The 68,933-nt window shown below is 49.8% G+C and overlaps 1 protein-coding gene across 1 annotated transcript; it reads left to right on the forward strand.

The window, feature by feature from the left end:
* The first annotated feature begins 10,040 nt into the window (after window positions 1–10,040).
* On the forward strand, window positions 10,041–36,922 carry EHD3 (EH domain containing 3). The gene is made up of 6 exons (XM_055326915.1): window positions 10,041–10,380; window positions 19,583–19,759; window positions 23,257–23,354; window positions 30,661–31,073; window positions 31,893–32,057; window positions 34,723–36,922. Exons 1-6 carry the CDS (start codon window positions 10,154–10,156, stop codon window positions 35,248–35,250), a joined length of 1,608 nt encoding a protein of 535 aa, XP_055182890.1. The 5' UTR covers window positions 10,041–10,153; the 3' UTR covers window positions 35,251–36,922.
* Window positions 36,923–68,933: the final 32,011 nt, after the last annotated feature.

The following is a 68,933-nucleotide window of genomic DNA, read 5'->3' on the forward strand; positions in this document are numbered from 1 at the left end:
TATCATTGTGATAGGGATATAAATTGATGTACCTCTCTTGGAAAGCAATTTGGTGATAAGTATCAAAAGCATTAATAATGTTCCCAATAATTACACTTATACAAATTAGGTAAATAAAACCAGGAAAGAAGATATATATATATATTCATCTTTCATCTATGATCACTAAAACAGAATAGATAAATTTGAAATAGAGCTTTTATTATGGTGGACAAGAATTCTGCAAATTACTTCTATGTCCACCATGGAGTACGGCTAATTCAATTAATGAAATTTCCATGTAGTTGAGTATTACCATTCATTCCAACTTAATCAAACAATAGTTTTCTAAGATATGTGCAATACTCATAGTATGATGTTGACTGGAGACAACAGCATAGTGAATTTGCATAATTAATTTTCAGTTAGAAGAAACAAAAGAGAGTGAGAGAGGATGAAGACAGGAGGACAAGAGGAAAGAGAATATCTAAGAAATTTTAAAACCACATAAGTAAGGGAAGGTGGATATTCGTCCTAGATATTAAAATGTATCATAAGATCGCAGTGATTTTAATGGCATGTTACTAAAAATAGACAAATTGCTCATGCAACAGAATAGATCATTTTGAAATAGACTTTACATTTTTAATAATTTTTTAAAAGATTTTATTTATTTATTCATGAGACACACTTCGAGAGAGAGAGGGGCAGAGACCTAGGCAGAGGGAGAAGCAGGCTCCATGCAGGGAGCCCCATGCGAGACTCCATCCCGGACCCCGGGATCACGCCCTGAGCCGAAGGCAGATGTTCAATTGCTGAGCTACCCAGGCATCCCACATTCTTTAATCATTTATACTTTATTCTTTAATCATTTATATCTTTAAGAAGACTTGCTATGGAAAAGAGAATGGAAGATTATTTAACAGAGAACTTCTCAAGCATCTGGAACCACCCCATTTGACAACAATAATGAAAGTAATGATGAATTTAAAAGTTAGATATAAAAATTTTAAACTACAGAACAATTTCAAGAAAAAAATCTCAAATTTCTTATCAAGGGAATTCTACGTTTAGTGTATTAAGAAAAGGAATCATAAAGAATAAAATCAATAGTTTTTACTATAAATCAATGTTAAACTTCAGTAAGTAAAAAAAACTATAGTCAGAAATAGAAAGCAAAATGCAAACTAAATAAAATGTAAGACATACAATTTTAAAATAGAGACAAAGCAAAAGGTAGCTACTAAGTACCTGATCTTTAAAGATGTGAGCAGGCTGTAACTTCCACTGTTGTCTGCTCTTGTGTTAAAAAAAAAAAATCCTCTGCCTTATCAGGTTGCTCTGCCCACACACCTTTTGGGATGGTCATGGCCTTCTTGTTTTATAATCATTGGCCAGATGTAGGAAATTCACATTTCCAGTCTCTGCTCATCAAGAATTATTTCAGCCATGCGTGAAGTTTAGGGGCGAGGACTAGCCCTGAGCTAGGGATTTTTTTTTCCTTTTACTTAGTCTCTACGCCCAATGTGGGGCTTGAACTCACAACTCTGAGAGCAAGTGTTGCAGGCTCTTTGGACTGAGCTAATCAGATGCCCCTACACTAGGTTTTAAGAGAGATGAAAGCCCAGTCTTCCTCCTCCAGGAGCCTCCTGTTAGCTCCCCCTGGTGGATGGACCAACAAAACTTACTACCTGGGAAAGGTGCTCGGGACTCCTGCTAGTTCTAGGCTCCTTCAGCTCTGGATGTTTATGCTTTTGACATTTCACTGCTTTTTCACTTTTCTCACCCAGGGGAGGCTGTCTAGCAGAATGGAGTAGTCCAATACCGCTGACAGGGAAAGATCAATCTATCTGGGTGCAGACCAAGAACTTGTTTCCGCTTTTGCTTTGATCGAGGAGCTCAGAGCCACCAGAGCTGCTCACCTCCAAGGAGCCCCAGGTGAGTTCATCCACTCCTAACAGTCACTGCACCACCTACCTACCTGCCCATTCTCCTCCTATCTACTGCCTCAGGGTTAAATTATTTTTTAGCATTCAGAGATTTTGGTAAGCTGCCTCACACCTTTTGCGGATGGAGGGGGAAGTAAGTAGAATGATAGCTACCTCCATAAAAGATGCCCGGGTGGGCAAAGCTTTCAGCCTGTCTGTGCTTAAGTGTCCCACCCTGGGACACATCCCTGTCTTCACTTCCAGGATTGTTGTGAGGACCCCTTGCTGCAAGGGTAATGCCCTACCCTTCCCTGCTCCCTTCCCCCACCAGAATCACGGTGCTACAAAAGCAGAGTCTGAGGTTGAAGGTAATGGTGGGCAGGTTTTCTAACTATAACTCACATCTTGCAAGTTACATATGTCTTGCCTTTGGGAAATGAGGTTCTTAGAAAACTGAGCCATAGGGGCTCATCCAGCAGGCATTTCAATAAAACCAGACATACATCGCTGCCTCCATGGTGTGGGCTTTCCTCTTTGTCATGTTGGACTTTCCAGGTTAACTCTGTTCCTGGTACACCTTGAGATGAAACTACATTCCTTCCCACAAGAATTGCTGTGTACAACACACATGTGTCCTAGCGATTACGTAGATGTGACAGTAATGGCATGACTGGGGAAAGCAGTTCCTAGACAACTGAACAACTGAACTCAGCCTGACCCTGTTTCTTCATCCCCTTTCCTGTTTATACACTTCTGGAGCACGATTTGCTAATCTTATTTTTATTCCAGACTTCCCTGTCTTTATGTGTATTTAGTTGTCATTCATTCAAGGGGAAGTGAACTGCTATTTACTGAGCGCTATATATCTAGTCTATAATTATATCGACAGATAGCTAAATAGATAGATCTAAATGCATAAAACTGTATTAGATCCCCAGCCTACACTGTTTCATTCTATCCCCACAATAGTATAAGTATCATTCTTAGGTCTGGTGTCACAGATGAGGATGTTTTATAAAGAGGTTAAAAAGCTTAGTCTAATTCTCAATGATAAGAATTGGCTGACTTGATGCACTTTCCCCTCCAACAGAGGCCAACAAAATGAGTAAACTATAGTTTCCCCAGGCAGGGGCCAGGCTGAGAGGGGCCTGGGTTCTGGGGTTGTGGATACTGGGCCCCTCTTTGAATTCTTCCTGACTCCGCCAGCCTCCCTGAACCAGGAATCAAGCTTATTCCAAGCCACCTCTGCAGTGTCCACCTCTTTTCCTCCACTTCTGACCAGACCTTGGTGATCCTGGTGAGAAAGGACACAGAAAGGGGAAAAGAAGGGAAAGTCTCCTATTTCATAGTGTCACTCCCAAGAGCCTATAGCAAATGCCACAAATTCTATTAGCAATTATATTCTTTCGAGCCAGAGAGCCATCTTTAGTTAAGAAACAAAAGAACCAAAAGAGATACTCACTTATGCGCCAGCTTATGAAACGGGTCCAGAGCACAGGGCAGCGTGTGAGCGGTGTCTGAGAGTCAGGGTGGTTGTTAGATGCAGGCCTGACAGTGTACATCCTGCACTGTCACTGGACCAGGCACTGCCCTAAGCCCTGCGCACCCACTGTCCCCTTTAATCCCCCCAAATCCTATTACTCTCTCCAGTCCAGAGACCAGGGAGTGGAGGCTTGGAGGGTGAAGTCCCTTTCCCAAGATCACACAGCGAGGATGTTGCAGGGGATCTGACTGGGACCCCCTGCGAGCTGTCGGGGTGATAGAATAGAGGAGCCAGGTGCTGGGTGTTGGGGTCGCATCTGGCAGGAGAGGTGCCCAGGAGCCAGAGAGGGCTGAAAAGCAATGCTGCGGACAGAATGTCCAGTAAGAAAAAACGGAGTTTCAAGCAACTGTGTGCCACCCAGTATGCTGTTTATCAAGTTCCGAAGCCGTAGACCTCAACAATGTGTTGTTCAGGCTTACATGTATATGTGCTGATATTAATTTAAAAAGCAAGGGAATAGAGCACACTAAACTCCAGGTGGGGTGGGAGCAGGGTAGGGGAGGAACACGTAGGTAGATGTAAATTATTGCTTATTTTTCTAGTCCTTGGATTGGCTGATGGGTTCACCAGGTGCCCCATTACATTATTTTAAAATGTGTTAAGTCCTGTATTGGGCTCCATGCCACGAGCAGAACTTACTTTAAAAAAAAAATGCCAAATACAAAGAGCTCATCTTGAACCACAGATTATGGGGAAAAATCTAATTTTGTGCATCCAAGGACCAGATTTTTTTTTCAAAGGGTAGGGAGAATTATAAATGAACAGCCAAGTATCCATTTTTAAACTTAATAAATTAAACATTGCAAATACAGTTGGAGTCCCCCATGTAAATTATCACCAGTTCCATTTCCCTTCGTAGTCCCCAGAGGACACCACTTTCCTGATTGTTTTATATTCCCTCGCTTCTCTTTTCAAAAACCTCCACGCATCCCCAAACAATGCACTGGTGTTGCTTTTGCAAGATCCCAGACTTGAGAGACATGGCGTTAGGCTACATATAACAGCTCCCCTCTGGCTTTATTTATTCAGCGCTGTTTTATAATTGGTTGTTCTAGTTCCCTTATTTTCTCTTTTGTACTGTATTTATTATATGAAGTGTATTTTGTAAGAGATTTGCTTTATGGTGTAAACATGGCAAAATTTATTTATCCACCTTTCTCGTCAGGGAAATTCAGTTCTTGGTAATATTTGGCTGCTACACACAGAGCTGCCATCAACATTCTTATCCTGATCTCTCTGGGCACATGCACAGTTTCTCTAGATCACACCTAGGAGCAGAGTTGCAGAGGGGAGGATGTGTACATTTTCAGCTTCTCCAGACAATCCCAAATGGTCTCCCAAAGTATTTGTGCAATCTACAAATCGCACACCGTGGCAAAGTATCCATTGTGCCGCATCCTTGCTACCACTTGGTGTCATCCAACTTTTTTTTTTTTTTTGGTCACTTTGGTGGGTGTGAAGTGTTATCTAATGGTGGCTTGGTGCTTCTCTAACTACTAATGAGGTTTTATGTATTGTAACCTAATTCTTTTCACTCTTTTTGTCTATTCCATTGAGCACTAATGCTTACATTCACCAAGGCCAAGTTCATTAATCTTTTCCATTTCAGTTTATACTTTTGGTGTAAAACATTCTGTTGAATTGTTGAAAACATTCTTTCTGACCTTGTAGTAATATATATCTGATAGCTGTTGCAATTTTTCTGTGAATCAGGTTTCCACATTTGCTGGCTCTTTTACCATGTCATTGTTCCATTGGTCTCTCTGAACCAAAACCACACCATCTTAACTATTGCAACTTGATAATGATGTCCGCTAGGGCAAGTTCCCTTCACCTCATTGTTTCTGTTGGAGTTACTGTCTTCTCCTTTGTCCTCCTCCTCCTCCATTAACTCCTCCTCTTCTTTCTCTTTCAATGTCTTAGCTATTCTTCGAGTATTGTTAGAATCACCTTGTTAACTTCCAAGGAAAAACCCTATTCAGATTTTAATTTAAATCCTATCAATTATTGAATCTAGCAATTATGTTGTAAAAAAAAATTCTCCTCTTTGAGACATGGAATCTTCCATAATTAGACATGCAAGGACTCTCTCATTTCTTACCACATCTTTCTGTTGAGTTTTATTATTTTCTTGCACATCTTTTGTTAGATTTATCCCTAGGTTTTTTGTTTTTCATAAACCACATCCTTAAAAAAATTTCTTTTTTTATAACCATTGCTACTATGAAGGAATGCTAAACTATTACTTGGTTTCTTCCCAGAGAACTCTTCAGGACTGAAAGCTAGAGTTAGATGTGTCAACAGGTGCCCCCTAAATTAGACACTCAGGACTGACATTCAGTGGTACACAACACCATGGCTGTACTAGTTACTAAAATACTGAAATATTTCCACAATGGAATCCTCTAATTTCTTCCTTGACACTCTGGGCCTCCTGGCCTTTCCTTGCTCGACAGACCCAGACCTCCCCAAGTTCCAGATACTACCATTGAGGTTTAATGTCTTTTTTGATGTCCATAGGACATTCATGTAAACACTTCTATAAAAGGAATTGTGTCTTCTGGCATTTTGTTCTTTTTTTTTTCTTTTCCGGCATCTTGTTCTATTGGTTTTTCTATTGGAATGTTTTCCTCTTCCTTATAGATATACAGGCATAATTATGTACATTGGATGCTGTTTTGTTGGTTTTATGTACCATAATATCTTTTCATTCTTTTTTTTGTGTGAAAAAAAAAAAACACCCAGCATAGCATGGGGCCTTAGGCCCTCTCCCCTGGGTGGGCAGGTGTCTGTTCTGATTACTCTGTTCCCACACCGTGTGAGTTGTTATTTCAAACGTTACCTCTTGTTTTTCTTTTTTTAAGATTTTATTTATTTATTCATGAGAGACACACAGAGAGAGACAGAGACATAGGCAGAGGGAGAATCAGGCTCCCCATGGGGAGCCTGATGCCGGAGTCAATCCCAGACCTGAGCCAAAGGCAGACACTCAACTGCTGAGCCATCCAGACGTCCCCCAATGATACCTCTTGTACTCAGATGTCGATGCTAACATAAACACCAAGAGTGAAATATATATATATATTTTTTTTTCTTTTTTTAAGAGAGAGAGAAGGAGAGAGGAAAAGAGGGAGAGAGAGAGAGAGAGAGAGAGAGAGAGAGAGAGCAGTAGATCAGGGGCAGAAGGAGAGGGAAAGAGAATCGTAAGCAGGCTCCATGCCCAGTGCAGAGCCACATGCTGGGCTCAATCTCTCGATCTTGAGATCATGACCTGAGCTAAAACCAAGAATTAGATGCTTAATTGACTGAGCCACCCAGGCGCCCCAACACCAAGGGTGAAATATTAATCTGAGTGATTACTCCAACAGGAGTCACAGCCTTGTAACAGCAATCACCTCTGGTGTTCAAGGAGGGAGTCAGGAGATTCGAGATATAAGTGAAGAGATTCTAGCCAATGCCCACCTCTGATAATCCTCACCACATCCCTGCAGCCTCACTATACTGTTCTGTGTGGAGCTCCCACAGCTGTCTCCACCACACTGTTTCAGACTGAGCACATCATCTTTATGTATTTTAATTTTAATTTGTTGCTGTTTGAGTATAATTAGCAAACAGAGTTATGGTAGTTTCAGGTGTACAATACAATGATTCAACATATCTGTATATTACTCAGTACTCACCATGATAAGTATAGTCAAAAGATGCTCAACATTCCTAATCGCAGAGAAATGCAAATCAAAATCACAATGAGATATACCACCTTATACTTGTCAGAATGGCTATAATCAAAAAGACAAGATATTACAAGTGTTGGGGAGGATGTGGAGGAAGGGGAACTCTCATGCACTGTTGGTGAGAATGCAAATTGGTGCAGCCACTATGGAAAACAGTAGGTGTTCCTCGAAAAATTAAAAATAGAAATACCATATGTTCCAGTAATTGAAACATCATCTTTATTTTTTGTATATATTTTTTATTGGAGTTCAATTTGCCAACATATAGCATAACACCCAGTGCTCATCCCATCAAGTGCCCCCTTCAGTGCCTGTCACCCAGTCACCCCAACCCATCATCTTTAAAGGCTAAATCTGCCCTCTTCCTGACATCCCTGACTGGTGGACCACTGTTTCCAACCATCTTGTCTCCTGCAGTAGAAAATTCTGAATCATCCCAGACTCTGGTTTACCTTCATTTCCTCTTTCTTATTGCTTACCAAGATCTGTCAGTTCTATGCTATAAAAAGTTTCTTGATTACAACATTTTCCCCATCCTATTTGCACTGTCTTATAAATTTTTACAGACAGTTTCCTAACCAGTCCCTTGGGCTCCAGCCTCTTTTGCCTCTCCAGCCTCTCCCCGACTGCTACCAGCATCAATGGTCCAGCCTGGACCATTAGCCTAGGGTGTCCTCATCTGTGGAAGGCAGTGTAGGGGAGCCATCCACCTCGGTGGAGAGGAGAGGTTTCTCACTAGCACTGTTGAGAATGATGCTAATATAAAGTAATATAAAGTAGATTGACTTTGAGTTGCTTTTTTAATTTTATTTATTTATTCATGAGAGACACAGAGAGAGGCAGAGATACAGGCAGAGGGAGGAGACGCAGGCTCCATGCAAGGAGCCTGATGCGGGACTCGATCCCAGGACCCCAGGATCACACCCTGAGCCAAAGGCAGATGCTCAACCGCTGAGCCACCTAGGCATCCTGAGTTGGTTTTATTATTCTGCTTAAATTCCCTACAGATGATGCCACCCCTTTTGCCTACACATGGCCAACTGTCCCCACCCCATTCTCTTGGCACAACGCTAGAAATAATATGTTCCGCCTCAGAGCTGCTATGAGGGGTGAATGGCACATGCCTGCCGAGAGCTTAGCCCAGGCCCCTGCACATGCTGAGCGCTTAGTTACTGTTGACAATTATTAGTAATATCAGTATTATTGGCTCTTTATCCCCCATGTGATGTTTGCTCTGGCAAGCAAAGCCTTTTGGACTGGCCTCACTCACTCCCTTCCACCCTCCTGAACCCTACACTCTAGCTATAGAAACTGTTTACTCTGACTTCTTCCATTTTCTCAACCTGTGCAAATGCCCTGTGGACAGCCTGGGATGACTTTCCTGCTTTTCTGGAGATTCATCATTTAAGATCTAGCATGTAGTCCTGCTTTCTGGGAAGCCTTGCTCAGATTATACAGACCAGGGCAGCCTGGGTGGCTCAGTGGTTTAGCCCGGCCTTCAGCCCAGGGCGTGATCCTGGAGACCTGGGATAGAGTTCCACATCAGGTTCCCTGTATGGAGCCTGCTTCTCCCTCTGCCTGTGTCTCTGCCTCTCTCTCTCTCTCTGTGTGTGTCTTTCATGAATAAATAAATAAAATATACATTTAAAAAAATGTTATACAGACCAAATGAATGCCTCTTCCTCTGTGCACCCATGGCCCTCTGCTCCTGTCTCCTCCTTACAGCTCCCGGAGAATGGGGCTCCTGGAAGGGAGAGCCTATGTGTGCTCATCTTTGTGATTAACTTTGTATCCACAGTCACCATAATTGCGTCTGCCCTGTAATACAGGCTCACCACTTATGGGAGTTTTGCTTGTTTAGTTTTGTTTTACTGGAAGAGATAAACAGATGAATGAATGAATGAATGAATGGGAATTCATTCTTTTGACTTCACCCTAGATCTAACAAAAAGTTTGGGCAGTGGCCTTTCTGGTCCTTTTTGTGTAACCTGATATTGGACTCTTCTGTGCCCCAAGAAAAAGTCTCCCCAATACCAGGTACCTGTCCTCCTGAGGAATTGGCCTCAGTCACTAAAGGAAAGGCTGTCTTAATAGCAGGGAGAGGGCGGAGGGGGTCAGCTCCGTCTTCACAGCCGTCCCTGAGAGGGCGCTGTTCCCAAGTCAACCCTCCAGAGGCCGGAGCTGAAATACCGGAGCGTTCCCCCGGGACTCAGCATCCCTCCCTTCCCCGGCTGCGGTCGCCGGGTGCCCAGCGGAGCGCCTGCCCACACACATGGCGGCGCCCTGCTCAGCTTCTCGGCGCCGGCACCGACAGGCCGGGCTGGTCTTGCCAGTACTCGGGGACTTCCTCCGCGAGCCCGCTTCCTGCACGGCTGGCATTTAAACCGGCGCCTGGGGCTGTGGGCTGCTGCTGCTGCGGAGCTGTGCCCGGGCTGCGCAGCGCCGCCGAGCCGCCGAGCATCCCCCCTGCGCCGGCCGCCGAGCATCCCCCCTGCGCCGGCCGCCGAGCATCCCCCAGCGCCGGCCGCCGAGCATCCCCCAGCGCCGGCCGCCGAGCATCCCCCCGCGCCGGCCGCCGAGCATCCCCTCGCGGCGCCGGGGCCAGGGCGGGACAGGTCGGCGGGGGTGCGGCGGCGCAGATCGAGGACCCGACATCGCACCCCCGCACCTGGCAGTTTAATTGCAGGTTTGACTTTAATTTCCCGGATCGCAGCCCTTCTGCCCGGCGCAGATTATTTCTCCTCCGGGCCCCGCCCGGGTCGCCGCTGGCGGCGGGAGGCGGGCCGCGCCGCAGGAAGGCGCTCAGGCAGGGACCCCCCGCCCGCGCCCGGGCCATGGTGCGGCCGAGCCCGGCGCTGGGGTGAGGCGGCCGCGCGGCTCGGAGCGGCGGGCGGGCGCTGCGGGGCCCCTGCCCCCCGGAGCCGAGGGCGCGGACGGGGCTGCACGCCCGGGGGGTTGCGGTGGCCGCGATGTTCAGCTGGCTGGGCTCCGACGACCGCCGGCGGAAAGACCCCGAGGTCTTCCAGACGGTGAGCGAGGGGCTCAAGAAGCTCTACAAGACCAAGCTGCTGCCCCTGGAAGAGCATTACCGCTTCCATGAGTTTCACTCGCCCGCCCTGGAGGATGCGGACTTCGACAACAAGCCCATGGTCCTGCTGGTGGGCCAGTACTCCACGGGGAAGACCACCTTCATCAGGTGAGCCGCCCCGGCCCTGGCGGCCTGCCCGCCCGGCGCGTGGGTCCTCCGTGCGCTCCTGGCGGCCCCCTGCCCGGGACGAGCGGGAGCGGGAAGCCTTCCTTCCCTGGAGGGCGCTGAAGAAATTGCGGTGTTTGTGTGCGCAGAGCTGACCCCACCGTTTCACCGCTGCTCCCCCACCCCGCCCTACCTACTGCCTCTCTGCTCCCGAGGTCAGTTTGAAGTGTTCAAGTTCAGAGCCATCTGCATTCCCCATTTTTTGGATGATGAAACTGAGGCCTGGACGGCACAGTGAGAAAACTCCTGGTCACAAGAGCACCTTATTGCTGGCTGGGGGTGCCTCACACCCTCACTTATTAGGGGCATGCCCTTCATGGCCTGGACCACCTCCCCTGCCTTTTAAAGGGCTCAGCCACTCACGTGGGGGGGCTCTGCAGCTGCAGCTGAGGAGGTGGACTGGGGACTCTTAGCCCCTGCTGGGGCAGTGCCACTTGTCCTTCTTTTTTATCAGCTTCCCTCTCTGAGCAGAGCTCCTTGCGTAGATCTCTTGGAGACTGGACAGAAACAGTATCAGACGCAGAATGCTTTTTTCTCTTCCCCTGTTTGATCTTAATGGATCAGTAATAACATTAACGTCTTTTAGAGGTGGAAGAGATGTGGGCAGATTGTCTCATCCAGTCCCTTGACTTGGCAGGTGAGATGACCCAGGCTTAGAAGGGTTAAGTGACTGTCCAAAGCCCCGTAACTGAGCAGGAGGCCCACCTGGGCTGCTGGTCTTAGATGCATGGGCGGAGATGCTTGGCTAAATGCCCGTGACTCTGAGGGTGAGTCATCTATTCCCTTCAATTCCAGAATCCTAGGCCTGAGAGGTCCTCAAGAAGGCAGCCTGTCCACCCGGCACTCGGAGAAGGTCCGTACCTTATCCACCAGAGTGATGACCATCTTTCCTATCTTTGCAGGACAGGCTTCTCTCCAGACCTCAGTCCACACAACCTGCAAGGCCAGGCAGTTTCCTCTGGCCTCATTTACAGCCATTGCCAAGCTGCTGCAGGTGCTTTGTGGCCCTCTGTCGAGTCAGACTCCCGTTGTGTGGCAAAGGGTGTGGTGGCCAAAATCAGTGATGCTCAGCTCCTGCAGAAGGTTTCAAAGTAGGGTTCCCATTCAAATCAAATCTTGTTTCCATCCCAGGCAAATATTGACCAGCCGAGCACCTGCACCATGCAAAGCACTGTGCTTTGTTTGGCAAGAGCAGAAAAGTTAACAGTCTGGTTACTAATTTTCTAGATACTAATTTTCTCTAGTGCTAAGCTTATACACAAGCCTTCTGGGAGCAGGGCTTGCGCCATGCTAATGTGTCATGTCTGAACAGAACACCAGATCGGGTTTCCCTTTGCGGGGTGGACAGCCTTGGGCTCAGCAGCTTTGAAGGGCTGAGTGATTTCTAAAGAAGTTAGGTACCCGGGGTGGGGGGTGGGGAGCTGTTGGCTTTTGGATACCTTCTGTTGTCAGAGCTGCAAGGACTCTTAGCAGTGAATCTAATCCATTGCTTTCTTAGCTTTTTAAAAGGTCAGTATATCCTTTGAAAATCTAACAAAAGCTGTGGCCCTATCTTTAGAAAAAATGCACAGATATATACACAGAAATGTACAAATTTACATATAATCTCACGGGGAGAACCTCTGATGGAACGAACCCACTTCCCTTAGTTCAGTAAGCACCTACTGCTGCCCAAGGCACTTCAGAGCTCCTTAGGCTCTGCAAAAGATTTCCTTTGTCATCCGTGTCCTCCTCTGTCTGGCCTGGTTTGTGCCCGACAGGAAGGTACGGGCCCTCTTTGGCCCTCTGGACACACCTTGGTTATAACCCCTGGTACATAATGTGGAGCTTCTCCTTCCAGTAGCACCAGAACTTATAACTGTGCCTTAGCTCCCTGGGGACCTCACCTGGGGTCTCAGCTCCGGGAGGCTCCCAATAGATGTTTACAGAATGGGAGGGAAGATGGGGAAAGGCGAGTGTCTCCAGGGACAGGATCCTGGAGCGGCAGACAGGTTTAAGTGCCTCTTGCCTGAGACACTCTCCTTGCTTTGCCTGAGTCATGCTGGCTGTTAACTGGGTCCTAAGAGAGTGGCAGAGTCAAGTCGCCATAGATTATTCCTTATCTGAGGGAGACAGGAAGGCCGGGAGAGGCAGATCCCTCGCTTTCTTAACCTCCAAGTACAAGACTTCTCCCTCCCCAGTCATGTAGTAACTGAATTTAGCTCAGTGCATCAAAAGCCATCCCCCTTGAGGGAGAGTCCACCCGGAGGGTAGGAGGGGTTGTAACACAGGCAAGCCCTCCAAAACCAAACTACATATTTTCCTCCTTTTCATTAAACCCACTAAGCAGCTATTTTTTTTACCATCAGAAAATGTAGACCAGAATACCTTAGAAGAGGAAGAAAAAAAAATCACTCATAAGCCCACGACTTAGGGGAAACCATTTTTAAACATAAATACATATATACTTATCTTGCCAGTATATTTAGCTATTTTGTAACACAATTGCCATAATGTAATCCTGCATGCTAATGTATTTCCCTTAGAGAAGGAGCATTTTTTTAATGTCACTTCAAAAATCTTTGTAAGCATTATTTTGAAGAGCCACATGATATTTTGGTGTGTGTAATTGCAATTATTCATTAACCAGTCTGCTTCTTTTGAATGTTTGAGGTTGTCTCTAATTTTTCAGTTGTGGAACCACCCTCACTACCTCTATGTGTAATATTTTTCCGCATATTGGACTGCTTTCTCAGAGATTCCCAGAAGTGAAATCACTAGGCCAAAGGTTGTACAGTTTCATCATGCCTTTAAGTTTTTCTGGTTTTTTGATTTTGGTGCTAAGAACCGTATTTCTGAGTTGCTTTCCAAGAGGGTAGGTTGATAGGACACCCCCTTCCCCAGAGCGATGACGAAGGCCCCAGTTGGGGGAGCCACCAGTGCCTCGCTCCCTCTCCTGCCCCTGCTGCTTGCCTGAGTGCTCTGATTCACACAGCTCCATCCCTGGCCTGAACCTGTGAGGGACGGAAACAAAGACTTGCCTCTTCATTTCCTGGCCCTTGGCCCTCCACCTCCTGAGTGTCCCTCCACTTTCAGTTTATGTACTTCCACGGGGTCTATTTCTCATCTCAGGAAGAACGTGCAGAAAAGGACATTCTTCTGATAACTCATTCTTCTGATAACTAATTAATGTGCTATGATCTCTGCTTGAAATAGCTTCCCTGGCCTACAACCCAGAGTAATAAAATAAACAATAAATTGGCCCGGTGGCTGCTCCCTCCACACAGGCTGCCTCTTCGGATACAGTAGCGCTGTGTCCCTCTGGCCCTGGCAGCCTTCCTCCAGCCTCTGCTGTTTGCCTCCCTTCACCCTTCCTTTCCCTGGCACGCAGCCTCCAGCCCCTGCTCCCTCGCACGCTTGGCCCCCTGGTCTCCGAGGTGCATCACAGCTGCCCCAGGGGCTGAGCAAGGCCCGAGTGCTCCGGCGGGCTGGGAGGGGGCCTGGCTGGGGCACAGCAGAAGGCAGAATGGAAGTGGGAGACCAGGGGATGGAGTGGGGGGCCTGAGGCGGCCAGCGCGAAGCTGCCTGGGTCTCCACAGGGAGGTCTGGGCTGGTCCTGAGGACCTGATGCCCGTCTACAATGGGACTCGGGCTGCGAAGTCTGAGCGTGTGGTGGGGTTGCAGGGCTGAGGTGGGGGCTCCTCAGGGGGCCCTGTGGACCTCCCTCACTTCTTCAGGGGGCTCTTTGCGTCACCCCACAAAGGTGACTCAGCATTTGGCTGGTGTGTGCTATCTCTCATTACGACCCTGGGGTCCCCACAGCCCAGGCCTCATCCCTGGGTTTACGGCATCTCCACCACGCGAAAGATGATCTTCCGGAAAGCCAGAGGACTAGAGAAAGGGGCCACCATTCTGGATGGACCCGCTGACCTCTGCAGGGTCTGTTCTGCTGACCACGGTCCCTGTAACACCCCAGTCATATCCTCCCGCTGAGGGTAGAGGACACCCTTCTCCTGTGAGGGCTCCTGTTTGCTGGTCCCTAAGTGGGAGTGGGTGGAAGTCTGGCCACCTCTTACAAGGTTAGAGTGTTACTCCAGGAAGCAGACTGCCTCAGGCCAGAGGAATGAGTCCACCTGCCTCAGGTCTGGTGTCTGGAGGACATCAGAAGCATTTATTGGCAGGAGGGGACCTCTGGAGAAAGGCCTCCAATCCATTCCCACTGACAGTGAGGCCATGGAAAGAACGCAGGCTGGCTTAGCAGAATCCAGGCTCTCCCAGTGCTGGCCAAGAGACCTCATCAGGAAGGCCTAACCTGTTCCAACCCCAGTCTCCTCATCTCTTGACATGTGACTAGCAACAACCACTCTGTAGGGTTTCTCTCTGGATTAAAAAGGGAAAGAACCAGTGTAGCACCAGTTATGTTCCAGGCACTGCGCTTGGGCCTTTACTATTTACCCTCCTCTTTCTAGCTGATTCTTTAAGCAGAGGCTTAGAGGCTGGCCTTCAGGAGGTGGGGGAAGCCTTGTCCAGCTCCACCCACAGCTGGGATGAGGGAAAGGGGAGGGATGTGAGGGAGGCGAGCATCTTGCCTCTACCTCCAAAGGCTTAAAGAGAAATCGGAAGGGGGCAGCGGACAGTGCTGGGTCAGTCATGGACTGGGTGGGCCGGCCTGTTGCAGCGTGGGTGCGGGAGAAGGAGGCTAGTGGGAGGCTTGACTGCCTGGCCACAGGTCTCCTCTGTGCTGGGGTCACTCTGTCCCATGGCAGACGCTGCTCTGTGCCAGGGACAGTGGTAGCTGCTCCGGGAAGAAGAGCTGACTCAGCCTTCAGATGGCCCATCTACTACCTCACTTTGTGATTATAGGGTACTTTCTGGTGTCCCTAAAACCTCCTGAGACAAGTATTACCCAACAGGGTATTATTGCTTTTGTTTTTTTAAGATGTTATTTATTTGAGAGAGAGCGCTTGCACATATGAGCAGGGGGAGGGGCAGAAGGAGAGGGAGAAGGAATCTCAAGCAGACTCACCACTGAGCGTGGAGCCCAACGTGGGGCTCTACTTGAAGACCCTGAGATCATGACCTGAGCCGAAATCAAGAGTCAGATGCTCCACCAACTCAGCCACCCAGACGCCCCAGTATTATTGTTTTTGACCCTGTTTCAAAGCTAAGGGCCTGACGCTTAGAGAGAGCAAAGACACAGGTGTACAACACAAATACCTGTAACATAGAGCGGAAAGCAACCTGTGCTGTAGAGTCTGAGGATATGCAAAGAGCTGTGGCCTGTGGTCTGGCCCCACTGTCGAGGGCACGAATACTTTGGAGGCAGACCTGGTTAAGATTCTTGGCTCCCCGCCTTTACCCTGGGTGCTTTGGTCACTAGTAAAGCAGGCCACATGCTTAGATTGCCAGTCAGGCAGGACACAGAAAAATGAGGAAAATGTTAAAAAATAATTTGCTTTAAAAAACGTGAAATAAAATTCTCCTCATGGGGGAAAATCAGAATTGTGTAGGACTTCCTTACACCTCTGTGATGGTTTAGTATTTGTTCAGTTTTGCAGTGGATGGCCAGGGGGCAAAAGTGTTCACCAAAATCTTTTCCACTCTTAGGGCCTCTAAATATTGTTCTTTGGCCTCAGAGTGGGGCAACTTCTATCTCAATTTGCTCAGCTGCAGACATAAAGTAATGCTGCCATCGCATGGTGCTTCTGGGACTGATTAAGTGGAGTAATTTGGGGGAGAGGTCCTGGAACAACACCTGCCATACTGTGGGTGCCCAGCCTGCCTGTCCCTCTTTATTCTTATGTGTCCCCATCTCAGCCATTCCCACCCAGGCTTGAATTAACTTTTCTTTTTTTACACTGCTGTGGGAATGTTTTTGCCTGGCAACAGAGGCGATCTGTATCACTCCCCATAGAGAAGCAGCCATGAGATCCCTCAATAGCTTTTCCTTTCTGGACACAGTGGTGGCTTTGTGAAGGGGGCACTCGGTGCTGCAAGCCATACCCAAATGTCCCTGAGAATTTACCAAGCGCTGGGTTCTCTGGCCTGCCTGTGTCTCTGGACTTGCTGTGGCTCTGTTGGATTCTGTGTTTCTCCAGACCCATGTGTGGTCAGCCGATTGGGGTCATGCGGGTCTAGCCAAGAGGGGCAGGACAGCAGGCCCAGCCACCAGGCCTTGGCTGCCTGAGGCCGCAGCTCCAGAATTGCCTGGAAAGTGGCCCCTGTTATGCTGGGAAGTGTCACCCTTTGTTCATCTGCTGGTACACCGTGTCTCTCCCAGGGCTGGAATGTGAGGCGCCTGTGTCAGGAAGATACTTCGTCACTGGATTTGGCCCTCTGCAGGCTAGGCATTCTTGAGGCCGCCTCGGGCCTGTTTCTTTCCACCCATCTGTATGTCAGCTATGCCTGACGCCTCTGATGGCATCCAGCACCCTGCTCCAGGCTCAGAATTCCCACTAGCCACACTCTCTGCTGGGAGGGCCCTGCTAAGGCTTCTCACCCAAGCACACACAGTATAGGTGCTCCATTTCCACCACAGGTAAGAGTGGATGGGGCTTTCCCTGGGCACAGCCAGAACTCTCAGGAGGCAGCTTCAGGTTTCCAGAATGGTCTTGGAGAGCCAGTGGGTTTGGACCTGCTCTGGTCACCCCAGCAACCACTTCTGTGGGCCACATCCCACTCATGAGACTGAGCTGTGAACCTCAGTGGTGGGTGTTTGTGGAGATGAGGACATTCCTGGGTTTGTGGGCACCAGAGCCTAACTCTCCCTGCAAGGACTGGCTCCTGTCCAGGCTCCTGCCAAACCCCTGTGGGGCTCAGCCTTTTCCCATTTCCTGGTCAAGGAACCTAAGGCAGGAAAGGAGACATTGAATGTAGTGGTCAGGGGCATGAATTCTCAAGGCCGAGTGCCACGGTTCAAATCCTCGCTCTGCTACTCACTGACTGCATATCTAGGTCACACTGTTTGACCTCTTTACAATGACTGGTAATCTTGGTGCTGGTCTGGTTTAAGTGCTTAAGGCCTGCAACTCACAGGACCCTTGGAACACCCCATGACATGGGTTTTCTTATTAGGCCCACTTGATGAGAAGGATCATAGTGCTCACATCCGAGAGATGAAGATGAAATGAGATAATCCATGGAAAAGTCTAGAACAGTGCCTGGCACATGGCAAGTGCTTAATAAATCAGAACTATAATCTCCCATGTCGTGGAGGTGGTGAAGTCCGCACAGCATATGTACCTACTGCAGGGCATATCCCTCTATGTTTAGAGAAGCAGGTCGCTGGCCCCAGGTGGCTGAGATGCCCTGCCTCTCCACTGAGGCCCTAGAGAAGGTGTGCTTGAGAAAGCCAGGCATGCTGTCCAGGTGTGCAGCTGTTGTCATTTCTTCTTATCACAAGTCAAGTGCCAGCTTTCAGTGTGGTCCTCTGATGGGAGAAAATCCCACCTCCACACCTGGATTATAGGGCTGACCTGGAGAAGATGAGGGGCTTCCCAAGGCAACCAAGAACCCTCTAGTGTGACGGGGGTGACCTCCTGGGCAGCAGCTTCTCTGCTGGCTCCTTGGGGAGGGAGCCCATAGCAACCCCACGTCAACTGCCCTGTGCCTCAGAGTAAATGAGTGGCTCAGAACACTTCCTGGAAGCACATGCAGAATGTGGAGGAGCCAGAAGAGACCCCAGCGGGTCTCCCCAGCTACCAGCCTGTTGGGCAGAGCCTGACCGGTGCTCCAGGCCCATGTTGGGGAGGCTTATGGTGGAGTCATGTCTGCCAATCCCAGCTCTGCCCTGACCTGTGGAGCCTTGATCAGCCCACTGTTAGGGCAAGACAGCCCTTCAGCTAGGGATTTGGGTTCCTGCTGCACTACCAGCTGTTTAACTTGGAGAAAGCCATATAACCCCACTAAGCTTGAGGTCCATCAGCACCTGCCTGTAGGGCTGCTGTAGAGCCCTGAGAAGTTCTCCTAGTGATTAGGGTAATGTCTGGTGGAAATGCTACTGAGCATCAGTGGTTTTATCAGTGAAATTGGGAAGGCTGGTCTAGAGCACGTTGTCAACCCAGGCTGCATGTTAGAATCAAGGAGGGAGTTCCTAGAAAGGACAGGTGGCCTGTGCCCTCCCACCCCACCCCACCCCACCCCCAGCCAGTGGAGCAGAGCCTCGGGGGGAAGGGGGGTCTGGGCACCCTTAGCTAGAGCTGCAGGTAGCTCGAATGCGGTCCTCAGACCGCTGGTCCAGGAGGAGGCTTTTGCATTCCTTCTCTTCATTCTCTGGCTCACCGTGTGCCTTTGCCCTTGACCTCTAAAAGGAGCTATGGAGACGAGCAGTGGCCTGGGGCTCACCCTGCCCGGGCCTGGGGAAGAGCAGAGGGAGGCACCTGCCACCTCAGGCTGCAGCCTAGTACTGAGGCCAGAGGGTAGGACCAACAGTCTTAGATGGAATGGAGACCGACTCTTCACAGTGTGCCCTTCACACCGTATGATGATGTAGGAACTGTTTTTATATTTTATATTAAATGACTGAGTGACCATGTAAATGAGTACAGACCTAAGGAGAGTCAGCCAAGTCTATGGATGGCCTCATTCTGAGCTGTTTTTGTGCGGGCACTTGAGCAAGCGACCTTCAGTGGTGAAGTCTGCTGGACTCTGTGCAGGATTCAGTCTCAACCTGTGCTTTTTTTTTTTTAAGATTTTATTTTATTTATTTATTTATTCAGAGAGAAAGAGAGAGAGGCAGAGACATAGGCAGAGGGAGAAGCAGGCTCCATGCAGGGAGCCCGACATGGGACTCGATACCCGGTCTCCAGGATCACGCCCTGAGCTGAAGGCAGCGCTAAACCACTGAGCCACCTGGGCTGCCCTCAACTTGTGCTTTACTGCTGAGCTCAAACTTGCTTTCCCCTCACCCCCAACTCCTGATTCGGGGAGGGAAAAAGATAAAGACCAAAAAGCACAGATTAGATATTTTAAGTTCAGTTTACATCCTGCTTCCTCCCCAGAGGCTTTTGGATTTCCCATCCAGGGATATCTGTCCCTGCCACAGAACATCATTGCCGTTCACCTGCCCCTCTGCCGTGACGCGCATCACCACCCACCAGTGGTAGACGCGCACACCTGTGCCCTGAGAACAGAACCCCTGTGTGATGACTGTGCTCCCTTCCGCCAGGTACCTCCTGGAACAGGACTTCCCTGGCATGAGGATTGGGCCTGAGCCGACCACTGACTCCTTCATCGCCGTGATGTATGGACAGGTGGAGGGGATCATCCCTGGGAACGCCCTGGTGGTGGATCCTAAGAAACCTTTCAGGAAGCTCAACGCCTTCGGCAATGCCTTCTTGAACAGGTGCGTGCTCCGAGAACACATGTCCTAAGTTCTCTTTTCTTCTTCTTGGAGTTTGAAAAGGAAGGGATGAGGTCCTGGGAGGCTCAGTGCCTTCTCCATACCCAGAGTCTCGTGGTGGTCCCGTTTTTGTTGGGAATGTAACTGAGTCAGTCACCACTGATTAGGGATGTAGGAAATAGGCTAATTCCTCCTGACCGTGGAGTAGGGAAGGATACACCAGTTAACTCACATCCCCATAATCGGCACCTCCTCCAATAAAAGCAGAGGGCTGTATTGTGTCGGTCGCAGCTCCTGTCTATCCAGCTGACCCTTGAACAACTCAGGTTCGAACTGCATGGGTCCATGTGTGAGCAAATTTTCCACTGTGTGGGGTGGGACAGGGGGGATTGACACCTCTAACCCCCTCAATATTCAAGGGTCAACTCTACTACAGAGGGAATTTGCATCCAACTGGAAGGAGGTAGAGGAAGGCTCCCCTCTGTTCCTGGGCATTATCTTTACTGAGTGGAAGGAACCCTGTGCTAAGGGTGGGAGCCCTGAGTTTGAGCAGTGCCTCTCCTACTAAACTCACTGTGTGACCTTGGACAGGTCACCTCTCCTCCCCTGGGACGAGTGTAAGTCTGCCGACACCAGGGTCATTGGGTCATCCTGGGTGATGAAAGCTGTAGGGAATGTGTGGCCAGCTGAGCCGTTATTCCCATTATTATTCTGCTTACGCAGAAGGCAGGCTGACCCCGACCACACTTGTTCTGCACATCCACACCACAGCTCCGCGTATGTATTGCACCTGAACAACGTTAACTACTTTCTCTACTAGGAGGCATTTAGAATAAAGGCAAAGATGATGGGCTCTGGCATCAGATACTCCTGGGTCCAAGTCCTACCAAAGGGCACCATGGATCTTAGACAAATTACTTAATTTCTCTGTGCCTCACTTTGCCCATCTGTGAAATAGGGTAAGAGTAATATCCTTCTCCAAGGCAAGAGGGCTGATGAGGCCTCTGTGGAAAAGTTGGCATTAGCCATGGGTGTTCAATGATAAGCGAAATGATGCTGAAAAGGTGGGACAAAAGGACACTTCAGGTAAAGAAAACTGAGGGAAAAATCCCCAATGAGCAAAGAGGAATGAAAGAATATGGCTCGCTGCAGGAGCCTGGGAGCAGAACACGGTGCTGTGAGCTTTGCACTTTAATCCAGGAGCGCTCAAGAGCTGAGAGGATGGGTGTTTAGACTGGTGTCAGTGGGGCACCTGCCAGGTGTGTCTGCTGGGACGGCAGGGGGTGGGGGAAGCCCCCTTGCAGGTGCCTCGAGCACCACCGCAGCCACACTCCAGGAGCCTACCCCCAGACATCCGGCCCCCCTCCCAGCGCTGCCCAGGGGTCCTGTTCAAGCCCACTCCAACCCCCTTAGCCTTCTCCTTCCCCTCCTCCTCCTCCTCCAGTGGATGCCCTTGCCTCCTGTTCTAGAAAAGATGGAAGCCAGGATGGGTGGAATCCCTGGAGCTGGGTTTTAATCTGTCCAGGCTCCCAGGTCACCTACATCTGTCTGAGCCCGCTCCCACCAGTCTGCAGAAAGCTGTGTTCTCTTTCCCCTCCAGCTCTCTGCCTCCCTTCCCCACTTCGGGGTGCTTCGGGGCCAGCTACTCAGGGACTGCTCCATCAGTGGTCCCTTCTTTCTGACAAAGGCACCCCCGCCTCTCCCCTCCATGGGGAATGTCTCCCACTGACCTCCGTGCAGCAGACCCTACCAGTTCGTTCTCACTTCCCTTCACCACCAAGTTTCATGGCATCACCTGCTCACTTCGCCCTGTGTCCCCATCACAGCTGCCCATGCAAAGGTTGCTGTGACCTCTCAGTGATCGGGAGCAGAGGGTATTTCCCACCCTTCCCTCCCCCTGCTTCTCCTCGTTGTCATTTCCTCTCAGCCTATTCCCTCCCAGCTCCCCGGTGCTCCTCCTGCCTGCCCGGCCAGGCCCTGTCCTGTCTGCTCTGTCCCTTTCTCTCTGGCTCCTGTAACCTGGTGTCACCCTCAGCGGGCCCCACCATCAGCCCTCTGCCCTTCCAAGAGCTCAGCGCACGTGAAGCCTCAACCACAGCCTCCGTCCCAGACACCAGCCCGTGCACCTGACCACCTGGTCGCCAAGTGTCAGAAGCCCAGGTGACGCCAGCTTCAGCAAGATGAAGAAGTCTTTGTAGAATACTTGACTGTGCTGTAGAACCTAGGGACCAGAATGAGGCTGGGCCTCAGGAATAAGGAAGGCACGGGCTTCGACAGGCCAGGGGCTGTGTCACCAACTTCCCCACCCCATTACCTAGCCAGCCCAGCGCCGGGCACGTGGCCAGCACTCCATACTGGGCTCACTGACAGCTACTGTATCTGACTGAGTCACTCTCTGCCTAAAATGTTCCTCAGCATCAATGGGTTTCTGTTGCCCTCAGTACAAAATCCACATCTCTCAAGGCCCTAATGACGAGGCTAGAGCGGCCCTGCCTCCCTCTCAGCCGCACCCCCCGGCCACTCCAGCCTCCTCTGTGCAGCCTTCCCTGATGCCCTCTTCTTTTTTTTTTTTTTTTTAGATTTATTTATTTATTCATTCAGTGAGAACGAGAGAGAGGCAGAGACACAGGCAGAGGGAGAAGCAGGCTCCATGCAGGGAGCCCGATGTGGGACTCGATCCAGGGTCTCCAGGATCACACCCCGGGCTGTAGTCGGCGCTAAACCGCTGCGCCACCGGGGCTGCCCTGATGCCCTCTTCTGTATGTGCCTGGCCTCCTCCCCTACCCTGCCTCTCTGCTGCCATCCCACTGGGAATGAGGCCCCCCGTGTATCTGAGGGAATGAGACATCTGTTAGGCTTCTGCCAAAAATGGCATCTAAGAGAGAAGGCTCAAAGTAAGGAGGACCTAAGTTAGGTTTACCAGTTTGTATTCTGAGACTTTAGGATGTAAACCTAGAAATATTTCCTTTAACAAGGCTTAGCGGCTATCTTAATAGCAGTGCATTTGGAAGCCCAAATAAATGTTCCTGGGTGGCATGACCCATTCATCAAGGCCAGCTCCGGTGCCTCCTCCTCCAGAAAGCCCTCCCTGGAAGCCATCTCTTTACCTAGGATTTCCTGAGCCCCTCACCTGACCTCTCTGAGGGCGGGGGAAATGGTCTCATTTCACCTCATATTGTGATTGCCTGTGCACACACCTCCTCTCCCCACCTGACTGTTCCTCGGGGGCAGAGATTAAGGTTTGGATGTCTTTGGAGATTGAGCTTTGGACAGTGTCCCTGACAGCAGGGAGCTCACAATTGAAGGATCACGGCTGCCTCAGGATCACCCAGGGAGCTTCTTCAAAATACAGGTCCTGGGCCTAGTTCTAGGGCGGAGTCTGGCCTGGAGCCTGGGAGTTTGTACTAGAGGCTTCTGAACCTCTGTCTCAGGGCGGGGGTGTGGGAGGCCACGTAAGAGCCAATGAGAGGCCAGCGCGGGCCTGCTGTCGCCCCATGCAGATTCGTGTGTGCCCAGCTGCCCAACCCCGTGCTGGAGAGCATCAGCGTCATTGACACTCCAGGGATCCTCTCTGGGGAGAAGCAGAGGATCAGCCGAGGTAAGTGAGGCACCTGCTAGGATTGGCTCTGGCTCTGCACTAAGTTCTTTCTGGCATGTTCTCGTGCTTCCGTTCTATGAGATAGACCCCAGGTCCTACTTGTACCTTGATGAGCTGGCGCTGCCTCATGTGCTATGTGGGATGATCCTAGGCAGGAGCTGGAGGATAATTTGGGTCCACTGTAGCTCAGGAGACAGCTGGCCACAGTCTTCTCATCTGTAAAAGGAGACATCAGTGTCGCCTTACTCACCTCATCAGGTTTATTCATCCTCCAGGAGGCAGTACCATGGGCCAGACCCTGGTTTGCTTCTGAGGCTCCTACAGTCCCTGGCCTAGGGAGCCTGCAGCCTGCAGGAAAGGCAGATGCCTGCAGAGAACTTCAGCCCAGTAATGCGAGGATGGGGGCACGCTCTGGGGCATAAGAGTAGGGAGCTGGGTATGTAACAGCACTTTGAAAACTGTCCACTCCAGACAGATATGGGGCGATTTCTCACCAGGGAGGTCCCTGGACCTGGCAGTCAGGAGATGGAACTCTGGCGCCAGGCTGCCAGCGTGCTAAGCCTGCCTCCACCGCATCTTAGCTGAGTGAGCCTGGGCAGGGTTCTTGGCTTCAATTATGCATTTCTAAAATAGCGGGAAATGATTCCATCTACCTTACAGGTTATTTGAGCATTAAAAGAAATAATACAGGTATAAAGCCCTCTGCCTGGCCCATAGCAAGTGCTCATGAGTATAGAGTATATGATCATCATCATTAGCTTTCCTAGCTCTAAAATGCTTAAATGATGCTGTACAAAAGCAAAATCTGCTCCTGGCTCCCCACCCCAGTCTCTCCTGCCACATCCTGCTGGGTGCCACAGGTAGCCCCCTGCCCTTTCTGGGTGTCCAGCAAGCAAAGCAGATGAAGCTGCTCCCACCCCAGTACTGGAGCTAGGAGCTGGGCTGGACCCAAGTCTGCACTCAGAAGTCAGCCTCCAGGAAGGGAAGCCTTGGGACCAGCAGGGGTTCTGGGCAGTAGCCCTAGGTGACTGACTGCTTCCCTCCTGCATGTGCATTGGCCCCTGCGCTCTGCAGCCAGCCACAATCTGTCCTGCAGCGTGTCTGTGTCACTGTGCTGGGGACCCCAGGCTCCTGGGTCCCTGGGAGGAGAGCCCCTGCCTCATGGGCAACAGGTCAGCGTCCCCAAGGCTGTACCAGGGGAGGCCTAAGTGCCATCGGGACTAGGCTGGGTACAGGCCCGGTGTGTCAGAACTGGGCCACCGTGAGCACTCCTGCCAGCTGCCCCAGCTTCCTCTCTGAGGAGAGCAGCTCTCTGGCATGGCAGGACCCAGATCAGCTCCGCCATGGCTGTATGAGTGGGTACAACCAGCCCTGGCAGTGAGTAGACAGGGAAGGCAGTGGGAGAGGCCCTCAGGTCAGTAGCCCGCTCCAGGGCCTCAGGACCCTGGTCCGTCCTGCAGGAAAGTCGGAGCCTGCTCCTCAGGACCTCATTCGGGAGCACATGGGCAAAGGGGTGGGCAGAGGCCCCAGCAGGAAAGCCCTGCCTCTCCCTCCCTCCCATTTCACTGAGGAGATGACACCTGGGAGCAGACCAGGAGGGGCCTATGCTAACACACCATGTGATCAGCAGGTTAGTGATGGGATCCCAGGGCTCAGGCTCCCTACTTCTGGGCCATATGGTGGTGCAGGAGCTGAGGAAGAGCTGGTCTGGAGACATAAACCCACCCACAGCCCTGGGAAGAGAGGCTCACCTGCCCTCTCTCCTGAGCCTTTGTGAGTCCTGAGGTACTCAGTCCCAAGCCCTGTGGAGGGGAGGCTCAGACATCTTTGTTTCACTTTTATTTGTTTCCCTAAACACACTGCCCGTCCTTACCAGCACACCTCCCCCACCCCCTGCACCTCCCCAGTTTCATCTGGGCTCCCCCTGAGTTTAGGCCTAAAGGAGCTTTACTGTTTCACCCTGGCCACCTGGGTCTCCTCAAGGAAGGCTCAGGAGAGCCACAATGTCTCAATCTCCAGCACCTGGGGGTTGGGAGGGAACGGTGGCACATGTGCCTGACAGGTGAGTCTAGAGAGGACTTGGGCCTCTAGGATCTCCGAGGGCACTGGTTTGGGAGTTCGGAGCCCTGGATGTTAGGACTAGTATGGGTCTCAACAGGTCGCATTTTCTCTCTGAGCCTGTGTGTCCTGTGTAACAAGGGGTAATGATGGCCATCCCATGACCTTGGGGGTCTACAGATGGTAATGGAAACACAGACATCAGCTCTGGGCCTAGATCACCGGGTGCTCCCTTCTTTCCCCTTTATCTGCCAGCCAGGGCTGCCCTGGATACAATCCAGGGTAATCTATGTGAATGCTTTCCCTTGCGGGTGTGCGTGCACTGCCTGTGCATCTCTATGTGGCAGGCCTGCTTCCAGGGACTCCTGCCTTCCTCAGCTCCTGTCCCATTGCATTGTTTTCCTATTCTTGCATCTTCTCTCCGGCTTTCATCTTTGGACCTCAGGAGCTGCCCTTGGCAAATTGGGTGCTGGTTTTCTTGCCTGCCCTCCCTACCCCTTCCCGCCCCACCCCGACCTCTAGAAGTGATGGCCCCATGAATGACTATACCAGCCAGTTCGTTCTCTCTGCCTTCCCGAGTTCACACTATAAATGCAACTGCTGGCAGAAGTGGCCTGTGATAAAAACCAGAGCTGGGAGGTGGGTACTAGCACTGTACCACCAGCTTGGGCTGCACTGCCCTCAGCATGAGAGGGACACTAGAATGGGAGGGCCTCAGACACCCTCAGATATCAGGAAAGTTTCCAGCATGCAGAGCCTCTGCCATCCTTGCTCACAATCAGCCACAAAACCTGGTAGTTGTGGTCTATACCTACAAACACATACACCTTCACATCTACACACACATACACACACACACAGAGGCGTGTGCACAGAACCAAACACTCCTTGTATGGCTTCTTTCCTGGGGCGCTCAGAACTCGGGGTCTGGCTGCACCACAGATTGGGTGCTTCTTCCCTTCCTCTAGCCAGCTCAGGACAGGACAGGGCCCCCTGTGTTGTCCGGCAGACTGTGCGCTGCACAAGCTCCCCAGGCAGAGAGGCACGTGGGGCTTGAAATCCAGCCCACGCTTCATCCACTGAGCTTCATGCTGGGGACAGTGCTCAGGAGAGGAGCAAAAAGGGGCAGCGTTGCCAAATCTGCGCAGAGCTGCCTCTGGCCTGGTGGCTCCAGTGTGGCACATGCTGGAAAGGGAACTGCTCCCAAGGGCTCCCAGGCCTCAAGCCTCATGGGAAGGAGCTCTCAAGTCCTGGGCAGGAGCTGAAAAAATTGCAGTCCTTGCTCAGGGTGTGGCCCCTCTGCTCAGGCCTAGGGGAGGGTGTCTTAGGGGAAGAGAGGAAGCAGGGAACATCCGGGAACCTGAGTCCAGAAGATCCCAGGCCAGCACTTGTCTCTGGATGAAGATGCACTGGGATGGCAGCAGAGGGGCAGGGGGGCAGTTCCTGGAAGTGACAGGATGTGCCCAGCCCTGGGTTCATTACTGGGAAGAAGCAAGGATGCAGCAGGGGTAGGACAGCTCCGGAAGCCTGAGTGTCCTTACACTTGGGAACCACATTTCCTGTTTCTTCTCAGCTGGAAATCCCCACAGGCCCCACCCTAGAAAAGCAACCCCTTGGGCATGGTGCTCACATTCCTTCCAAGGAGACCCCTTCCTGCACAGACGAGCTCAGCAGGGCCACAGGAGGTAAAACTATGCCCTGGCCATAAAGCTGGAATGGGAACTCTGGTCTTCTGATACCCAGTCTAGTGGCTTTGGAGCACATTGTCATCTCCTGCCCAGGGGGAGGGCAGGGAGTGGAATGGGGGTGGACTCTCATCTATAGTTCCCCTGGTTGGGGGTGGGGGAAGACCATGGAGGATCTAGGCTAGTCCTTGCAGCCTCATGTCCCTGGCCCATCCCTGGACTCTCACTGGAGGGGGGCCTGCACATAGGGACCTCTGGGCCTCAGACTCTGCTGTACACATGTGCCCGTATGGGTATCATGAGCGGAGCAGACCAGCGGAGTCCTGACACTGTCACAAGGACTTGCCGACAGCCTTGCGGTCATCAGAGGCCTGTGGTATGTCTTTTGGGCTCATTTCAAGGTTACATGTAGGAGGCATACAATGTGATTTGTTCCCTCTTATCATCTGAGCTTTTCACGCATTTTGAAAACTGGGGCGCTTTTATTTCTTTTCTGCTAAGATGTCATTAAATCTTTGGAGGCAAGATGAGACCTTTTATGCACTTAGTCCTCTGATCCCCAGCCATAGACGGCTATGCATAAGAAGGGGGTGTGGAGAGGAGTCAGGGGTCTGGGGTCCAGTCCTGCATTAGCCACAACCGGCCCGTGTGAGCTTGGCCACCTCCTAACCTCTCTGTCCCCTCTCTTCCCCATAAGATATGTGTGCCTTGTGTACCTCCTGGCATGCGGATGCTTGTGAGGATCAAGTGGATGATGTGGCTGAAAATACAGAGAAATGTGTGGTCAGCTCTCTTGTATTACACTTCAGACTGCAGGAAGCCAGTGGGTGATTGAGGAGTTGCCTTGTTCATTGTGTTCGTCTCATTGATTTCCTCCTGCTTGGCATTACTTAGAATGTTTCCTTTCCAGTCCTCTGGAGCCTGGGGGTTGGTGGGAGAGCCCCAGATCTCTGCAGGCTGCCCAGTCCCTCGGCCTGATGCCCACAGATCAGATCTCTTGGAGCTAGCAGACCGGCTACACATGATCCCAGGGATTCCAGGAAGGCCGTCTTTGCACTCATGCACTCTCTCGGGGCTTGACTCTCCCTCCGCCCACTAGTTCATATCTCATGAGCCCTTGGGCTGCTGCAGGTACTCAGGAGCTCCTGTGGAGTGGTCTCAGAGCCATTCCCGAGACCAACCAGGGAAAGAGGATCAGTCACCCCAGAAGTTAGGGCAGAGCCTCCAGAGTGACCCTCTCACCGCTGTTAGATCCTATTGCCGTGGCTCTACCACTGACCCTTCATCCGTCAAGTGTTCTTATCCCCACTTTTCAGCTGAGAAATTGAGGCTTGGATTTGCTAAGGCCACACAGAAAATAGAGAGCTAGCCCCACACAGAAAATAAATTCCAGTCCATGCCTTTCAGATGCTCCCATTCCTGAGTGTGCAAAAGCCTAGTCCGGAGACAATGACCCATCCCGAGGCTGCTAGGTTCTAAATAGCTGGGTGCAAGGGAAGCCCAGCCCCCACTGCTCGATCCTCATGTTCCTCCCGGCCAAATCCAGGGAGAAGGCACCTGGCGTACCTGACTTTGCTCTTTGACAGCACGCAGAATTCACAAAAATAGGGGGATGACTAGGAGCATTCAGTGCTTACAAAATCTCAGAAAAGGTTCCCAGAAGCTGATCTGGTCCTCAGGCAGGAGGAGACCTCACCCAAGCACCCCAAGGTGTTGAAGACGCCCCCAGCCTTCTTTCTCCCTGTCCTGGAGGCCTGCCTCATGTGTCACCAACATCCTTCCACTTGTGCTCCCCACCCTCACACCTCTAGTCTTAGAAGCAGGGAGAAAGGAACCTCAGAGATCTTCTAGTCCAGCCCCCCTGCTTTGACAGGCAAAGAGACCAGAGACGGAAGGCTGTTTGTCCACGAACGCACAGCAAGTATGGCTGAGCAGAAAGTAGAAGGGACTCCCCAGGCCAGTGCTCCTCAGGTGACCCCTTCAGAGCACATCCCACCTTGAGAACACCAAGGGGCACCTCACCCAGCCAAGGGGACAGGAGCAAGCAGGTGGCCATCCTCTTCTGGCAGCGATGCCCTGGTGCTGATCTTGTTCCACCCCGAACTGGGGGCAGGTCAGCCTTGTCCCTACTCTCCCTCAAGCCTTTGCAGCTTGAGCCCCCTCTTGCATGGCTGGTGCCAGTAGGGATTGGATAGAGTTGGTGGGGTAGGAGCCTCTTTTCCCCAAGCTTCTCTGGCCCCTTTGCTTTCCCTAGCCTCGGGAGGGGTGGCAAGAGGGTGGGGAGACATGAGTTCTGATCCTGGTCTGCCCCCTCCCGCCACATGGCCCCACATACCCTCCGAGCCTCCACTTCCTGGTCAGTAAAATGCCAGGCTCTGGCCCCCCAGCCGGTTAGGAGTGGCTGCTCTGTGGTTGCTTACAGGAGCAGCAGCACGCTCTCTGGGCCGCCCTGCCCAAGGCCTGCACGCAGCCACAGTCCTATCAGGCCAGATTTGGGAATGAGCCCTGTTGCCCTCCCCAGCTACCAAGGACAGCAGGCCTGCTGGTTCTGGGCATCAGAGCAGCAAAGCCGTGACCTGCCTTCCAGGGTGGGGATTGGGGCAAGGGGGTCAGGGTGTCCTGGTTTTCGGAGTCTTCTGGCCCCCTTCCTGCCCACAGCTCTGAGGGACTGCCTTTGGGAGGTGATAGCAGCCCTCCACCTAGCTGTACTGAGGGAAGATTAAAATAGCCGGGCCTGGGAGGGTGGAACAGAGGGGAGCAGCCCCAGGGAGGGAGAGGGAGAGGGGAGCAGGAGAAGGGGCGCAGGCTGCAGGCTCACTGGAAGCTGGAAGGCACTGGCCTCCTGGACTCTGTGGGAGCTGCTGGCTGGGCACGGGGGGTGGGGGGGGTGAGGAAGGCGGGGAGGCAGGGAGGTGGCCAGGAGCAGGACAGCTGCCCTCTGACCCACGCAGGGAGCCCAGGGTCCTGGCCTCACCCCTCAGTGGCTCTTTGAGTATCACCTCATCTGTGAACCTGTTTTTCCCTCCAAAAAGTGGGAGTGGGTCTCCTCACCCTGCCCACCTCCAGGGGTGCAGTGAAATGAGGTTGGGCCACGAACGTCTTGCCAGCCAGAGCAAGCACTGAACTTGGGGTTTGGGGAGCTGAGTACCATGCCCCGGTGACTGCGTCCTACAAGCAGGGTGGTCTTGGCTGAGTCACTGTGCCCCAGTCTCTCGGGGGCACTGACTGTGCCTCTACCTTGCTGCTGGGCAGAGCCCGTCTCTGAATAAAGACTACATGGGAATAATGATGGTAATAGCAACTATGTGCTCCGAGCGTATCTGGTCCTTTTAATTCTGTTAACTCGGTGCTATAGGTATGCCCGTTCATAGGTGAGGACGCACTGACTCAGACACACTGAGTAACGTGTTCAAGGCCAAATAGTGAACTCGTGGAGGACTCCGGGGATGGGAACCCAGATCTGACTCGTGAGACCTTGCTCTATTTGCGGCGCCTGAGTGCCCCCTGCCCGAACCCCTCCCCGGGCCCCGGGGCCCCTCCCTCTGACTGTCCCTTTGCCACAGGGTACGACTTTGCGGCCGTCCTCGAGTGGTTCGCAGAGCGCGTGGACCGCATCATCCTGCTCTTTGATGCCCACAAGCTGGACATCTCTGATGAGTTCTCCGAGGTCATCAAGGCCCTCAAGAACCATGAGGACAAGATGCGGGTGGTGCTGAACAAGGCGGACCAGATCGAGACACAGCAGCTGATGCGGGTGTACGGGGCCCTCATGTGGTCCCTGGGGAAGATCGTGAACACCCCGGAGGTCATCCGCGTCTACATTGGCTCCTTCTGGTCCCACCCCCTTCTCATCCCTGACAATCGGAAGCTCTTTGAGGCTGAGGAGCAGGACCTGTTCAGAGATATTCAGAGCCTGCCCCGAAATGCTGCCCTGCGCAAGCTCAACGACCTCATCAAGAGAGCCAGGCTGGCCAAAGTAAGGCTGGGCCCCCTGTGGGGACGGGTGGGGACAGGATGGTCAGTTGGCTGCAAGAGCTGAGGGCCACCCCCACCACCCTGAGCTACTACCTTCGGGTGTGACAACGTCCTGGAGTCCCAGCATCACCCAGGCAGCCTGGTGGTTGTGGTCACAGGCCCCGGCATCAGGTGGCCAGATTGGAGCCTACCTCCTTGGTTCTCAAACTGGGATCCTAACCCTGGTGAGGACCTTACTCTCTCTGTACCTATCTCCATGGCTATACAATGAAAGGGTGGGAGGACAACGTGAAATAAGGAATATAGCAGAGGCAGCCTTGGTGGTTCAGTGGTTTAGCGCTGCCTTCAGCCCAGGGCCCAATCCTGGAGACCTGGGATCAAGTCCCATGTCGGGCTCCTTGCATGGAGCCTGCTTCTCCTTCTGCCTATGTTTCTGCCTCTCTCTCTCTCTCTCTCTCTCTCTCTCTCTCTCTCATAAATAATAAAATCTTTAAAAAAAAAAAGGAATATAGCAGCTGGGCACATCACAGTGCTGGACACTCTGAAAATGTTGGCTGTCATCATCATCTTCCTCATCACCAGCATCATCAACAGTATTACCATCCCTATTACTGCCCTGACTGTAACTCCCCATCATCCCACCCTTCCTTGAGATCTAGGAAACCAGCTCAGTGCTGGAAACCGTGCAGAGATGAGGGGGTTAGATGGGAATGATTGCACAAGTAGCAGCAGGAGGAGGGATTTATGGGAAGAGATGGGTAAGAGCCACCCCGGAGGGAAGGAATATATCGGAAGGTTTCTCTCTGCCCCTGTGTCTCAGGTTCATGCCTACATCATCAGCTCCCTGAAGAAGGAGATGCCGTCAGTGTTTGGAAAGGATAATAAGAAGAAGGAGCTGGTGAACAACCTGGCTGAGATCTATGGCCGCATCGAGCGGGAGCACCAGATCTCACCTGGAGACTTTCCCAACCTGAAGAGGATGCAGGTAAGCAGGGTTTGGGGCTCCAGGACAAGGGACAATGTCATGTGAGCCAGCTGAGTGTCCTGACATTGGAGAAGGCCAGCCTTGCACGCCCCAAATGGAAACCGACCCAGAATCATAAGGTGAGCAGATGGCCCCAGGTTGGCACTCCCCACTGGACGGCCACTGGCCCAGCAGGTGTCATATCTGGGCCTGGGGAGAACACGGAGCCCCAGCGCTCCCTTTGAGGTAGGGGTATATGCAATGTTTGGGGCCTGATGCCCCCAGTTTAGAACCTCCACCACTCATAGCCACCACCGCTTGGAATCCCCATCATGTGATGTGAAATGATGTCACCTAACATGGGTTCTCTAGACCTTCAAGTGCTCACATTTACCCTTGAGCTCCCACTTGAGAACAATTTGGGACACAAGCCACGGAGGCAGAAGTCTACACAGGGGCTTGCCATCCTAGGGGTACACCATGGGCCCCTATCTCGGTGTTTCTCATGTTATTCCCCAAAGCAGTCCTCTGAGGGAGACATTTTCATCCTCCTTTTGCAGGTGAGCAAACTGAGGTTTACAAAAGTAATTAACCTTTGTAATTAATTGCTGGTAATTTTCTGAGAGAAGTGTTCACACAGGTTGCTAGTAGAAGAGCCAGGAGCTCTCCCCACAGCCCAAGAGGAAAACCACCACACCGTACTGACTGGATCCTCTCTGAGCCCCTGTCTCTTCTTCTGTAGTCTGAGGCTCCAGGAGCACCCACCCACCTTTATAGATATTTGCAAGGTGCTTAGCACAGAGCCTGGCACAGATGGTACTCTTAAAACGCAGTGTTAAGTTAGGTAAGATGTCACTGCTGGGGGAATTTGGGTGCTGAACACAACAGACCTATCCATATGCCCAATTTTCATCACATCTCGTGGTTCTATAATTATTTAAAAAAAAGGTTTCTAAGAAGTAGAGAATTTTTTTTTAAGAATAGCAACAGAAATAGTAGTAATACTGTTTGTGCTCCTGTTGCTGATGGTTGGCTTGGGAACTTGTTTCTCAGCTCAAGACTAGAGGTTCAGAACATCAGTATAGTCCCAAATAGGCATTTTTAGTTTCCCATGTGCTAAAAGAAAGAGAAAAAAGTAGACATTCAAACTACACATTTGATCATATATCCATTCATTCCCATAACCGCCATCCACGAGCCAGTTTCTGACTTTAGAATTACTTTAACAGAATTCAGGTTTGTCACTCAGCTGTACTTAGAATACTTCCAATTTATAAACTCTCTTTCTGTTGAGAGTGTCATGATCTGTAAGATAACATATGAAAGGGACCATATGACCCCATTATTAATGTGAGGAATCCCTTGGCTTCATAAATGATTTCACCTTCTCATCTGTTTGCCAGTACCACGTTAGGATGTGTTGTTAGGGACGTTGAATCAATCATTGAGTGGCCGTCCTGGCGGGCATTTGTGTGGGGTGATGGGGGTACCCACTGTGCCCTTAGAAGACATCAGGATGTCTATTTAGGAGCCCACCACACACCTAGCTGTGGTTGGGCTGAAAGAGACACCAGGGACCTTGGGAGGTTATGCGCCGAGGGGAGGAGGAAGGGCTCATCTGCTCCTGCCCTGCACACCCAACCCCCTGCCCCACTGGCCTCCCAGGTCTCTCCCCACCCCCCGCCCCGCCTTGGAAGGGAGGTGAGAAATGCACAAGCTAACACTCGCTCTTGAAATGTAGCTGTGGGTGTTTTCTGAATTTTTCTACAGTGAACTCGATGTGCTTGTCCCTGAGACTTCCCCTGTGTACTGGTCTCTGCCCTGTGTCCTGAGCTTGCTGTGGCCAGAGCCAGGGCAGAAGCAGAAAGCTCTCACCTTGTCACCAAAAAGCCCAAGAAGGAGCTGGGTGTTCTAGACTCAGGACCTCTCAGAATCGCAGAGATGTGCGAAGTGGAACAGATTTCTCTTGCTGTGTGGTGTGGGTGTCATGGGAAGGCAAGGAGGGGAGCTTTTACAGAATCTGCCTGCCTGCCTGCCTATGTCTATTGGGTCAGGACCCTCAGGGGAGAAGCCGATATTCGAAAACTCTGTCCAGATAATTCCAATGAGCATCCTGAGTAAGAACCACTGGTGTGAGGATGAGCCTTGGCTTCTATTGTGATTTGTTGCCTCTGCCTCAGTCTTCCCTTCCCTAAATGGGGATAGCATGTGATGTTCCTCCCTGAGAAAGGCCCTGGGGGAGTGAATGAGATCACTCAGTGAAGCCCCTGCCTTTTGCTCAAAAACAACCCAGATTAAAGCAGAGAGACGCACATGTCCCCGTCTCAGAGGACAAAGCATTTAGGAACCACTCTTCAGTAGCCAAAACTAGTGAAAGAGAAATTTAATTGTTTTCTAGAGCATTAAAAGGAATCTAGATGAATGGAGCAAACCAGTATTGGTTAAATTTCCTTTTCTTCCCCAGACCCTTGCAACTATTCTCTCCTGAAGGCTTCCACCAAGGGCCATTGTACCTTTTTTTCTCCTCCTCTCTCACATCTTTCAGTATTTCATTATTTTGTGATTGGCTTAGCCTTCAGGGCTGGGAACATTCCAGCGTTAGCAGAAGACAGGGTCCCCATCAAGGGGAACCATCTCCCTCCCTGGTCTTCTACCCTCACTTTTCTTTTTCTCTCCCTCTTCCCAGGACCAGCTGCAGGCCCAGGACTTTAGCAAATTCCAGCCACTAAAAAGCAAGCTGCTGGAGGTGGTGGATGACATGCTGGCCCACGACATTGCGCAGCTCATGGTGCTGGTGCGGCAGGAGGAGACGCAGCGGCCCGTCCAGATGGTGAAGGGTGGAGCATTCGAGGGCACTCTGCATGGTCCCTTTGGGCACGGCTACGGGGAGGGGGCTGGGGAGGGCATCGATGACACCGAGTGGGTGGTGGCCAGGGACAAGCCCATGTACGATGAGATCTTCTACACCCTGTCACCGGTGGACGGCAAGATCACAGGTGCCAATGCCAAGAAGGAGATGGTGCGTTCCAAGCTGCCCAACAGCGTGCTGGGCAAGATCTGGAAGCTGGCTGACATTGACAAGGACGGCATGCTGGATGACGAGGAGTTTGCCCTGGCCAACCACCTCATCAAGGTCAAGCTGGAAGGCCACGAGCTGCCCAATGAGCTGCCCGCCCACCTGCTGCCCCCATCCAAGAGAAAAATGGCTGAGTGATGGATGGAGGAGGTTCAGAGCCGGCAGGGGTCAGAGGAGATAGAGAGGATCACACACCCACACACACACACACACACACACACACGTGCGCGTACACATGCGTGAAGATCTTGAGAACTGCACTGTAGATGAGAAGGGGCAGGCATCCCCAGGCTTCCAGGCTGGTGTTTGGACACATCTCCAAGTCCTCAGCATTGGGAGATGCACAGGAGCGCTCACAGGGCCTCAGGACGGCCTCCATCCCTCTCTCCCTCCCATCTCCCACCACCCAGAGAGCTGCCTTCTCCCGCAGAGGCAGTCCCCTCGCAACGGTGGCCCCTCCACCTCCAGATCCCAGGCTCGGAGCAGATGGAAAAGGCTTCTCCCTTATTAGGCGCTGCACTGTTTGCGGTGCTGTCTTCCCCTCTTTGGCTTCCCAGAGGGAAGCAATGCTCCAGGGCTAAGAGATGTGAGGGAAGGGGCTGCTGCGGGCAGCCTAGAAGGAAGCATCCTCGGCCGGGTCCCAGACTGGAAGAGTCATGGCCCTGAGCTCTGTGCTTCCCCAGGCTCAGCCTCTGTCTGCCTGGCTGACCAGTCCTTGAACCCTGCCCTTGCTTCATTTCAAAGAATCTCAGATCTGGAGAGAAAAGAGAAAAAAATTGGCAGGGAAGAAGGCAAAGAAGTTGCCCTAAATCCTCAACTCAGAGCCAGTCAGGGTGGCTTTACTCCACAGATTTGGGGAGGTTCGTGTTTTTTCCACCCAGCCCTGATGTTTGAATGACCAGACCCTGCTCCCATTCATCCAGCCGCTCCTGGGTGCCAGGAGCTGTGCTGGGCACTTTACACACATTATCCCATTCGGCCCTCGCCACCCCCCAAGGAGATGAGCACCAGTCCCCCCACTTGGCAGATGAGGAGCTTGAGACTCAGAGGAGTTTAGGTGACTTTCCCAAAGTCGCAGAAGTCACATGTGCTAGAGAGAGGATTCAGAGCCAGGACCTCAGACCCTTCCTTCTGCCACGGTGATGTGTACAGGATCCCGGCTCTGCTAGCCGCCGATGAATCGAAGCGAACAGGCCAAGCATGCAAGGCAACTCAGCCCTCCCAGAGCAGGCTGGTGAGGGAGCAGGGCCAGCCGGCATTTTGTGGGCCATCAGTCTGGCCATCTGTCACATCACAGAAGCAAACCGTGCCGTCTGGCTACGCAGCCCGTGTTCCTAAAGTCACAGAAGTCCAACAGCGCCAGCGGGAGAGTGGGTCGGCCTGCTGGAGGCTGTTTGCCCCTGTCTCTGCTCCACCGCCCACCCAGGGCCTGGAATCACCCAGCTCAGAGGCAGCCACCTCCTCTCCTCAAGTGGGTCTCGTGCTGATCCTCAGAAGGCTAATGTGGGGGGTCTGAGGTCCTGTTCCCTGCAGGAGCCCCAGCAACCCTGCAGCATCCTTGGCACATCCCTGCCATTCTCAGTGCCCTACGCCCTCCTTCGTGGTCTTTCCCTTGGCTTGCTTTGTGGCCACTGAACCAATCACTTTGTATGCTATACTCCTACTGTGATGGAAAATAGAAACAAGTGTAACTTATTTTATATCTATGTTCAAACTATATAGAGAATATTCTATGTACTATGATGTGCTTACTACTGCAGTGCATTTGTCATTAGTATTCATGTTAATACAGCACATTTATCCTTTGGTACCTGCTTGGCCACAGAGCATCATTCCAAAGGAGCCTGAGGGAGGCCAAGGGAGGGAGGTGGGTTCTCACTTGGGGCTCTTGGTGGCATCTTTGGCAGAGGATCGGGTTCCCCAGAGTCAGCGTCCATACACAGCATCCCATTGGCCTTATTGATGCCTCTTGGCCCAGGGACTATCCAGGTGGACCCCATGGAAGCACCACTCCCTACCACTGGGGTGGAGATGGTCCCCAAATCTCTGGGCTTCCTTCTGCATCCACACATTTCTCTTTCTCATGAGATGAAAGGCGAGGGAAGACCAAGGCAAAGAAGTCTCAAGTCCCCTAAGTTGAGTGCTAAGCCCTGCAGAGGGACCATTTCTCAGCTCTATGCGTTTCTTTGAGATGAAGGGGAGGTAACATTTCTGTCTTTTTATTGCAGAAGAAAGAGGGGTGTCTGCTAGTCCCTTCACCCCACCACCACTTGGACACAGAACACTGCCCTACATGACCCTGCCTCTCTGCCCTCCCTTTTCAGGACTCCAGCCTGCAGAGATCTGTGAGGCACAGGAATTTGTGGTGGCGTGTTTCCCATCTCCCAAGAAAGAGGAAGTGGTACTTGAGGCTCCTCTCAATGGGCAAGGGAACAATGGAAGGACACTTTCTCTGGGGCTGTCCCTTTGGCTCTTGATGCTTCAGGCCACTGACCTCTTCTAGGCTTCAGGGACCTGGGGCTATATCATGCGTCAGCCTGGAAAACATTTCATGTAGAAAGCAGGGACCCAGCAGGGCAGTTTCACAGGTAAGAATTGCTAGAGACTCCACTGTCCCTTGGCAACTTCCTCCACCCTGCTCAGTTTGGGCCACAGAAACCATCAGAGAAGAGAGTAACACCCTACACCCTTGTCCCAGCAAATTTTGCCCCTGGTGCGCTCGAGTTCAATCATGACCAAAGTCTGGTTGTGTACAGGTGCAGGGGACACAGCTGGCCATAGCAGGGCCTGGGCCTCAGTTGGCTGAGTGGTGAGAAGTGGCCCTGCATCACTCCACTTCCATCTGTCCCCTCTGTTCCAAGAGCCCACATTTCTGTGTTAGCCGGTCAGAATCAGCAGAACTATCTGGGGACAATAGGCTTGCTTAGCTTCCCTAGGAGAGGTTAACTGACTCTATACATATTCAATCCTTTATTCTTTCATTTGTGCATCTATCCATCCAGCCATCCAGCCATTCATCCACCCATCTATTCTTTCTTTTACTCAGAAGACACTGAAATACTCCAGCAGGAAAGGCCCTACAGTAAAGATAGAGGTTCATTTTTTGACCTATTCAAAAATACTTAGGAATTGCCATCTGTGTAGCAGGGACAGTTCTAGATGGATCAAATCAAGTTCTGGCTCTCAGAGAGCTAGTGGGGGAAGTGAAACATTTATACAAACGTTGATAATGCAATGAGGGACCGTGCCAGGAGTGGGGGGTGAGGGAGTGGGGAGCACCGGCAAAGTAGGGACTCATGAGAGCAGATGGCTTCCAGCTGGGGAGAAGGTGGTCAGAGAAAGCCTGGGTGAAGCACTTGGGCTGAACCCGAGGAGCCATCTGGGCTGCACCTCTTGTGCCAATCACCTTCTCTCCCAAATTCGAGAAAGATAAGCAGGGCTTTTATTCAAAAGTAAACATGCAGCATTCCCAGCCCACAAAGTCATGACAGACTGAGAACCACAGATGTATCTGAGGAAAAGCATGATGAGAATTATGCCTCTGGGGACTGTGCCGGGTTTTTCACAGGCCATTTTCAAGTAAAAATTGTATCCGTAACTTTAAAGCTGAACTTTTCAGTGCCTGCGGGAAAATGGTAATGGGGGAATGTTAAGTGGCCCCAGCTGGAGTACAGGGAACCAGGACGGTGTAGGGGGCATGGTTGTCCCCTCTGCCTCCCACCACCATTAACCATACTCGGTTCTTCAGTGCAAGGAAGATTGCCAGTCTACCCCTTGACATTTGCTGAGCCATGTGACTTGCTTTGGCTAGTGAAGTCGGAGGGTCAACATGTCCATTCCTTGCAGAAACAAGTGTGTAATTTGCCATATTCTGCTTTTCCTGCCTCACCAGGAATGCATTTGAGGGGAAGTGTGAAGATGGACCTGTGGTCAGCCCAAAGCCCTGGGGCACTCTGAAGTCCCTGACCAGTCTACACTGGACAGGTGGCATGAACAAGGTGGTAGCCCTGGCCACATTAATGCTAAGCCACTGATGGTCATGGGCTGTTTATCCCGTAGCCTAACCTAGACTATCATGATCAAAATACCTGGTAAGTTCTTTTAAGATTTTAGTCCACTGAGTGGATGTAAAGGAGAAAAAGTCCAGGATACTGACTTCCTGCCTTCTTTTTTTTTAAAGATTTTATTTATTTATTCATGAAAGACAGAGAGAGAGAGGCAGAGACACAGGCAGAGGGAGAAGCAGGCTCCATGCAGAGAGCCTGATGTGGGACTCGATCCCGGGACTCCAGGATTATGCCCTGAGCCGAAGGCAGGCACTAAACCGCTGAGCCACCCAGGGATCCCCACTTCCTGCCTTCTTAATGACCAAGGTCACCTGAAGCTGAAGGCATGAGAGATTTGCACAAAGTCCTTCATAGCGTGAGCCAGATTCTGCAGCGTCTCAGAGCATCACCGTTGGCCCTTCAACATCGCTTTTGAGGCTGGAAAACTTGTCACTAATGGAGTCAAACACTGATGGGACTTCCCTTTTCTCTGCAATGATATAGATATTAGGGATTGACCAAGCAGGTGTCTGCCTAGAGCTAAACAGAAGGCATACGGGTTAGACAGAGAAAAACTGCAATTCCCAGAATCCCTCGCAACCAGATTCAGGATGTGATTTTAGGTCCTGCCAAGCAGATATACTCAGGGGAGAGTTTGCTGAAGTGAACCATGCCATAGGCAGACCCAGCAGCTCACACCACATCTTTCTAGCGTCATAGCTTCCTTTCTATGCTCAAGAAGCTACAAGTCTTGTTTGTGAGGTCAGATGAAGCAGTGGCCTGCACCAGTAAACAGCACAGCCAATGGCCATGTGCCACCCTGCGTTTTATACCTAACCACGGTGCCTGAGTGCTGCTGTGATGTGCAGAGGGGACCCAGGCCACAGCAGGGGAGGACTCCTGGCGTGTGTGTGTGTGTGTGTGTGTATGTGTGTGTGTGTGTGTGTGTGCTGGGAGGATGCTCTGAAATGGGTCTTGCTGGATCAGTGAGGAAGAGAGGGTATGGCAGGGATCTCCAGAGGGAATGATGGCTGGGGAACTTTCAAAATAATAATCCTTTTCTAAGCATGCAGAGGCTATGAGTGTGCACACTTAGAACACATGGGACTATAGAATAAGGAAACATTAAAAACAGCGGTTCTATCAGGGCACCTGGGTGGCTCAATGGTTGAGTGTGTCTGCCTTTGGCTCAAGTCGTGACCCCAGGGTCCTGGGATGGAGTCCAATAACAGGCTCCCTGCAGGGAACCTGCTTCTCCCTCTGCCTATGTCTCTGCCTTTCTCTGTGTATCTCTCATGAATAAATAAATAAAACCTTTTAAGAAAGAAACAGCAGTTCTATCTCCTGACTCAGAGTTTTACAAGGGGCAGTTCCACACTGAAATCTGATGCTGGAACCATGGCCTGAGGCTAGGAGTCAGCATGTAGCTGACCGGGGATGCACACAGCCTGAATTTTGGCTCAGGACAAGCCATGTGGCCTCTGGGCCTCCATTTACTTTGCTCCTAAGTGGGGGTCATCTCAATGTTTTGGAGATATTGTGAGGATGCTAACAGAGGGGAAAGTTCACCAAGAACATAAAACTGTACATGTGAGTTCTGTTGATGTAGCTAGAAGAGGCTCGGTTCTGGGAAGAGGTGAGAATCCCATCTACAGGAAGGAAAGTCCTGGAAAGGCACAAAGGAAAGAGAGTGTGGAGGATCCAGGAAGAACCAGCGTGCTTGGACACCCCAGCCCAGGATCCAAAGACAATCTGTGGGCACCTGCACAGCCCTGAATCCCTGCCTGGCCTCCCAACCACTATGAGCTCATGCTGACAGTGGGCTCTGAACCCTCAAGAAGCACCCATGGGGGTGGGCTTGGGGGGAGGGTGGCGACTTGACAACCTGGCTTCAATGCAGACCACCCAAGACTTTCATAGGTAATAGCAGATCCTCAGACATCCTGAACACATGACCCAAATGGCAAATGTTTCTCTTCATCCACAAAGTTTCAGAATCACAATGTTGTATAAAGTGAAGGCTCCAGCCAGTGTCTTGTCATAGCATCTCTCACTCCCTGTTTGAGTAGCAAAAGCCAGCTCAGTGTAGAGAGAAGACCCTCACTGCACCCCAATCCTATCTTGGGGTGGGACTGGGACTGGTTCACCTTTGAGAGAATCTCAAACATATTGGCACAATGACACTGGTGAAATTGGGTCTCCTTTTTCCTAGGCCACTGCCTCTTTCATCCCTGTTCTTCCTGCTTTCCTCCTCACTCTCATCCCAGGAGGTCAGAGGATCTCCTTTCCCCTGACCAGGCCTTCTGTCCCCCATAGGCCAGTGATGCACGCATGCACACAAGCATACAGGCATGTGCACGCACACGTGCACACACATACCACTCTTGTCACTCGTGTCTGTCCCATCCCACGGAGCTGGAGTCTCCCTATGCTGATCTGAGGAACCAGCAGTTTGCTTGTGCGATCATGGGATCAGATACTGCTGCTGCGACTCTGGTCACAGGTACATCACAGCTAAGAATGAAGCAGAAGTCCAGTGGGAGAGGGTCCTGGCAACCCGACAGATAAGAAGGTGGGAGGTTCAGGGTCAGGCAGGTGTTTTGTTGGGACAGGCCACCATGCCCGCACCTGCTCATATGCGGCCTTCCCCTCTGGATCTTATCGGCTTCCTAAATTCCTGTACAGCTTTCTCAGCAGGACATAGTAATTCCCCTCATTCCAGAAAATCCTACTCCTCAGGAACATGCCAAGGAATGAAAAGCTAGACTTCACTGCAGGAAAGTCCTTGTGGGTGCTCCTTGGCCTGAGTGGAGTCACTGTCCAGGCCCTAGAACAGATGTAGCTTGTCCTTTCGATACCCCGGCATGGCCAGTGGCCGCAGGAAGTGAGGCCAGAGATAACAGGAGCCCTGAACCCCCAGCCACACTTCCTGGAACTTCTCGAGATAAAGAGAAAACAAGCCTCTGAACAGCAGCACTTGACCAGATGGCACTCGTCAGCCCCAGGGACCGAATCTCGGTGCGCAATTCAGGCCCAGCAGTCTGCGAAGAGGTAGCCCACTAGGTGAACCCCACATTTCAACCAGGCTCCCTTGGCTGGATGATGACAAACCTTCTCAAGGCAGTATTTTCCAAGACTCAATGCAAATACCTTCCCCAAGCAAATGTGACACCTCTACCTCCACCATCAACCCTCCACCCACAGATCCCTAGGGCTTGGGGATCTCCATCTGCTTGCTGCCACCTTACAGTTTTCGTTATTTGCATTCTAGCTTAATTCCACCATCCTGACCGTTGGCTCCTTAAGGGCATGGAGCAGGCTTAACGCCACTCGTGGACACAGCCGTGGCCTGGCTGCGCCACCACCAAAAGTGCCCTTGAGTGTTTATTGCCTCGTTGCAGGCAGTATGGCCAGCTGGCAGCCCTCAAGCTCAAGCTGACTCTGGAAATCGCCCTCGGCTGCAGGAATCTGCCTCGGCCAGTGCCACACCCTCGTCCCAAGGCAGCTGCGTCCTCCAGTGGTCCTTGAGGAAACAGAGGGCCTGGTCCCCTTGTCCCAACCTGGGACAGCTCCGATGGGCTATCCCGGCTTCAGAACTCCTCGGCCTTAGCTGAGCCCTCCTGACCACGTGGAGCCCGACCACCCCCTCCGCCCACTCCGCCTCCTTCCCTTCCCCTTCAGAGCATCGAACCCAAGAACACTGTCTAGGCCGCCTCCTGCACGCCAAACTCCCGGGCACCCAACCTCCCGCAGAGGGCCTGGCAAAGAGGGGCTCGATGTGTACCGGTTGGCATGATCGAACAGCCAACAGCTCTATGATAAACCCGATCAGAGGACGGCCTCCTGGACACTGGGGAGTCGACCATACAAGGAGCAGCAGTGGCCCTGCCAGGGAAAAAGTGCTGTGTGGCACCAGACCCTACTTGGCAGGCCACTTGGAATAGTGGGCGAAGCTGGAGTCACAGAACCATGGGAAAAGCTGAAAATGTTCCCAGTTACACCTCAGGCAGCTCCAGCCAGAAGGTTGTTTAATAGTGAAGGATAAGAAGGACCACAAGACCCTCATTCTGTGCAGAATGAGACTATTTTGCAAATCATTCTCAATCTATAATTTCTGCTATTCTTGCCAAAAGAAAATCCCTTGCATTCTGGAACATGCTCGGAGAGAGACAGAGATCAAGAGTCGAGGGACAGAGCGTTCTTTCCTGGGCTGCAGCTCCAGCCAGGGCTTCTCAAGAAGGAAGCACTAGAGGGGCGCCTGGGTGGCTCAGTGGGTTAAGTGTCCAATTCTTGATTTCTGCTCAGGTCATGATCTCAGGGTCGTGAGATCGAGCCCTGCATTGGGCTCTGCGCCGGGCATGGAGTCTGATTGGGATTCTCTCTCTTCCTCTCCCTCTGCCTCTCCCCTTTCCCTCTCTAAAAAAAGAAAGAAGTAAGCATTAGAGGGAAGGATGCTTTCTGAGGAATGAAACTGTTAAAGACCTGTCCTTAAGCAGCAGGCCATACAACTGCACATAGAGACCCAAATGTTTCCTCATTTGGTATAAAAGCCCTAGTGATGAGTTGGGGATTTTTTTTTTAACTGCAGATTTATAGGCTGTAAAGATCAGTGGATGACAAAGAACTGGTACAACAAAAGAAGATCTGATGGGAATCAGAACACCCTTAGCTTCTTTCCATGTCCAGTGGCCATGGATTGGTGGCAGCTCTGGGGACACCAGTGGGAAGAACTGAGTCCCAGTGTGGCTTCCAGAACCACTAGCAATGTCTTCGCTGACACAGATCAGCGGATCTGCGGCACATTCGTCCTAGACTAAAGTGCCTCCAGGTCCTCAGTGAAGAGGAATCATATTTAATACCAGAGCCATACTGTATATTATATGTGGTTTGTTATATAAATAATTGTATGTTATGCATAGTTAATTAAGTATAATAAATGATGCAGATCTTATTCCATGTCCTCATTTTATCATCTTTGAAAAGTGTGGGGACAAATAATCCTCTACAGACACTATCAAACAAATAGAAGCCTAGACAGCATGAATCCCGACTGAAGCCCTGTGGACCAGAGTGGGCAAAATGGGGGCATAGCACCCCCATGGATATGGCTTCATAGATGTGTCCCTGAGAACGGATGGCCAGGTTATAGAAGCGCAGGTCTTAGAGCTGAATGGGCCCTGGGAAACCCTCATGTCCACCCAACTTCAGGCACCTACCAGTGGAGTTCTATCTCCCTGGCCCCCCACATGTCCAGACAGATTTCTTCTAGATTTGGTATCTTCCCATACTATCTAGTTATTATAATATTTTGCCTTATAAACATGCACATAGAACCACATCAGAAAAGAAAAGAAAGTAGGGTCAACATACACAGGTCAAAACCCATACATAGAGTATTTAACACTGAGAGGGAACCCAAATGTAAACTGTGGGCTTTGCATGATAATGATGCATCAGCTGGGCTCCTGCACAGTCACGATAGACCCCTGCTGTGTGGGCTGCTGACAGTGGGGAGCCTGTATGACCCTGTGGGGATGGGTGGTATATGGGAACACTCTGCACTTCTGCTCCGTTTTGCTGTGAACCTAAAACTCTTCTGAAAATAAAGTTTATTAACTTAAAAAAAAAGGGAAAAAGCAATCAAGCCCTCCCTGTACATGTGGAGCTCAACATCTATACCCAGTGATGATGGAAGCACCGTGGGCATGAGCTCCGGCATCAGCCGGTTGGGTTCCCTGGCTCTTCTTTCCCATCTCACTTAGGCAACACAAAATCCATGATTGGTGGGTATTGTGAGGGATGGAGTTTTGAGTTGGAGGAATTTGGGTCTAGAAAAGAAAGAAGATTTAAATAGATACTCATGTAATTAATTATGTACAATGTCCTCATCTTTATAAGAGCAGCTCATCTGGGTCACATGGGGCTCCCCTTGTCACCCCACTTGGCACCCCACTTCAGTTCTTAGAGGACCTGCTTTCTACTGTGGCTAACCTTTGAGATCAACTTGTCCCATCACTTCCCTTTGTTGTTGGTCTCATTTGATCTAGATATGGGAAAAAAAATAACCCAATATATGACTTATTGTTGAAAGAAAAGGAGATAAGTTGCAAGAAGGGAAAGAATTTTTTTTTCTTTACAGCTCAGGAAACGCGACTCTCTAGATAAGTTTGAAAAAAAACCCACTAAATTTCTTCTAATGCAAAAATAAAATTTCTTTTGAAAACCAAATTCATGTGTCTCAAACCACAGTCTTTTTTTTAAATAAAAAAAGTGGATTTGGGATGGGAGAGTTGATCAGTTTCAGTCTGCTCCCTTTCTCTGTGAACATTAAACAAGCATGAAGAGTAAGATAATCCTTCTCATGCCCTTCCTCTGGCTCTTCCCACTGCCCCCAAGGGTTTCTTTTCAAAGTTATTTCAGTTATTGTAGTTTCTGGCCCTAATCCAACATTTTTTTGCAAAGTATGTAGTGGGAGCACTGCAGTGTCTACAGGGCTTTAGCATCCGTGTGTGTGTGCGTGTGTGTGTGTGTGTGAGAGAGAGAGAGAGAGAGAGTTTATGCATTTACGTGAGTCCCTTGTGTGTGTGTGTGAATTTGTGTGCGTCTCTATGTGTGTCTTGTATGTGTGTGAGAGAGAGTTTGTGTGCATCTGTGTGTGCCTTGTATGTGTGCATATTTGTGTGTGTGAAAGAGAGAGAGTCTGTGTGCATCTGTGTGCCATGTGTATGTATGTATGTATGTGAGAGTCTATGCATTTATGTGAGTGCCTTGTGTGTGTGTGAAAGAGTTTGTGTGCATCTGTGAGTGTGTCTTGTGTGTGTGTGAGAGAAAGAGAGCCTGTATGCATCCGTATGTGTGCCTTGTATATTGTGTATTTGTGTGTGTGAGAGTCTATGTGCATCCATGTGTGTGCTGTGTGTGTGTGAGTATGTGTGTGTTTTGTCAACTGTTTTGATCCTGCTTCTCTAGTGGTACAACAGTTTTGGAGAGTTCTCGGGAACAACTTTGCAAAACACCGTATCAGAGCCTTCCTATCCTGTTTCTATTAAGCAATTCCAGCCTTGGAAAGACAACATTGAAAAGTGCCTCCAGCTGAGCAATCTGAAGATTCAGAACAATGTTTACATGTGATTAAACAGTCACCTCTCAAGGCCACCAAGCCCATCAGGAGTGCCTCCGCAGCATATCATCTGGGCAGGTAATTGAACCCGCCTTTGAACCACATCTGTAAACTACAGATAATTAAACCCACTGTCCCAGGGTTGTCATGAGAATAAAACTGGGCCACGTCTGCAATGGAGCCAGCACAGAGAAAGTACTTGATAAATAGCAATCGCCTTCCCCTGCCCCCCAAAAAGTGTCTCTGGGGCAAAGGCATGGCTCTAGACCCTGTCCTCCCCCACTCTGCCTGCCAACATGCTTCCACAGAAAGTGGCCAGCGGATGAGCCCACTCTGGCTATCTCCACTTTTCCTTCTTCTCAGCCCCGGTTGATGACAAGTCCACTGTGACTCTCCCTTCCCTGAACCCATAAAGTCAGCATCTCATCACAAAAGACTGAGCTGCTTGTTAAGGGTCTCACGTGCCTTTGCTTGGTCTGCCAAACAGACAGTAAGGTACCAGAAGATAGGCTTGGGTTTCCTATTCCTGTGGTTTTCTCCCAAACTGCCTGCACTACCCAGGGTGATCTGCTGGTGTTCCGTGCTGGACAAATTGGCACAAGCCCAGTGAATGGAGTCCCTGGAGGGGACTGGAGGGCCACAGTCAGAGAAGAATCTAGCCTGGTGTGGCTGTGTGAGTCACACGGCAGTGTGGGGAGCCTGAGGTTTGGGCCACTAGGGGAGAGATCGCCGGCCGTCCCGTACCCAAAGCTTGTGCCTCATCTGTCCTTTGAAATTGAGGCAGACAAATAGTGACAAGGACAAATCTTGGAAGGTGAGCATGTGCCTGATGCCAGCCATTCCCCTGGAGATTCCCCTATGCCCACCAGACACCCAGAGACCTACATAACCTCAACCTCTATAACTATCACTCATTTTCAGACCAGCTGCACACTAAAGCCTTCTATTTTACTTTCTAGAAGCTCTTGGTGTTGTTGGGGCACTATTACCCTGCATGAGGGAGGTAGACTCATCCAAGCCATGTGTAAATGCTGATTCTAGGAAGTCAGGAGCCCAAGCTGGAAGCCCAAATCCACCAAGTATTAGCCTTGAACAAATATCAGTGCTCTTCATCTGTAAAATAGAGGTAATAATCTTTCTATTGCCAGAACTTTTATAAGAATTAAGTTATTAGTGATCGCTAACATTTGTTAATACATACTGTATACAGGCTAGGCTGCTTACATGCATTTAATCTGGATCCCAGAACAACCCTGTAATGTGAGCACTGTTATGACAAGTGAGACACTTAAAGAGTAAGTTTCCAATGCGACATCAGAGTTACTTGGCCAAGGTTGACATCCATTAAGTGGCAGTGCTAGGAGAAGCAACGAGAAGTCTTTTCAAGAGTTTTTATCCCTATGTATACTTTGTCTTCCCATCTGTAATGGGAGACTTTTCAAGGGTAAAAAAATATCCCTTCTACCTCTTTTATATCCAGCCATATAGTTTTTTTAAAACACACAAAAAATGCTTAATAGACGATTGAAGGAGGGGATTTTTGGGGGGTGGAGGGTTGTATTTTTTTTTTAAGGAGCAAAGGGCACAAACTCTTCAGAGAAATAAGAAGACTTAGAATATAGAAAATTAGAGATTATTTACATACAGCTCCACTACAGACAAGAAGAATAGACTAATCATTCTTCAAAGTCCTTTCTAGACTTGTAACACTGGTACTAAAAATAGGTTGACCCGTCAAGCTGTTGACCTTGTTCATGTCTGCAATTTCTTGTGATCTATCTACTCATTAGTTTCTGACCATCGTCACTCACTAGAGGGCCACGCTCTGCCCCTGAATTCCAATGGAAAAATGAATGAGCCCATGATGAGTGAAAAGGCCTTTATCAGCTAGGAGAATCACTTTCCCCATGAACAGAGCTCTCAGGATTCGACTAGCTGGTTCTCACCTGTCCTGATCAGGGTCCTGACTACATTGTGAGAGCCTGGCAATTGGGGACTTGATTACCTTCCAGGAAGAATGGGGAGAGGGTTACAAAGGCAGATGAAGAGAGAGCCTTCTTAGGCCACTGTAAGGAGGAGGATTCATCTCCCAAGCCAATGACAGGATATTTCCAAACACTCTCAGAATTCTTGCCAAAGATATATCCAGATTTCCTTCTCTATGCTTTTGGGTGGAAGTATTCCATTCCCAGGTTGGATGATAAGGCCTCCTCCTCCTTACTTCATGTAGCAGCTGAACTTCAAAAGTTGTGCGCTCAAGCCAAGCAGGGCCAACTCTCATGAAAACCTGCTAAAGTGAAAACCTCTCGGCCTGCCTGAAGGGTTGACCTGAGACAGAGAAGCAGCAGCTTCAAAGCTGGAAGGAGAAAATGGGATCCCAACACCCAGTGGTTATCAAGAATGAGAGCTGGGGAAGTTTGATAGGGAAGATCCAGGAGTTGTCTGGAAGGTGAGGGGACATTGTGAGATGGACTCCATGTGGATGAAGTCTAGTGATCCATAGATGAAAGAGAGTGGAATAGGAGCTCAAGGGTAAGTGGAATTGTTTAATGAAGAGGAGTCATGGGCCTGTTCACAGGTCAGGAAGGAGTCAGTAGAGGGAAAGATCTTTAGGGTGACCTACCATCTCGGTTTGCCCAGAACTGAGGAGTTAACTAGGATGTGGCACTTTCAGTGCTAAAACGAGGAAGGTCCCAGGTAAAACTGAACAAATTGATCAGAATCCTGGAAGAGCTAGAAAGGCTCTTGAAAAGGAGAATGAATTCTCTCTGTAGACCAATTTTTAGGCCACTGAGAAGTATCTTGATGCACAAAGAACACCTGGATTTATGAATTATGGAAACACATTCTCAGCTGTTCAGTGAGTTTGGTGCAGGCCTAACATCTCGGTCTCCATGCTAGTCCTCATTTCATGCTCTTGCTTAGCTCCCACCGCTATCTAGAGCCTTCTGGTCACTTGACCTTCCAGCTCTCTGCTCTCCAACTCAGAGTCGAGATTTCACTGTTAAATCCTCAGCTCCTAAAAAAAAAAAAAAAAAAAAAAAAATCCTCAGCTCCTGACAAATACAGCTCCTAAGAGCCAAGGCCCCAGCCCAGGCCTCTCCTAAATGCTGCGTGGGTGGGAAGCACTCAGGCCTGCAGCATGTGCTCTGGCTTGCTCGAATATTCCCCAGGTTTCTTCCCCTCCCACTTGGCCACATCTCTATGGAACCCACATCCACAGATTCCCCCTTTGACACTGCATCATACCCAGCCTCCCCCATCCTAGGCCCACTTGTTTCAATGGTAGCTTCACGGGAGCTTAGGCCCACAATTCTTCTTTAGTGTGTCTTCTCTGAGAGTTTAGGAACTCCAAAGCCAGCAAAGCTCCCCCCCTTCCATCTGGCAGGAGTTAGAAGCAAACAGGTGTCTTGAAAAGATGGAGCCAGAAGATCGGGGAATAGCTGTGGCTCTGCTGCTAGTCACGTGACTGGGCAAGTAATTCAAGGTCTGTAAGCCTCCATTCCCACATCTGTAAAATGGGTATATAATGCCCTCCCAGGGTCTGCCTCAGTGAATTAAAGGGATAAATAAAATTCTTAGACACGTTATAAAGAATTATAAATTCTGGGATGCCTGAGTGGCTCAGTGGTTGAGTACCTGCCTTTGATTCAAGACCTGATCCTGGGGTCCTGGGATCAAGTCCCACATCGAGCTCCCTATGGGGAGCCTGCTTTTCCTCTGCCTATGTCTCTGCCTCTCTGTCTCTCATGAATAAATAAACAAAATCTTAAAGAAAGAAGAATTGTATATTCTTAGACATGCCATAAATAAGCTAGCAGCACAGAAGGTAATAGTGAAAAAGGCATCCTGGAAAGCCAGCAATAAATATTTGTTGAATGGATGAATAAATGATTGGATCAATATGGAATAGCTAAGGTCAGTCAGACCTGTGGAAAACCTACAAACCAGTCAATGCTGGCCAAGGTATAAAAACAAGGGTGAGTAGTCCCAAGTTCATAAAGGTGGAAATTTCAAGTACATCAGAGATATGAAAACAGACAAGGTGGCAGGACACCAGGTACAAAGCACTGGCCACGGAGGAGGCCTCACAGTGGCAGGCCCTGCGCTGGCTGTGAGAAACCTCCTGGATAGGAGGCCAAGCACAGGGAAAGCTGCCTGCTAAACCATCCTAGAATCCCATAACAAGGCTGTTGGAGCCAGAAGCGGTTCAGACTCGAATGTAGGCGAGTAAAGCAGACAGTTATAAGACAATAGGCACACTGCCTAATAATGTGACCTGGAAAATGTATGCCCTTTAAAAGGGAGACATTTAAAAGTCAGTTAAAAACAAAACCTTTGCCAGCCAAACAATTATGGATGAAGAAATTGACTGAGAGTAGAGCCTGCCGGTTTATAACAGCCCTACTACTGGGATGTAGATCTTCTGACCATAAGCAACACATTGTCCAGACGATGGTGGGGGGGGGGGGGGATGTGTGGAGGGTCTATGAAGAAGGCAGGTGGATGGACATAAGGCCCAGTAGGTAATGAGACACAGAGAGAGACCAACTGGATGAGTTTGCTGGGGGTAACTGGGTAACCAAAACAACAGAAATTCTATCCTCAGAGTCCTAGAGCTACAAGTCCAAGATCCAGGGAGAATTGTTTATTCTAGGACCTTTCTCCTTGGCTTACCTTCTCCATGTATCTCCATGGGGTCTTTCCTCTGTATGTCTCTCCATCCTGATTGCTTCCTTTTTTTTTTTAAGATTTTATTTATTTATTCATAGAGTCAGAGAGAGAGAGAGAGAGGCAGAGGCACAGGCAGAGGGAAAGCAGGCATCATAAGAGAGCCTGATGTGGGACTTGATCCAGGGTCTCCAGGATCACGCCCTGGGCTGCAGGCGGCGCTAAACCACTGCACCATCGAGGCTGCCCCTGATTGCTTCTTTTTAACAAAACAGCAGTCACATTGAATTAGGACTAATGATCTCATTTATCCTTAATTGCCTCCTCAAAACCATTTCTCCAAATACAGTCCTATTCTGAGGTACTGGGGGTTACACTTCAATATGTGAATATTGGAAGGGACCCAGTTCTGCCCATAACACCAGCCCTCAGTAAAAACCAATGATCCTTCAAAATTTTAATGAGATGTGTTCTCTTTGGTGCTATGTATACTAAAAATAATCAAAAGACCTTATGGGAACAGAACAAGGTTGCCTAGGCATAGGATATCACAGCAAAACCCAGATAATCAGCATCCCCATGTCCCTCACGCCTTAATTCTTTCATTCAAAAACTACTTTTGGGGATGCCTGGGTTGCTCAGCAGTTGAGCATCTGCCTTTGGCTCAGGGCATGATCTCAGTGTCCCAGGATCAAATCCCACATCAGGCTCCCTGCATGGAGCCTGCTTCTCCCTCTGCCTGTGTCTCTACCTCTCTCTCTCTCTCTCTCTCTCTCTCTGTGTGTCTCATGAATAAATAAATAAAAATCTTTAAAAAAAATTACTTTTAGGGGTTGAAGCTGCTATATTCTAGGCACTCTGCCAGATGCTGTGAACACAGTGGTGTCCTGGCCACCATGGCTGACCTGGCCCAGGCCTTCAGGTATTTCAGAGTCTACTGAAAACTTTGTTCTTCTCATTCCAAGCTTTCCTACTTATGTGACTTACACCAGATTACTTAACCTCGGTGAACCTCAGTTTTTACATCTGTGAGGTGGGGGAACAATTAGAGAAGATAACCTGACATGTATAAAGGGTCTGTCGCAGTATGTGGAACTCATGTGTTCTCAATAAATGTAAGCCGTCTCCCCTGAGTCATATTATCTTGGATTCCTCATAAAATAATACATACTAAGGAATTAAACTTTTCAAATTTGAAATGGAACATCCTTATTTTGCCTAAATTTGACACATCCCATTCCAGAGGCAAGACAAAAACAGGACCATAACTTATTAGTGGAGACAATGAGCATGTTATCAACAGAAATGCACATTCCGAGATAATGCAGGCCTTGCTTCCCAGGGTCCAGCTTATCCCTCCCTTGTCTAGAGCGGTGGGTTGAGGAAGGACTGGCGCCATCTTGAACCATAAATCATTTCCAAACAGTTCCTGGAGGGCACAGACCCCCAGAGCAGCACCTTCCACGCAGCTAAAGAATTTCCTGCCAAAACGGATAAGAATTTCCTGTTTTGCTTTTCATTATTACTTTAAATAATCATAGTCAAGAGTCTCGGATGATCATGAGCAGCAGGGGTTGGGAGGGTGTGTCAACATCTTTTCTAGATTAGCTCAGGATGATTGCTTGAGAAGCAGCACGTTGAGATCTGGACAAAATGCACAAAATGATGAGTCAGGAATGAGACAAGACATCGGATACCTGGGCTTCCCCTTTGTTTGGCACTGAATTTCGCTCATGCCTTTGACCATGACTCTAGACCAGGCAGGAGTATCCTCCCTGTCTCTCTGCCCGATTCTTACTTTAGAGTTCAAGAGGGAGCCCCCATAAGCCCTTGGGGTTACTCCTGTTCCCTCTCAGGAAAGTCCTGGGTACCCTTCGGGCCATCTGCACATCCACCACAGGCTGGATGGCTAGAGGATCCTCTCTGGGGGTTCTGGGGATACTGGCTTGAAATTTCAACCCAGGAGGAGGGCTTCAGCCCACTAGCACACTAGACAACCATCTAGGGCTCTCTCTCCTTGTGTTCCCTTGCCTTCTGCCTTCTCGGGAGAAGAGAACAGAGATCCCCTGGTTTATCTCTAGAACTGAGCACAGCTCCCCACCTCCCTCACTCTAGATGTCCTCGCCATCCTGACTTCCTCCTTTCTGCAGATGCCACCTTTCTTCCATTTGTATGACTCAAAACCTCCCGCTTATCTTTATTCCTCCCTCTACACCATCGACTGTCACCCCCTTATCACCTCCAGCCGCAAGGATAGCAGTGGCCTCCTACCTGGTATCCACCCCCTGCCCTGCCTGGGGCTGCTAGTGTCATCCCCACACTGCCTCATAAGTTCACAGACCTGCTCAGAACCTCCAGGGCCTAGCAAATAAGGCACACACCCCTCCTCCTGGCATTCCAAGCCCTGAGTGATCCTAGGTAAATCCCTCCTGCCCACAGGCCTCAGTTTCTCCTCTTCTAGAATGACAATATAGAGCAAAAATCCCTCTGAGGCTTTCTTGCTCTATGTTGCTCTGTGTGCCTGACCTTGCCCACAGGGTTCATTATGGTGACCCCCACAGAGGAGGCACTTAGGATGTGCTGATGATCCATGGTGGCGTCAGGCGTATCCTAGCTTTCCCATAGGAATGACCAACACTGCTTTCTTCAGGTGGGGCAAAGGCCAGGCAGATGTGCTGGCCCATTCTCCAATCTCTCTTCCCATCTCCTAGGTCCTCATACAGTTGCCCACAGGTAGGAGTCTTGAGTCTCCTCTACCAGACCCTGCCTTTACCTGTCCCTTCATTGAACTAACACTCACAAGACTTTTACTGATGCCACAGAAGTATTGGGCTCTTGGCAATAGGTGTCCTACAATGAGAGGCGTGGCCTTGCTTTGTCCTGGGTGTGCTTCTTTTGTTTTTTTCTGATCACACCCCAATTCTTGAGTATTCTAAGAGCTTTTAGCCTTTTTTCACCTGGTCATTGAGTTTCTGTCTAGGACTAGCACGTAATTCCTTTCTTTTGTCTTTTGTTCTTTCTCTAGGCTGCCTCTGAATGAAAAAAACTAGATTTTTTTTTAAAGACTGTATTCATTTATTTGAGAGAGAGTGAGTGAGCAAGCATGGCAGGGAGGGGGGTGGTGGTGGCAGGGGGAGAGGGAGAAGTAGACACCCAACTAATCAGGGCATCCAATGTGTGTCTCAATCCCAGGACCCCAAGATTATGACCAAAGCTGAAGGCAGATACTTAACCAACTGAGCCAAGCATCCCAGGAACCAATTCTTTAGAAGTTAAAACACTTATCAAGGTTCTAAAATGTGGCAGACTCGCTCTTACTCTTGGACACAGTGGCAGAAGTTGAGGCTACCCCTCAGCCATTAGCCACATGCCTGGCACTTCTTAAGGGGTACTCAACCCTCGAGCAGGAAGGATCTCAGGGTATGGGTGACCTCTTCTTATTGGGGCAGAGAGGACAGGCCATGACCTGGTGCAGTGTCTGTCAGGGCAAACATTTTGCCACAGACACCAGTTTGCAAGGACACCGGTAGCTGTGGGCTTGCCCTTTCCACTGTGGGCCAGCTCTGTGGAGGACATGAGAGCGACGGCAGAGGAGCAGCCAGAGGAAGGGGTCCCTGCAGCCTCCACAGCCTCTGTTGAGCCTCCCCGTCACCTAACCCTGTACAAGTAACCACCACATCACAAATGGAAAGGACCCCAGAAGGTCTAGTTCAACCTGTCCGTGAGAAACATGGTCCCGATCACATATGCATGTCTAATGTTCTAATAGCCACCTTAGCAAAAAGAAGCAGGCAGGTGAAATTCATTACACCCAAACTACTGTCATCTCAACAGGTAATCAATATAATTATTATTAATGAAATAATTTACATTCTTTCTAGGGGCGATCTTCGAAATCCAGTGTATATTTTAGCTTTGCAGCACATCGCAGTTTAGAAGAGTCACATTTGGGGTGCTACCTTGTGATTAGTAGCCTCTGGATTGAGAACACAGGTCCTAGTCAAGCCCCTCATTACTACAGATGAGGAGACTTAGGCCCCAAGATGAGAAGTGAATTCCATCCAGATCCCAGCTTCAGAGGCAGAGTTAAAGCCTAGGTGCTACGTAACATTCTTTGAGTTTGTACCACTAAAAAATAAACCAAACCAGAACAAACCAAAAATGCTACTCAGCAAGTAAATAAGATGTTGGTTTATACAAATCCCAGACAAAAGGCTAAGGGTACATTAGCAGGGTTACAAGACGGAGCCATGTGACTTTCAAGTTCAAGCAAGCTGCATGCTGAGGGAATTCCTCACCGCCCTCTGCATGAGGTAGTTATTTGTGCTCCAGCAAAGGCCAAACAAAGGCAGCCACCCTGCAAAACAGACCGATGCTCCTTCCAGGAGAAATAAGGCCTGCAAGTGCTGCCATTCATCCAGCTGGCAGTGCTCACTCTAGTGGCCACTAGGTCCACTGGCTTTGCTTCTGACCTGCAGCAAGATGTTGAACGCAGTATAGAGGGTCAAGAGAAAAGACTGTAGATTCTGGAATCAAGCTGAGCGAGGTTCCAATCCCCGAGAACCTCTCTGAGTGTCTGCTCTTTCTTCTGTAAAACAGGAAAGGCACCGATGCTGCTACCTTCCCTTGATGCCTGCTGGACACATCGGATGGCCCGGCCCTGCCAGTACCCACTAGTACGTCCTTGCCATACAATCAGGCCTCCATAAAATTTGGCTTTCCTTCCCTGATTTTCTGGAGGCTGGCTTCTCACAGCATATCAATGCCATTCTCCAAACTGTTTGGGGGAAATGGGTCCACGGACTGCAGGGCCACTCTTGGCCAGGACTGCTCAGGTGGCTCTGGAATGCTGGAGCTATCTCAGCATGTTTGCTAGTGTCTCTGGAATAGGTTCCCCAGCTGGATCATGACCTGAATGGAGCACAGCCTTCCTCCAGTCCTGGTGACCCTCATGGCAACATTGCTGCCTGGGATCAGAGAGCAAACCAAGTCAGAATGTCACAGCTCCTTGTCTCATTACACTGTCGGGGCTAGTCTCAGAGGAAGCAAACCCAGGAATGAGCGCTGGGAACAACAATTTTGGAGGGGAGCACCTCAGTGGGAGGATAAATTTAGTGCCCTGCTTGAATATGAGAGTGTCTCTCTCTCCCTGTGGTATTTTTAATTCTAACATCAATAAAAATAGAATTTCCTGTTGATCTGATGAGAAATTCCTGTTTTCCCAGGAAGCAGGGCACCCTATCCTGGGGAGCATGGGCAGTGGGGGTTACCAACCACTTCCGACATGGATGATTAAAGAAAGGAGGGGCCGGGTGGGCCTCAGTTCACATTTATTTATTTTTAAAGTGTAAAGACAACTCATACCAAGGAGAATCACAGGGTGTGATTAATCGTTTCCAACATATATCGAAGACCTTGGCTGGCTTTGGAAGGCCTCCTTCTGCTGATTCCCTGGAGCCAGGATATTTTTAGTTACCAGATGTCATTTGGTCCAGGCCTCTCAGGCAGAGCTGTTGGACCTCACACATGGAATGTGGCACAGAAGGGCAGCACCTCCCAGGAGGTATGCAGGTGCCAGGCCACAACCTTCACCCCAAATCCCTGGTCACCCCAACTTGAACTCTGCTTTGAGGGTAACCCCAGAGCCTTTGGTGCCAGGGCCCCAGCTATGCTTGCTTCTGCACAAACAGTGCAAAGAGTTTGTCTCTGGTGGACGTTTGTGGTTCTGGGGCCTCCCAGTGCCCACTTCCTCTTCCTTCCGTTAGCTGCTCCCTTGTTTGCATTTGGTGAGCCACCTCCACCTCCCACACCAGTGTGCAGGCCTGATGGAGCTGCCAGTCAGGGAGTCTTGTCCTCCCCTAGTCTGGTGACCCATCATCCAGACCTTCTACTAGGATCAGGAACCTTGACTGGAGCCACCCAAGGCAGAAAAATGACCATCGCTTCTTTGTCCCAGCAGTCCATCCCCTTTCCTGGCACCCCAGCCCTTATGTGGTCCCTGACTTTGGAGGCTGATTATTGATTTCTCTAACTGTGGGCTACCCAGTAGCCTTCTGAAGATTTTCATTTTCTAATACTTGCAGATAACATCCTGTGACTCACAAGAGCATACTAAGAGTGACTCAAGAGTCAGCTTGCTTGTCTTCCAACAGGGAAACAACAGTCACTGCACAAATGTGTGATCCTTGACTGCTTGAGTAGCTCCCGCAGGAGACAGGCCCTGCAGCCTTTTAACAGCATTGTGATAAGGCCAGCAGGGGTGACAGCACATTTGAGAAAGGAGGAGGTTGAGCTTCAGAGACCTACTCAGCTACTACCCAACCTGGGAATGGCAGAGCCATCCTAAAACACCGCCCTGCCTTCTGACTCCACCCTAGGGTACTCTCCACCAGACCACACTGTCTCTCCCAGGCCTCTTGAGCTGAATTGGAGCTGTTTCCCTAGGATGGAGCTAACATTTAGCTTCTTCTGCCTAGTGGTGCCTGTGTCCTGGTTCACCAGTGATTGAAACTGGTACCTGACCTCTGAAATACATTTCCCAAAGTCTGACTTGTCACAGCCTCCGAGCAAAGTATGCTTAAAGACACAGCAGCAGAGTCATCTGCAGAATGTCATCAGGATGGTACACCTAGGCTTCTACTGACTATTCACAATGGTCAAATTGCAGAACGGCCTAAATGTCCATTAACAGATGGATGCGTAAACAAATGTGGTCCATCCACACATAAAAGGAATGAAAGACTGATGCATGCGACAATGTGGATGAAACTCAAAGCCACGCTGAGGGAAAGATGCCAAATATCAAAGGTCACATATCATTCCACTTACCTACAATATTTCAGAGAAAGGGAACTCCATAAAGATGGAAGACAGCTGGTTTACCAGGTACGGGAGGGAGGAGGAAATGGGGAGAAATTGCTTAGTGGGTACAGGGTCTTATTTGGGAGCAATGAGAAAGTTTGGAACTTGATAAAGGTAGTGATTCCATAACATTATGAATATTCTAAGAGCCACTGAATTGTTCACTCCAAGATGGTCGATCTTATGTGAACTTCACTACAATAAATCCCATAAAAACTTAAGTTGATAAAATAATAATAAAACTCATTTGAACAAAATTACAAAAATATCAGCAGGACCCATCCCTTCCTTTTTATTCCTGTTCGTCTCCATGTCTTCTTTCCCTTCCTTGTTGAAACATTCACACTCACCTGTCATCACAGAGTACCCTTTACCCCATTTTTAATCACCATGTTGGTTCTCTCAACAACCCAGGCACCCAGTAGCTGCAGATGAAGGCTCAGTCTGGTGTTCAAAATCCTCCGGTCTCTGCATCTAAACTGCCAAGCATCCCGTCTGCTTTAGGCAGGCTTCTCTCCCTGCTGTCATTGGTCCCTGAGGCCCTTGGGCTCCTCCGGACCAGCCCCCACAGGAGAAAGGATCCTCATGGACCTTTCATCCTCCATACAGGTGGAATGAGGGCAGTACTACCAAACCACTGATGCCGTACCACTAAGAGTTTCATTCAACCATAGCCTTCTTTGTACTAGCTCTACCCGATGTTAATATTGGGGTGCAGACACATCCCCTCAGAACTGAGACAGTCCTCCTGAGCCGCCTGCTTCTGTGTGGTGGGCTCTGGTGTCAACTCTGCTCTGGCAACTATTTCTTCCCCTTTCCTTCTGCATTAGATCTGGTGCAGTCTTCTCTCCCCCTGCATTTTGACCATGAACCTCTACTCTCCTTTGTTTTTACATTTCCTTTGACCTCTCCCCCAGTTGATAGGTACGATTTATATGGTTTGGGTATTTTTATGACTTACTGAAACTGGACAATGACACTGGAGTCAAGATATCAGGGCAGTCGCCACCTATTGGGAACTTTCTCATGGGGTGGTGCTGTGCGTTAACAGGCCAAGAGGTCCTAAGAAGATAAAATGAGATCTCCTGAGAACAAACATCTCTGACTTGAGGGCAAAGTTCCATGGACCAGCTGGCTTTCAAAGGCCACTGCTGGACAGAGGATGTGGTGTGACTACAGTGATTGGAGGGGCTGCACAGGAGAGAGTTGTCAAATGCTGCAATGGGAGTAGGGGGACATTTGTTTGAGGCCTTGACTGAATGGCTGGTTGGTTGCTTGGGTACTCCTGGTTTATATGCCTTTATCAAACATAGGCGATCATGGAGCAAATGAGAGCTAAGATTCTGCGAGCCAAATTGCAGGGAAGAGCCACCAAAAGAAGAAGGCGTGTTCTGGTAACACTTTACATACAGTATTTTATCTAATATTTATAGTATTTGTAGCTAGAGAGAGATAGAACCCACTCCACATTAGAGGGGAGGAAACAAAGACTGAGAAAGTTTAGCCAAATTGCTGAAGCCACATAGTGGCTACCTGTGGAGTGTCGACTTGAGTTCCAAAGCCCCTGCTTTCCCTTCCACTCCTCTCCTTTCCTACCCCTTCCTTGGGCTTTTCTAAGAATTAACTTACCCTTAATTAGCTCCCACACCTTGGAGGTCCTTTTCCTGAAGTCCTACAGTACATACTATCTCTGTTATTCACTTAAGCATTGATCTCTTCATCTTTTAATATATTCTGATCTACTTTAACCTTCTAACGTACTACTCCCTGTTTCAAGAGCACGTATTTTTTAACCTCAGTGAAAGCATAGATTCCTTGAGAGGACACAACTGGTCTGCTCTCCTTTCCCTAGGCCTCCCTAGCAGGATGCTGAACAAGCAAGAAGCAACCATGACACCCTGGGATCTGGGAACTGAAATGGTCTTAAAAGATAATTCCTCATCTAGGACCATCTCCCTACAGAAGCTCTCTAATGATCACAAGAGCAAAGAAGCAAGAAATATATTGTTTCATCTGACTTCGTGACTTCTCATGCTTTCTGTTCTTCAATATCAATCTCTAATTCCTTCTAGGAGAAAAGAGTTATTTCCATTCCTTCCAGGATTTTGGCTCTCAGAGTTCCAGAGCTGATAGTCACTGCTATTGAAAGTCAGAGGACATACTGACTCTGCACTTATAAGTAATCCAGGTTCACAATCCCTTATCCTAAACCCTGGGAACCAGGTGTGTTTCAGGATTCAGAGTATTTCAGACTTTAGATGGGCAATGTGACGCGTGTACAATGCATCATGTAACAGCCCCAGCGGCTCCACAGCTATACCTCATTAGCGTTTCTAAATATAGCTATGCATCACTTCAGGAGAGGCTTCGCTTCCAAATGAGTTTTGACACCACATATACAATTTTCAGAGCTTTTCTGACTTCAGAATCAGATAACAGACCATGGACCTGTTATAGATAGTAATTACTGAGTGCTAATACTATGTCAGCTCCGCTAACTGCCTACTGCAAGGTACCTCATATAATCCAGCAATAGTGCCATAAGGCAGGTTCTTGTTTTACTTCCATTTCACAGATGAGGAAACTGAGGCTTTAAGAACTTACCTAAAGATCATACAGAAAATGGGCATTGGAGCAGGACTTCATGTGTAGCTTTGGCATCATCCCCCTTCTGTGGGTGGTCCCCTCTAGGGCCATCTACAACGGTGGACCTAGAAAAGACGAGTGACTCTCATGGGACCTGTGGGCTACAGACCTGGGCAGGTTTCACCTAAGGGCATAGAGATGTAGAGCCTCAAGTCTTGTAAGCAAGAAATGAGACAATATCAGCCACTTTCTTGAATTAATTGAATGACAGGTTCAGGGACAAACCTTCACCTTAACAATGAATGAGACACACATGACACAGGCATCATCTGTCCTGGAGGGTCTGCATTGTACAGTGATTGGGGCAGGAGATCTGAGGTCAGACCATAGGGATCAAATCCTGTAAGTAGGTGGGGAATACTGGGCATACTAGGTTCCTTACACAACTTCACTTCTCTCTTCCAGAAACTAAGGTTTCATGATGTTTCTTCACAAGACTGCTTTGAAGATTCCAGGAAACGATGCGTATAAACACAGCGCCCAACATGAAGCAGGTCCTCGATATTAGCTTCAAATAAAAGTATGTGAGGGACACCTGGGTGGCTCAGCAGTTGAGCATCTGCCTTTGGGTCAGGGCATGATCCCAGAGTCCTGGGATCAAGTCCCATAGAAGGCTCCCCATGGGAGCCTGCTTCTCCCACTGCCTACGTCTCTGTCTCCCTCTCTGTGTCTCTCATGAATAAATAAATAAAATCTTTTAAGGACAGCCCAGGTGGCCCAGCAGTTTAGCGCTGCCTTCGGCCCAGGGGATGATCCTGGAGACCTGGGATCGAGTCCCATGTCGGGCTCCCTGCTTGGAGCCTGCTTCTCCCTCTGCCTGTGTCTCTACCCGCCCCCCTTTGTGTGTCTCTCATGAATAAATAAAATCTTTTAAAAAATAAATAATAAATAAATAAATAAAAGCATGTGAGAGAAGGAAATGGGAGAGTACATTGAGAAAACCAGAGAGGAAGGGAATCGGTTGTCCAATTGTGTTCAGGTGTCCAGTCTTTATCCTCTCGATGCTAAAATCACCCCATTGTGCAGTTCTTTACTGCTCGATCATAGCAGACTGACGATTTGAGGGGCAAGAGCAATACCCTCACAGCTGAAGGAAGGCAAGCGTGTCTAGGATGGTACGGGAGAGATGATATGGCTGCATCTTGCTGACTTGGGTGGAAGATGGGGTGGAGGGGTGGCTCAGGCTGGAGTCTGACAGCCCCAGAGCCATGACAGGGCCTCGTGTGTGATCCCCTAGTCTCTGAACTCAGATGCAAATGGATGGGTCATGACTTCTATAGTTCATTCTACACAAATGTCCTGCAAAATACTTTAGTTGCCCATGATTTTCCTCCCATATATCCCTGAGAATATCTGAAATAATAGCCAGTCCTTACAGATAAGCGTTTGCCCTTCCCCCACAGTACACATATGTGTGTTTGGCCATCTGGGCCAAGAAGAAAAACATCATAAAAAAATTAAAATTATAATTATGTGTGGTGGCAGATGTTAAATAGACATATTGTGGTGATCATTTCTCTCTCTCTGTATATGTATGTGTGTCTATATTTAGAGAGAATCATCACGTTGTGCGCCTGAAACTAACATAATGTTCTAGGTCAACTATATCTCAAGTAAAATATTTAAAAATAAAGTTACACTAGGGGTGCCTGAGTGACTCAGTCAATTAAGCATCCAACTCTTGGTTTTGGCTCAGGTCATGATCTCAAGGTCATGATATGGAGCCCCATGTCAGGCTCCGAGGTTGGTGCAGAGTCTGCTTGAGATTCTCTCTCTCCCTCTGCCTCTCCCCTTCCCCACAACCTCTCTCTGTTTCTCTTTAAAATAAATAAATAAAATCTTCAAAAAAATAAAGTTAAACTAGCATGATAAAAAGAAAGAAAGCAAGGCCTTGGACTTAATCAAGAAAAAGAAAATAATCTCAGTTTAGGAAAAAAACCCACAGGTGGAATAAACAAGGCCCTGCCCTCTAGCTTGAACATAGATGAAATTATCCAACCGCGCACATGCACATGCACACACATGGGGTGTGACTGGCCCCCGAGGCCATCTGGGATGGCCATAATTTGCTTGAGAGGCTGCAAACAGGACCATCCTCCTTCACTGGGGTTTTCCAGGGCCAACACTGGAGCTTCCTCAGAGCTGGGGCTGAATTCCATACGATGCTCCAGGAGACTGCGACTGGAGAGCCTTCCTTTGCACCGTCAGCCCAGCCAGGTGTAAGCAGCTGCTGAAATGCACTGGAGAATATAGTCTCACAGAGACAGGGTGTCTGACCCTTCACCACTGAGAGGCACCGTTCACTCTTGGGTCCCTGGGAAAGGACAGCGTTTGGCAAACAATAGGTGCATGATAAATATTTGTTGAGTGGATAAATGAAAAGGACACGCACACGTTGGACATCACAATGCTGGCTCAGTGTCCCCTGGGGGGCTGGCTCACTGCACCCACCCATTCTGGCTGCCGGCTCCTCCTGGCAGGTGCTGGAGCTCCTCTAAGCACCGTGCCTGCTGCCTGAAGCAAGAAAGAAAGGGAGCGGAAGCCCAAGGAGTTGGCCCGGACTGGCTGGTCTCACATTATTGTCAGCAGTGGCCTGTCAACCACTTATTTAAAGCTCACAATGTCTGCTCTTGTTGCACAGACAGACCTGCCATTAGGAGCTTTCCAGACCAAACCTCGGCTGCTCTGGAGAACAGTAATTAAATCAGCAGACCACGATGTCTGCTTTCTGTTCTTTTCACACCTGTCTGCCAACAGCTGGCTTACTGGGTACAAGGAAGATCTTGGCAGGGCCCAGACTGGTAAGCGCCCTACAAAAATATCCAAAGGCCTGAGGCCGGTGGGGAGGGAGGTGGTGGTCAGTTTATGCTGGGCCAGCGTCTGCGACCAACAGCAACTGGCTGGCATTTCCTGGGGGACCTGCCACATGGCCTGGGGAGCTGTAGCTGGGGCGGGGATGAAAGAAGCTCACATATAGAGTCAGCAATAGACTATTGGGAGCAGCCAGGAATAATCGCCCACTTCCTGAGGATCTGTTGGGTGCTCCCATGTACCAGAGGCCATGCTGGCATCTCTGTCTTTTAGGTTGCTCCTTAAGTGGCCCAGAGTTGAGCTGTTTCCCCAGGCAGAGGAAAGCACAGCCTGCCACCAAGAGATGTTCTCGAAATACCTTGCAGACAGGGCAGGGGAAGAGGTGGGTGATGGCTCAGCTCCAAAGCCAGCCCATGACAGACTCTGCAGCCAGCTTCTCCCCCTTTCTTGCAGCAGCTGGGGGAGCTGGGACAGTGTATCCTGGGTTTAGAGCACCAGGAGTGGAAAGGAGAAGCCTCCAGGCTGCCAGGGGCTCATCTGAATGGAGGTCAGCATGTCACTTTCCTCTCTGAGGATCCCTGGGGCCTTCTCTAAATACACACAGCCTGGAATTTCTGCTCTGCTGATTGTCCAAAAATAAGAAAAATACCCAGAGAGCCCCCACTGAGCCCTGCCCCACTCCAGGTCACAGAAACACATGATGATTGAAAATACCTAGAGCCCTTAAAGGGGCACCTTCCTCAGCAGAGCCTGGCACATGGTGGGAGGTGGGGTGGGGAGGGCCCAAAGGCTGAGCCGTCCCAAGGAGAGGAAGTGAGGACCCTGCTGGCCATCTCCAGCTGGGACCTCTGCTCTGAGGGGCTTTGGGGAGGAGAACCACACACAGAACCATCCCTGAGGTCTGGAAGGCCCTAGAAGAAATGATATAAGAGGTCTGTTGATTCCTACTTAAAAAGAAACCCAACTAAGGTCTGTGTATTTCCCTCGTAGCTGAAAAGTTCAAGAAAAGAAAAAACAGAAAAGCCTGTGTTAGCACCAAGTGGGGAAGTTGGTGCATTTTCTTCCCCAATGCCTCCTGCACAACTCTAATTGCCAGGACCTTCCTTGTCTTTTCAGTGTGAGGACAGGCTTGGGTCTATGTTGGGGGTGCAGGGGGCCTGTGGGGAATGGGGGTAGGGGTAGAGCCGGCTCTGGAGAGGCTGGGGTGAAGGAAAGTTTCTCCCCTGGGGAGCAGGCTGTGGTCCAAGCCCACACCCCACAGCTGGAATGTGTGTGTATATGCGGGGGTCAAAATCTACACCCCACCACTAGGGTATGTATCTGGGGGAGGGGGTCCAAGTCTACACTCCACTGCTGATGTGTGTGAATGCATAAGAATGTATGAGAAAGTGTGTGTGTGTGTGTGTGTGTGTGTGTGTGTGTGTGTGTGTGAAGGGGGAGACAGGGAGAGAGAGAATATGAATGTGACAATAGAGGGGGCGTGGGAGCTCCATAGACACCAGGAAGGCAGCCATGGACTCAACAGTAGGGTGACCCAGGGAGGGTGCTGGCACAGCACTGAAACACCCCATTAGAGGTGCACCCCCGGCCCTTCTAGGGGGCAAGCTTGAGCCAGTCAGCCCACTCCTCCGCACACCCCCACCTCGGCCGTGTCTATAAAACAGCTTCTCTGGGAACCACCGCCTCCTCCCTGAGCTGTGGAGATCAAGTGAGCTCTTCAATATTATATTTAGAAGTGCATTTGAAACTGCAAGGGGCTATGCAAAACTGGGAGAATGTCATTCAGCAAATGGCTGATGCACTGTGCTCCCTAACGGTACTCCTGCTGGACGCTCACATCCCTGTGTTGCATAAAATGGACATCTGGGGGCACCTGGGTGTCTCAGTCAATTAGCATCTGACTCTTGATTTCAGCTCAGGTCATGATCTCAGGATCCTGAGGTTGAGCCCCGCCTCACACTCCATTCTCAGCAGAAAGTCTGCTTGAGACTCTCCCTCTCCCTCTGCCCCTCCCCCTCCTTGCACACACACTGGCTCTCTCACACACAGTCTCTCTCTCTCTCTCTCAAAGTAAATAAATAAAATATTTAAATGCAATACCATTCCGCCCCACAAAAAACAATGGACATCTGTTTGGCCACCTTAAATGCACCCATCGTCCCCCTCCTCTGGTTCACCTTGAGACTCACAGAAGATAACAAATGAACATATGAGTGCTGAGAACATTGAGCTGTTGACTGCAGGCCTGAGGCACCCTGTGTGGGGCGGGCGGTGCTGGAGCCACAAGAGAAGACCAGCTTCTATCCTTTCTCTACCACTTACCACTCATTGTCCTTGGGCAGACCACTTAACTTTTCCTCCGTTAAACAGGAATGGTGACCCATGGCTTTGTTCTCCTTACAGAGATTTTCCCTTTTGTGTGTGTGTGAGGGCCAAGGAAAACATGTATTTGGAAGCATTTTGAGGTGGGTACTTTGAGGCCAAGAGACTTACAAAGTTCTTATCTCTTAAAAGTGGAGAAGTCAGGTTGGATTGAACTTGGGGTCATGACTCCCAAGTTCAGCCCCTTTCCATGCCATGCCAACTAGTATTTAGGAATAGAAAACCAATAGTAATGCAGATTATGAACAGTGATCACCATTGCTCTCGAAAATATCTCAGGCCACCTGGCACTTACGTGCTCCATAGAGATGTCCCTCTGGGCTAAAGGGGCACGGCTTGATCAGGATAGCAAAGTCTCTATCTCAGACCCCATTCACCACTCACCCCCTCTACCAAACACCCATGGACAGTATACAACCTGCCCAACTCCACATGGGCAGCCTTGATTGTTATCAGCTTAAGTTTTAAGCTCCTTTTCTACAGCAGGACATTGAACATTTGGTTGTTTTCCAGGTTTTCCCCCCACACAGAGCAGTGAAATCAGTGGGCTAGAAGGTAGATTTTGGCCTGGAAAGAAAGGTGCCAGCCTGCCAGCCAGACAGACATGGCCAGTGCCCTCCACCTTGAGAGAAGGAGCTGAGCCCTTCTCCTGAGAGAACAAGGAAGGGGTGTGGCCTAGAAGCAAAAGGAAGAAAGACTAGAAGGAGAGGAAGACCAATGTAGTCAGGATTTAAATCAGGTACATCCTCAACCCACAGAGGAAGAGAGGACATTGTCAAACTTCCCTCTAAAGAGAGGACATAGAGAGGAGTCTTTTAATTTTTTTTAAGATTTTATTTATTTGAGAGTGAGTGAGCAAGTGAGTGAGAGAGGGAGCATGCACACAAGCCGGGGGGAGGGGCAGAGGGAGAGGGAGAAGCAGACTCCCCACTGAGCAGGGAGTCCCACGTGGGGCTTGATCCCCAAACTCTGGGATCATGACCTGAGCCAAAGGCAGATGCTTAAACAACTGAGCCACCCAGGTGCCCCGCGAGAAGGGAGTCTTGAATGTTCCCAGGGTTTCTAAAGAACCTCTCCATCCCTGTTGCAAGCTTTCCCCCAAAACCAGGAGGTCTGGCCAGCCCAGAATCCCATATCCTCAAGGGAAGAAGAGTTGAGCCTTCTCTGGTGAAAAGTGAGGGAAGCCCAGTTACCTCCCTTGCCCCTGCTCTCCATTTATCACACCCCTTTGTTCAAGGCGTGGACCAATGACAAAGCTCTTTTTTGTGCATTTTGCCTTGGTGGAGATATGACCCAAATCCTGGGGTTCATGGGGCTCCATCCAGTCTGAGCAGCTGGTGGAAGAACTCAACAGGGAGCAAAAGTCTTGTAGTGCCTGCTAGGTGGAGGCAATCAGCCCAGACCCCACTCTCTGTGTGTTTTGAGGCCAAATGAGTTTCCAGGTCAGTCAATGTGTTACCTGATAAGAACACAGAGCTTTGAACCAGCTAACCTAGATTCAAGTTCCTGCTCAGCTCCTCACCCACCCAGTTGGTGACTCAAGTGAGTTAGCTAATCTCTCTGAGCCTACTTCCTTATCTGGAAAATAGAATGAATGGGCACATCATGGAATCACTGTCAATTAAGGTATGAAAGACTACAGTGGGGCAGGATAGCAGGAAAGTGAAGAACAGGATATTTTGACTTGCCCTGCATTTGGGTCCTTGGGTCCATTGTTCACTAGCACTGGGACCTTGGACAGGTAGGGACACACATATATATATTTTTTTTAATATGGACTCTATTTCTTACAGCGATCTTAGGTTCATAGCAAAGTCGAGTGGAAATTACAGCATTCCATTTACCATAACCCTCCTGCCCCTGAACAGCCTCCCCCATCAGAACAGCACATTTGTTATAATCAATGAACCTACACGGACACATCATCACCCAGAGCCCATAGTTTACATCTGAGTTCACTCTTGGTGTTGTACATTCTATGGGTCTTAAATGAATCACTGCCCTAAAAATTCTCTGTGCTCCAATTCATCCAACCCTCCCCTGAAGCCCTGGCAACCACTGAACTTTTATTTTCTCCATTGTTTTGCCTTTTCTACAATATTATATAGTTGGAATCATATGATATGCAGCCTTACCAGATTGGCTTTTTTCACTTAGTAATGTGTATTTAAGGTTTCACCATGTCTTTTCATGACTTGATAATTCATTTCTTGTTAGCACTGAATAATATTCCACTGTTTAGATATACCATAGTTTATTTATCCTTCCACCTACTGAAGGACATCTTGGTTGCTTCCAAGTTTTGGCAATTATGAATAAAGCTGCTATAAACATCCATGTGCAAGTTTTTGTGTGGACAGAAGTTTTCAACTCGTTTGAGTAAATATTGAAGAGCACCATTGCTGGATCATATGGTTACTCTCACTTCTCTGAGCCTCATTTTCTTCACTGGTAAAGTGGAGAGAACATAGTCCTACAGGGTATTACAAGGTTTATGTGAGCTAATGCACAAGAAGCTTTCAGCACAGTGCCCAGCATGTAGGCTGCACTCAACACATGGGTGTCCTGTTCAAGTCCTGACGGTAATGCTAACATGAAAGACGTGAGTCCACGCGCTGATGGAAGGAGATGACATTCATGTGTCATAGTCATAGGTCATCTGTCCATAGTCCAAAAAGATACAGGGCAACAGGAAACACTGACAGGCCATCAGAATGCCACTGCCTCCATCAGGGGTAAATATGGTGGCCCTGAGTGCTGTAGGCCAGAGCAGCCTAAGCAGGGAAGGAAGGTGGAGACAAACCCATGTCACTGTCCACAAGGAAGCAGTCTCAGGTTCAGCAAGTCAGGGCCCCAGGGGGATCACAGAGTCTTAGACACCTGCTGACCTCCACTGTGTCTTCTTGGCTTCCCAAGCCTGCACCCAGGCAGCCTCCCCATCCCCTTCCTCCACTTGACCCATCTGAAGCTAAGCCCTGCCCATCACTAGAGGCTCAGAGGTGACAAAAACAGGGCTTTTTTTTTTTTTTTTTTTTTTTGGTCTTTTAACCTACTTCCTGTGTACTCACTTCATTGTTCCCAGAATTACCAAGTCACCAGGAAGCTTTGCTAGCTCAGGTTTTTTCTTGTTGTTTTTCTCTTTGCTTCTCTGGAGACAAGACCCACTTGGGGTCTAGACTCATACATAAAGTGTGAGCCAGTGGTAGTTCTTTGGAACCCACTTCCTTGGGATGTCTTTGGAGATACCAAGTGAGCACATGGGGCTGAATGACAAAATGAGTCCT

The sequence above is a fragment of the Nyctereutes procyonoides genome, unplaced genomic scaffold, assembly GCF_905146905.1.
Source record: "Nyctereutes procyonoides isolate TBG_1078 unplaced genomic scaffold, NYPRO_anot_genome, whole genome shotgun sequence".
Lineage (NCBI taxonomy): Eukaryota > Metazoa > Chordata > Mammalia > Carnivora > Canidae > Nyctereutes > Nyctereutes procyonoides.

Bases quoted from the DNA above. Each gene is read 5' to 3' on its own strand.
- EHD3 (XM_055326915.1), top strand. From the start codon at position 10,154: ATGTTCAGCTGGCTGGGCTCCGACGACCGCCGGCGGAAAGACCCCGAG. The intron at 10,381-19,582 runs GTGAGCCGCCCC...CCCTTCCGCCAG, and splicing joins GGGAAGACCACCTTCATCAG to GTACCTCCTGGAACAGGACT. The intron at 32,058-34,722 runs GTAAGCAGGGTT...CCCTCTTCCCAG, and splicing joins CCAACCTGAAGAGGATGCAG to GACCAGCTGCAGGCCCAGGA.